Source organism: Cervus elaphus, chromosome 17 (genome assembly GCF_910594005.1).
Source record: "Cervus elaphus chromosome 17, mCerEla1.1, whole genome shotgun sequence".
Lineage (NCBI taxonomy): Eukaryota > Metazoa > Chordata > Mammalia > Artiodactyla > Cervidae > Cervus > Cervus elaphus.
The window spans coordinates 26,814,747-26,886,835 of NC_057831.1; the positions used below are offsets into that span (position 1 = coordinate 26,814,747).

Below are 72,089 nucleotides of genomic sequence, written 5' to 3' on the forward strand. Positions count from 1 at the left end.
AAAAGAATATGTTAGTTTAGTAGGTAGAACTGGCAGCAGTAGGTGCTCTAATCAGGGGAACCAGTTTAAATAAAATCATGGAGGCAGGAAGGCATGCACACAGTGCATTGTAGGAAACCCAGAAGATTAGCTTTGAAACACAGACTGGGTTGTAGATAAATGGTCTTGAATGCCAGAATGAGAATTCAGCAGGGCTTAGAGAGTTCTTGATGGTTTTAGACCAAGCTGCTGTGTAGCTTCAGTCATGTCTGACTCTGTGCAACCCCCTAGAGGGAAGCCCACCAGGCTCCCCCCTCCCTGGGATTCTCCAGGCAAGAACACTGGAGTGGGTTGCCATTTCCTTCTCCAATGCATGAAAGTGAAAAGTGAAAGTGAAGTCGTTCAGTCATGTCCAACTCGTAGGGACCCCATGGACTGCAGCCTACCAGCCTCCTCCGTCCATGGGATTTTCCAGGCAAGAGTACTGGAGTGGGTTTCCATTGCCTTCTCTGTTTAGACCAAGAGAATGATATAACAAAAATCGTTGAGAATACTCATCTAACAACATTTTGAAACACAGACTGGCAGAGGGAGCTCTGCATAGGAAAATCAGTTTTTAAAAAAAGGCTATTGTGATGACATAAGCAATAAGTAAGATTACTCTTATCTGTCTTATCTACAGTGTAATAATAAAAACAGAAAGAAGGAAATGAAAGGCACACAAGAGGTAGAATACACAAAGCTTGTAAACAATGCAGAAAGCAAGGTCAAGCAGGGTTTCAGAACAATAAAAAAAGAATGGAGACGCTAGTGTCAAAACAGGCAAGCTAGAGAAAGGAGCCTGGAGTCAAGAAAGAAGATGAAATTATTTTGTGAACACTATTAAAATAGAAACATCTTTAAAAAAAAGAAAGAAAGAAAGAAAGAAAGATCTAGGAGCAAACAGAAACTCCTGGCAAAAGTTTGGATTAAAGGGAAAGAAGTCATAAAAATAAAATAAGAAATGCTAGAAAAATCAAACACTAGAAAGAAATTTTGAAAGGTAACTTTTTAAAAAATGAGGCCACTTAGAATTTTCCAAAGAATTTTCAATTAAAATATAGAGATGGAAACCAGACAAGTAGAGAAGTGAAACCATGAGTAGTGAGGAAGTAGAAACAAAGAGTATAAATCATACTTCTAAAAATTATAATAGAAAGACTTAGTCAATAATAAAATATTAGTTAAAGTTTTAACTAATATAAAGATATTTAACTAATATAAAGATAGTTCTATCTCTCTGGAGAAGATAGTAGAATACTATGGCTTTTTACCAACAGGATCAAAAGTATTTCAATATTTTAACAGTTGGCTTTGCCTTAATAGGGTATGTTGGTTGCATAAAAACCCTGAACTTTCCCTAAGGAAACTCAAGCACAAGCACAACAGAACACATGAGAGGAATTTTTAAGCAATCCTGATTCACTATAAAACAAGAAAATGGATGAAAAAAATTGTGGTCAATTCATATAATGGAATACTCTACAGTTATTAAAATAAAGTATAGCTACAGGCAATATGGCTAAATCTCACAAAAATAGTTGAGAAGGGAAAAAGCCATGAAAGAACACATGCCCTATGACTCTATCCATATAACTTCTAATCTGTAAAACTAAACTATATTGTATAGAGAAGCATAAATCATAAAAGAAATGCAAGGAAATTATTACTAGGATTGTGAAAGAGAAGGATGAATATAGGAGGGATTCTGAGGCACTGGAGATGTTTGTTAATTTTATAATTATTTGATAACTTATCAAATAGCTTTAATGACCTTTATAATTATCTGTTGACTTATCCAATAAATTTAATGACCTTTTCTATGTTATCTTATATTTTGCAACGCTGCTGCTGCTGCTGCTGCTAAGTCGCTTCAGTCATTTCCGGCTCTGTGCGACCCCATAGATGGCAGCCCACCAGGCTCCCCCGTCCCTGGGATTCCCCAGGCAAGAACACTGGAGTGGGTTGCCATTTCCTTCTCCAATGCATGAAAGTGAAAAATGAAAGTGAAGTCGCTCAGTCGTGTCCGACTCTTAGTGACCCCATGGACTGCAGCCTACCAGGCTCCTCCGACCCTGGGATTTTCCAGGCAAGAGTACTGGAGTAGGTTGCCATTGCCTTCTCCAATATTTTGCAATAAAGGAAGAAAAAAACGAGTAAACAAAAATCCCCCAATAACATTTGGAAGAAATGAGGGTTTGCAGCTGAAACAAGATAGCACAAATGATGACGTGAAGAGACGGGCAAAGTTTCAGATCACAGCAAACAAAAAGGAGAGAAAATGATTGGAGAACACAAGAGCTGAAATGGTATTTATTCAAAGTCAATTCATTACAGGACATGGAGCACCCTGGATAGAAGTAGAAGCGCTTCTTAAATCAGAGAGAAACTTCCAAGTTTCCCAAAGAAAATGGGCACCAAGGGAAAAGTAAGCAAATATACCATTTCTTTGATCAATTCTTTTGGGATTTTGTGTGTGTGTGTGTGTGTGTGTGTCTTTATACATCTGCTAAAAGAAGTTTCTTTGGGTATTGCTCTCAGAAAGCAGCAATTTAAAGCTGATCAAAAGCTAAGTCCCAGGGAATTCCCTGGAGGTCCAGTGGTTAGGACTCTGCACTTCCACTTCAGGGGGCACGGGTTTGATTCCTGGTCAGAGAACTAAGATTCTGCATGCCACATGGCCAGCCAGAAAAAGAAGCTAAGTCCCCATCAGGAGATGTATGGATAAAGAAGATGTGATATATACATACGAACACACACACACACAAAATGAACATTCAGTTCAGTTCTGTTGCTCAGTCATGTCCGACTATTTGCGACCCCATGGATGGAAGCACACCAGGCTTCCCTGTCCCTCACCAACTCCCAGAGCTTACTCAAACTCATGTCCATCGAGTTGGTAATGCCATCCAACCATCTCAACCTCTGTCGTCTCCTTCTCTTCCCACCTTCAATCTTTCCCAGCATCAGGGTCTTTTCCAGTGAGTCAGTTCTTTGCATCAGGTGGCCAAAGTATTGCAGTTTCAGCTTCAGCATCAGTCCTTCCAATGATTTTAAAACTCAACATTCAGAAAACTAAGATCTGGGTACTCTTTCTGCCCCCTTCTGATGCCTATGTCAGAAGCTTTCTCTATCTCCTTTATACTTTAATAAACTTTATTACATACACACAAAAAAAAAGAAAACTAAGATCATGGCATCCAATCCCATCATTTCATGGCAAATAGATGGGGAAACAATGGAAACAGTGAGAGACTTTATTTTCTTGGGCTCCAAAATTACTGCAGATGGTGACTGCAGCCAAGAAATTAAACGATGCTTGCTCCTTGGAAGAAAAACTATGACCAATCTAGACAGCATATTAAAAAAGCAGAGACCAATGATACTTCAAAAACAAATAGAAAAAGAGGTCAGGTTTGTGGTTACCAGAAGCAGGGCGGGGGCTGGGGGATGGGGGATGGAGAGGAAGAATTGCATGAAGTTAGTCAAAAGGTACAAACTTCCAAACCTCCAGTTATAAGACAAATAAGTAGTAGAGATATAACATACAACATGGTAAATATAATCAACACTGCTGTATGTTATACTTAAAAGTTATTAAGAAAGTAAATCCTAAGAGTTATCACAGGAAAAAAATTTTTTCTTTCTTTAATTGTATGTCTATATGAGATGATGGATGTTCACTAATCCCACTGTAGTAATCATTTCATCATATATGTATGTCAGATCATTATTCTATATACCCCTTGAACTTACACAGGGCTGTATATCAATCATATTTCAACAAATCTGAAGAAAAAAATAAAGATGGTCAAAAGGATATGAGTGACCTCCATGCTAGGAATTTACTCTAGAAAATAATTGAATTTGCCAAAATACTTACTACAAGGTTGTTCAATTAAATACTATTTATAGTGGCCCAAAAAAGAGAAATTTCAGTAACTGTGCCATAATAACAAAATTTGTATTTGTTAAAATGTTAGGAAAGAATATGGAAAATATTCATTGTATATTAATAAGTAGAAAAAAGGAGATTATAAAATATTACATACAATTTTGTCCCAAGTGAAAAAGCTCAAAGGATCTACCTCAAAATCATAAAGTAGAAGACAAAATTACAGATGGGTTTTGTTTCTTTTTTTCTTATTTGCACTTCTATGTTTCGTTTATAATAAGACTAATGATATTTAAAATACAGTTCAAATTGCATAACAAGTATCAAAAATACATGTTCATGTAAACAAAGACTAGGAATATCACCAAAAGTAAATATAGTAGCATTAGAATGAAGTATAGGTTTCTTTCTTTCTACTTTCCTTCAATATTACTTCTATTTAAAATTAAAAATAAAATTTTATGGAGCTAAAATTATAGATTATAGAATCTTTAATGTTTAATTTCTTTTCATATATTTTTATCCAGATTTTTTCAAAGGGACAAAATCTTTAATGTGTATTCCACTGATAAGTTTAATAATTATATAATCCTCATTTCTTAAACTTTTTTGTGCATATGAATCACATGGGGATCTTGTTCAAAAGCAGGTTTTGATTCAGTGGATTTTGGACAGAGCTTATAGCTCTAGCAAATTCCCAGGTGATATTAATAACTGCTGGTGTCAAGGAGGTTCACATTTTGAGTAGCAAAGTTGTAAAACACATCCGCTCTAGCAATAAGGATTCAGGTAATGCAGAGCTGATAAATCAATCACTCTATCATAAAATACATATTGGTCATCTACTCTCTCCAAATCCTATAAATTTATCCTCTCTGTTCTGGAGAGGGAAAAAAATCAAGCCTTTACATTAAATTAAACTTTAATACACCTGTTCTTTTCAAAAATTAAAAGTGCAATAACTATAATGTAGACTTTGACTTCCTATTGTCAATTAAGGTCCCTTGTCTTTACAATAATTATGTATAACATCCAGCCACAAACCCCAAAACTCTCTGTCATGAAATAATGGTATCAACATGTTCTTTCACTTTTTTTCACAATATTTTTCTTTCTCTCTCTCTCTTCCTCCCTTTTGTTCTTTCCCCCTCCCCTTTTCCCCCTTTCTCCCTCTTTCTCAGATTATTAAATGCAAAGCAGCTATCGCCTGGGAAGCAAACAAGCCCCTCAGCATTGAAGAGGTTGAGGTAGCTCCCCCCAAGGATCATGAAGTTCGAATCCAGGTGGGTATGGACTTTCCCAGGGCAGGATAAACAAGACACAAAATGCTGACTTGGCTTTGGTCGGGTCAGACCTATGTGGTTTTGACTGAGAGTCTCAGGAGTTTCCCACTGTGGGGGATTACGTTTTTAGGTTCACATCAAAAACAGGTATTCATTCCCAGGAGGGATAAATTATAAGAATCAGACACAGGAATTTACATTAGATTAGAATTAGGTAGGTTTTCTTTTTATTTTCTGGTTGCCAGTTATTGAAAGCTGTTTTAAAAGGAAGACTGAGAGTTTGGTTCAAAATAAGAAAAGATCTGAAGTGCTGCGGGTCTTGGGTGATCAGGGGAGGGGACAGAAGAGAAAGGGCAGGGAGAAAAGACAGACAGTACTGAGCAGAGAGGGTGACAAGGTGGGTCAATTTCTCTATTTTCCCTACAGTTGACTTGGCTTATATTTTTCCTCAGGATCACCACAGTAAGAGTTTTTGCCTGAGAATGAATGACATATCCTCATGAACAGAATCTTGAAGAATAATGCAGGGATACTTTCTAATTAATTAAGATAATCCTTTATCCGATACAGCTCTTTTAACTATAAAAGTTTATTACCACAATTGTATTTCATTTAGTTTCAATAAAATCTGAACAAGCCCTGGAAGCCTGTGTTCCCTGCACTCCCTCTAATAGACTTTAAATTATTACCTTTGATTTCTCCTCTCCTAGAGACAGTGACTGCCAATTCTCTTGTGTGATTTTTCAGGGACAGTGAAAGGAAGAAAACAAAGATGCATTAAGAGGAAAGAATATATCCTAATATATTTTTAACTGTTCCTTTTATTTTTCAAAATGCAGTTCTTTTATTGACCTCAATGAGTGTTGTTAAGTTTCAAGGTGTCATTGGGCCTAAAATTATCCTAATAGCCCTAAAGATATGATTACAGAAACAGGCCTCAAGTCTGTGATTGCTTTGCAGATAATTGCCACCACCCTGTGCCATTCTGATGCCCATATCCTCCATCCTCAATTTGAAGGGGGGTTTTTCCCAGTGATCCTTGGCCATGAGGCTGCAGGAATTGTGGAAAGTGTTGGGCCAGGAGTGGCCAACTTCAAACCAGGTATTTTAATTTCTGATTCCAACTAAACAGAAACGTCAGGGTATTTCAGGGATAATTTCTGCTACAGTCTTGCCTTTGCATGCTATAATCAATCTCTACTTAAATAAGGGGACCATCTTTTCCAAAGCAAAACTAAGACACACAATCTATCACAATCTAGCAACGAGGCAGAATATCTGCAGTCAGAACTGTCTAATGAAATCTGGAAAACACAGTCACTTTATTTACATCCAGCACTGAAAAGTTGTCCTATGAAGCAAAGCTACAAAGTGAGCTTACACTGAAGCTTCCATGGGGACAAAGATGACAATTTATAGCAACCTCCTCTAAATAAAACAGAACTACTTTAATATATAAAGAATGAAGACCCTTAGGTAGCTTAAGTGGGAAATATTATGCATATATCAATGTTAGCTGAAATGTTTTCTTGGGAACTTGTAAGGTAAATATATATAAAGCATGCCAATAGCCAAAACTATTTACTTTACATGTTGCAACAGATCCACCAAATACTGGAATATGAGCTATGCAATTGTCACTTATCTAGGATGAACCATATCATTCTTTCCTCCTTTAATGAGGATGCTCCAAATTGAAAGGTTTATTAGTATCTTTCTATTAGGTAGTTAGAATAGGAAACAGGAGTCCAAAATGGCGGTGGCTAAAAGACAAGGAAGGGAAAAGCCCATGAAAATAGAACAAAGGAAGGTCCAAGGACAGGAGTGAGGACTTCAGGTAGAAAAAATAGCACTCCTGGCTAGCCCAACTTACATAGGGCAGGCCCAGGGGGGAGGAAAAGACATATTAAAGAGAGGAGCCAAAGAGCTGGGGGGTCTCTCTCTCTCCCGCGCACTGGGGCACTCTTCTTTTCACGTCTTTGGATCGGCCTGCCCTCACACCTAGAGGATGGATTTTCCTGCTATTTTCTAAACAAAATAGAGCTGTAACACGGAGCTGTAACACTGATTTGTCTAAGAGCTATAACACGGTCTGTCCAAAACCAGAGAGCTGTGACATGCCAAGGGCTTTAATGTCTCGTCACATTTCTATTCCAAACAAGATTATAGAAGCAAATTGCTCTTCAAAATTTGGAATCTACAAAGAAGTCCAGCCAATTAAGGCACAGCTCTGCCACTTACTGGCTGTGTAACCTTAGTCAGCTAAATCACTTTTCTGTGACTCAATTTAGATTTCCATTTTTTTCTAAAATGGGAATAATAACAGTATCCATCTCAAAGAGTTGTTCTGAGAATTAAAGAGATAATAAATGCAAGCAGTTAGAATGGTGACTGACACATACTAAAGGTTGAACAAATGTTAATTATCATTACTGAACTTTAGTCATCAGAGGCTAGAAGTCTTTGTTAAATTCAAATTGAATAAAAAGTAGAAAAACGTAGAATTTGAGTGAACTATGGTGAAACATGGAGATGATATATAATTTACTCTCCATATCAAGCCTATTGCCCACATCTCCTATAATTAAGGTGTTCTATTCCCTACAGGTTGTTTACAAATGTAATAAATAATAGGCATGACATAATAAATAATAGTCATGATGCAGAGTGTTGCAAGGACAACAGAGTGTCAGACAGGACTCTGCATCTGATGATCAATACAGATGTGTTGCTTGACTGTCCAGCAGAGAAAAAAGAAAACAAAAGATAACATATTCAGTACTTGGGAGAATCAGCAATCTTGTAGGTTAACAAAATATTGTAGCTACCTATACTCCCTACCGAATATAAAATATATACAATAAAGAATAGTGTTTTCCACCAATTCACCTGTTGAAAACTATTTATAAGTAACAACTTAGGTATCATCCAACACATGGCCTTTTTTTTTCTAGGTGACAAAGTAATTCCACTCTACGCACCTCAGTGTGGAAAATGCAAGTTCTGTCTGAGTCCACGCACAAATTTTTGTGGAAAACTCAAGTAAGCTCTATAAGCTATTAGTAAGATAGCTGGTACAAATATTTTGAGCAGTACATTGGCATACCTAAATGGAGTTGAAAATGTTCATATTCTGTAACCACCAATTCCTGGTGTGTATAAGAAACCATTGCAAAATCACCCAAATGGACATGCACTATTATGATCACTGCCACATTGTAATAACAAGAAATTGAAAATAGGGCAAATGTCTATCAATAGGAGAACAGATTAACAATCACTGTGTAGTAACACAATGGAATTACCATATAAAAATAAGAATAGCTAAACTTGCTCTAAATGTTTCAACCCAGAATAATCTCACAGATATAATGTGAAGGGAAAGAAGCAAGTTTATGACATAGATTTAGTCATATACAATAACAATACCATATACTGTATTGCTTATGGTTCGTGTGAATACAGTAAAGAAAATGATAAATGCCAAATTCAGAATAATAGCTACTTCTGAAAGGTTGCTGCTGAGCCATGAAAGACTGGGATTCTTGGCCTCCAGAGGAGAGGAATTCAATCTGGGGCCAGTGACAAGGCTTGATTGCTCAGAGCTTTTGTGTAATAAAGTTTTATTAAAATATAAAAGAAAGAAAGCTTCTGACATAGATATCCGAAGGGGGCAGATAGAGTTCCCCTCCGCCCTCCCTGCTATTCTTTAGCGGGATATTATATAGTTTCTAGCAGGCTGCTAGGAGAAGGCAATGGCGCCCCACTCTAGTACTCTTGCCTGGAAAATCCCATGGACGGAGGAGCCTGGTGGACTGCAGTCCATGGGGTTGCTAAGAGTTGGACACTACTGAGCGACTTCACTTTCACTTTTCACTTTCATGCATTGGAGAAGGAAATGGCAACCCACTCCAGTGTTCTTGCCTGGAGAATCCCAGGGACGTGGGGAGCCTGGTGGGCTGCCGTCTATGGGGTCGCACAGAGTTGGGCATGACTGAAGTGACTTAGCAGTGACTTAGCAGCATGCTGCTAATTAAAGAAAGGAAATGTCTCAAAACTCAGAGCGGTACCAGGCCCCTCACCCACAACATGTATTTTGAGATAACATTGGCACAAGGTGAATCATCCCCAGCCATAAAATGATTGCCATGAATCCTGAAGAAAGGCAGGTTTCCAAGCAAGTATATGGTTTCATTAACATAGATTAGGAAAACAATTGTATGAGTAAAATATATTGGGTTCTGAGTCTTAGGTGGAACCTACTTGAAGACAGACACTAGGGTAAATACATAGCTCATTAACATAGCTTAAGAGAAACTTTCCATAAGCAAAATGCATTGGTTTGCTCAAGGTTTGAGAAAAGTTAAATTCAGGTGGAGCCAGGTGTCATCTCGGCAACACAAAATTTTAAGAAAAACCTCCTTTTAAGTTTGTATAGAGAAGGGGAAAAAAGTCTGACACTTGTAGTTTGCTTCCTCCTGCCGCTTAAGAGAGAGAGAAAAAATGTCTGACACTTGCAGCCTGTTTCCTCCGTTTGGAGACCCCTAGCCTTCCTGCCTTTTACCCTCTCATTCCTGCCTTTTCTTTAAGGAGAATTATGTTGCCTAGGGAAAGGGGAGTCATTCTCATTCCGTAACTGCTTCCAAGCTGGTAAGGAACATTGTCCCTAAATTTGTGAGGGTTAGTCTCCTAACCCTCATATTGAGGGTCTCTGATCCAAGGGTCCCAAGCTGGAGGAAGCTGTCGTAGTCAACAGGAGTTTGAGCAACCATTTGTAACTTAATAACCTTCATGCAACTAGAAAGAAATCCAGCTACATGGTACAGATGCAGGGAGCAAAGAGCAAAAACAGAGCAATAAGCAAAAAGTCATATTATGTCCATAGTTAAGGTACAAAGTGTTGCACCAGTCAATTTTAGGATTGTTAGATGTCATCAGATTAACGAGGCATCACATATGATTATTGTTATCGAAGGTAGTCACAGATTTGAAGAAAGTCCTTTCCCTGAAGTGGAAGGACTCCCACCATGGGAAGTCATCCACTGATGAAGAGGGGAGCACTCCACAGACCCAGTAGTTAGACCGATTGTGGAATACAGTGTGGGAATAAGCCCAGGACAGGAAGGCCTTATCTTGAGGATCAAACAGCAGACTCAAGAATTTTGGAGTCAGCAGAAGCAGGCTCACATAGATTATCAGGTCCATCTGAAAAGTACAAAGTAAGAGCATAAAAAGTAAAAGCATAAAATGACATCACTTAGCTCTGGTCAGGGTGCCACTTCTTAACTCAAGTGTGGTGCACCCATGAATCAATTCCTGGCACTTTGACAGCCATGGGAGAAGAAAGAATAACCTGGTAAGGGCCTTCCCAGAGGGACTCGAGGGATTGGCCCACAGATTCCAATGCTTTTATCAGGACCTCGGTTCCTGGCTCAAACAGATGCTTTTTTGACTCAGAGGCTGGGTCAGGAGTTACCTCCCAGAGTTCCTTTAATGCCTGTTGAAAAGCTGAGAGCTGAGTTACATAATTAGTTAATTCCAAGGCTTTAGGAAAACTTTTCCATTGAGCATTTTCAGGAATTACTGATTGTCCATCCTCAGACTATAAGCATCCTTTATCAGTAACCTTTGCTCCTCTTTTCTCATATCTTTCTAATTCCTCCTCAGTATATTGTGGTTTTCTTTATCCACAGAACCTGTCCAGATCAAAGGCCTCTGTAGTGAAGGGGTTTCATTAAGTGCCACCTTTCTGGCTTGACAGCCAGCTGATTACCCTTGGCTACTTTACCCCTGTCCCTGCTGTGCCCTTTGCAATGCATAACAGCTACTTCTTTAGGACAATATATAGCAGTTAAAAGTCTCTCAATCTCTCTGAAATGTGCTTAATAGGTTCTCCTGTTGCTGTTTTAAATTGTCTTTCTTTCCAATTTGCAGCATGAGCATGTAAAGTCAAATAAGCATACTTAGAATCAGTGTAGATATTTACTCGCCACCCTTTCTTAACTTGAGAGCCAGAACCACAATCTCCGCTAGCTGAGCACTCGTTCCCTGGGAGAGATTTTGCTTCTAAAACCTGTTCAGCCATTACCATGGCATAACCTGCTTTATGCTTCCTATCCCGAACAAAAGAACTGCCATCTTTAAATATTTCCATGTCAGGATTGTCTAATGGGGTATCCATCAGATCTTCCTGAGCTGCATAGTTTAAAGTTAGAAATTGGGAACAATCATGATCAGGTGTTTCATTTTCCATCTCAGGAAGGAAAGTGGCAGGATTTAAGTTTCCACAAACTTTAAGCTTAGTTATTGGTCCTTCTAACAACAATGACTGATATTTAAGAAGGCAACTGTCTGTCATCCAAATGTTAAACTTAGAGTTTAAGAATACACTCCTATAGGCTGCTGGTGAGGCCTTTGGGGTTGTGTCAAAAATCCCAAGGCCATACCTTTCCTTTCAGTGACAAACTAATTTCTGACCCTGTGGGCAAGCTCAAAGCTGGAGCTTACAAGAGAACAGTCTGAAGAGCCTTAAAAGCCTTTGAGTATCTGGAGACCAAACCAGTTTGTCAGTTTGGGCTTGTTGAGTTTCAGTTATAAGTTTATACAAAGGCTGGGCAAGTTCCCCATAACCAAGAATCCAAATGCAGCAGTACCCTATGATTCCAAAAAATACTCTCAATTGTCTTAAAGTCATAGGTAAAGGATGATTTAATATAGGTTTAAGTCAGAAAGCAAACTTCAAATCAATGACTAAAAAATATTTGGCTGTTCAGGAATTTCAGACAATAGACTATAAGGATTAGTCACCATGGGGTGTAAAGGAACTGCAGTCTCATTTATTGTTTGTAAATCTTGAACTAGTCTCCATTTATCATTTGACTTCTTTATACCCAAAATAGGAGTGTTGCACAGATTGTTACAGGGATTTAACAGCCCCAGCTCCTTTAAATTCTCAATGATGGGTTTTAACCCTTCCTTAACCTCGAGTTTCAGTGGATACTGCTTTTTATGTGAAAGTAAGTGCAGGTCTTTGAGCTTGACAACTACAGGAATGTGCTCAACCCACAGGTTTTCCATCAGCCAACACTCTAGGATTTACATTTTGTTCAATTAAAGGGAGAGAAAGGGAGGGCTCCATATTCATGAAAACAGAGGCATGGACCTTACTCAGTATATCCCTCCCCAAAAGGAGTGAGGGAGACTCTGGCACAGTCAGAAAATACCACAGAGTCCCAGTTGCAGACGGAAATAATAACATTTGGCTCATCCAGACAGTCCCATTATGGAAGCAGAACTGGGAGAAAGTGGGCCAGGGGCTTCAGTAAGCACAAAGTAAGTTGCCCCAGTGTCCAAAAGGAAATCGACGGATTGCCCACCTCCCCCCCAAGTTATCAATACTCGGGATTCCTCAGATGTAATTAGGATGGGAGCTTGTGTGGGGACCCCCAGGCACCTTCAGTCCTGATTGTCTTGAGAGTCTAACCCCTGAAACCTACACCTCTGAGGGCAGTCTTTCCTCCAGTGTGGTCCTTTGCAGACCAGACATGGAGCCAGGGGCGGCTTAGATGCCTGAGGGCAATCCTGTTTGAGGTGCCTCTCCTTTCCACAGTAATAGCAAGCCCATCTCTTTTCACCTGGGTCCCTCTGGGAATTTTTCTCAGGCTGTTTAAGAATGGTTCTGACAGCCATTACATGGACTACCACCTGCTCTTTGTCATTCTCTGCCTTTCTTTTCCTCATATTCCCTGCCATAATAGACTGAGCCTGTTGTAACAGATTATCTAAAGACTGATTTGGTCCATATGCCTGTTTTAATAGCTTATAGCAGATATCTGGAGCCGATTGAGTGAGAAATCTATCTTTTAAGATCACTCTTCCCTCTTCATTTTTGGGATCAATCTCAGTGAATCTGCAAAGGGCTTCCTTCAGTCTATCTAGGAATTTACCAGGAGTTTCCTTCTCTTCCTGTTCTGTTTTCTGTTTGCCAATTTGGCATAGTTTAAAGTCTTATCACGTGTTTGCCTGAGTCCTTCAAAAACACATCTGACAAAATGACTCCAATCCCATCTTCCTTTAGCTATGTTACAGTCCCAATCTCATTCTATAGTTGGGACTGCCTGATTCTCAGTGGGGAGGGCGGCTATCTTGTCCTCCATCTTCCCCGCTGATTCGTTACCAAGCCATTCATCTCCATAAGCAACCGCTTTCCCCAAAACTCGAGTTTTTGAGGCGGGAGTTAGTGTTTGTCCCAAGACACATATCACATTCTTCCAAGTAAGGTCATAAAGCAAAGTAACACCCTTAAAAGCTCTAATATATTTTTCTGGGTGCTCTAAATAGACTCCTAGATCCTCCTTGATTCTTTGTATTGCTTGATAAGAAAAGGGCTTATTAACTCTCATAGACTGATTATTTCTCCCAGTGGGTGCTTCATGAAGAGGCAACAGCTTGTGTGGCTGTTCCTCAGTCTCTCTTCCTGTTCTATGCATATGATCCCAGGGATAGATTGGAGAAACCTGCTTTTCTTTATCTCCTGTCTTCCACCTCATCCTATATGTCACCCTTAGATTTTGCTGCTGACAGGGCCCACATTGTAAGGCAAGTGCAGAGAAAAAGAGAGCAAGCCAGACAGTCAGGAAAGAAAAAGGAAAATTATTAGAGGGAAAAGAGAAGGTGACTGGCTCTTAAGGAGAACCAGTGTTCTCCCTTTCTGACGGAGTCCTTCTTATATCCCACCAACGAAAAATTCTCTGAAGAGATGGTCACATAGCCGGAGGTCTGGAATCTGGTGGTCTCACAGCTTTGAGAAGTTAGGCGCCAGTGAGATAACAGGGTGCCATTTGGGCAATTTGGTCAGTCTTACAGATCACCGTGATTTATTCTTTGTTTGCGAGGTCGACATAACAAACCATCTTATCAATGAGAGCCCATGTGGGCCCTATCACACATGGGGTCTCATTGTCAGAAAACCCGGGAGGGAAGATCCACCACAACTGGGTGGGCTCCTCTCACAAGCCCACCTCTGGTGGTCCCCCGCCTTGGACCTTGCCAAGAAACTGAGATGAGCTCCACGATGGGACTCTCCACTTGCCTTGCTGGACTGACATCCACACACCAGCCCACATTTCATCCATCAGTTACAAGGGTGAGTGAAATCCCATTCCTTCCGATCTTCTCTCTCTCTCTCTCTCTCTCTCTCTCTCTCTCTCTCTCTCTCTCTCTCTCTCTCTCTTTCTCTCCTCTCGCCTCTTTTCCAAGTCCTAGCGCTAGGCAGGAGGATCCCCACGGCCCTCGGCCTTGCGCCCCATCTGACTTTGAAATAGGGGATGCCCATTTCAAAGCAGACTATTATTACTCTCTGAGAAAGTCCTGAGAATGGACTGAGAATGGCCTTTTCTCTTGGACCTTTCTCCTCGCTTTCTCTTGCCTTTGTCTAACCTCCCTATTCAGGCACAATGGGGAATTCTCAATCCCAGCCCTCAAAATCTACTCCTCTAAGATGCCTTCTCCAAAACCTAAAAGCCTTGGGCTTCCAAGGGGAGATAAGACCAAAAAGGCTTATTTACTATTGTAACACTGGCTGGCACAATACAGACTTAATAACAGGCCCCAATGGCCAGAAAACAAAACTCTCAATTATAATACTCTATGGGACCTCGATAACATCTGCTGCCACAATGACAGGTGGTTAGAAATCCATTGCGATGTTCAGGCTTTCTTCACTCTCCACTCTCGACCCTCTCTCTGTGAATCCTGTTCTACTTCTCAAATGCTCTTAGCCTACTCTGGGCCACATCCTCCTAATACAATGTCTCCCAATTCCTGTTCAGACTTTTCTTCTTCTTCCTTCGACCCGTCCGACCACAGCCCACCCTCTATCGCTCCCAGTCCCCTTGCAGCCGCTCCAGCTCCAGTTCCACAGCCTCCACCTTACATCCCCTCCTCTCTCCCTCCTTCTCAAGGCAGCTCCCAACCCCCATCCCCAGCCTGTGCCTGAAATAAGCTCTGAGATCTCAGCCCCACCCTCTACCCTGAGGGTCCCAAAGCTTTACCCAGACCTCCCTACGTCCCCTCCCCGTAGCCAATCCTGAACAACTTTAACACTGCAGGACTCTGCTCCTTCCCCTGCCCCACGCCTCCCTTTAGGGGAAGTAGCTGGAGCAGAAGGCATTGTTCGAGTTCATGTCCCATTCTCCCTCACCAATCTGTCTCAGATTGAAAAGCATCTTGGCTCCTTCTCTTCATACCCGGATAATTATCTAAAAGAATTCCAGTATCTTATCCAATCTTACGACTTAACCTGGCATGATTATTTACATCATCCTTTCCTCCACTCTTCTCCCAGAAAAGAAGGAATATGGCAAGCCTCTCAGGCGCATGCTGATGAGATACACAGGACAGACGACACCCAGCCTGTAGGGGCCACGGCTGTCCCCTGAGAAGATCCCAACTGGGATTATCAGGCAGGGAGACCTGGGTGAGCAGACCTTAATTACATGGTTGTTTGCCTCACTGTGGGCCTTCAAAAGGCAGGGCATAAAGTCATCAACCTTGATAAGCTCCAGGAAATAACTCAAGGGCTAGACGAAAACCCAGCACAATTTCTAGCCAGGTTAACAGAAGTGTTACAATAATATACAAAATTAGACCCCACTTCAGCAGAGGACACCATTGTCCTTAATACCCATTTTATCTCCCAGTCATCCCCAGATATCCGAAAGAAATGAAAAAAGGCAGAAGGCCCTCAAACCCCTCAATGAGACCTTTTAAATTTAGCCTTTAAGATTTTCAATAACTGGGAAGAATAGGCAAAGCTAGAGAAGGCCCAACAAGCTCAGGCCAAATGCCACCTTTTAGCCCATGCCCTACATGGCGCCAAGCCTCCATCAACCAACAGAGAAAGGAAGCCACCTGGGCCCTGCTTCAAATGCGGCAAAGAAGGTCACTGGGCCCACTCATGCCTAAAGCCAAGGCCCCCTCCAGGTCCATGTCCCAGCTGTGGCAAAACGGGACATTGAAAGGTCGACTGCCCAAATCCCCCTCCAGGGATCCGGACATTCCCCTCCTGGTTCCGAGCAGGAGTCCTCCGACCCAGCTCTGCCCAGTCTCCTCAGACTTGCCACCTTAGACTGAAGGTGCCCAGGGCCCCAGGCCCCGACTCCCATTACCCCTACAGAGCCCAGGGTAACTCTTAGAGCGGCAGGACAGCTTACAAGCCTTCACCAACTGAACTATCCACGAGCTGCTTCTAACTCACTCAGATTATCAAAAACTTCAACCCCACACAAATCCCCTTGACCTGCATTCCAGCCTTTTCTTATCTTACCCCCATGATGTCTTATCTTACGCCCAGGACACCCCTGTCCTTCAGGAAGAAGTTACAGAAGATTGACCTTCGGCCCTTATCCTAAATCAAAACGGCTGGAATGATAGGGCCCACATGGGGTCTAATTGATAAGATGGCTCATTATATCGACCTTGCAAATGAAGAATAAAATCACAGTAATCTGTGAGACTGACCAAATTGCCCAAATGGCATCCTGTTATCTCACTGGCACTTATCTTCTCAAAGCTGCAAGACCAGCAGATTCCAGGTCTCTGGCTATGTGACCATCTCTTCAGAGAATTTTTCATTGGTGGGATATAAGAAGGACTCCGTCAGAAAGGGAGAACACTGGTTCTCCTTAAGAGCCAGTCACCCTCTCTTTTCCCTCTAATATATTTCCTTTTTCTTTCCTGACTGCCCAGCTCACTCTCTTTTTCTCTGCACTTGCCTTACAGCTGTCTGAGCTTCTCTTACTTCAACTGTCTGAGTTTCTTTGAAACCAGCGTAGTCTGAGGTCATAATGAGACAGGGGTTATTTGGACCTCTACTTGGGCAGTTTGAATCTCAGTTTGGGTTTTTACAGAGACTGAGGCAACCTTTCTGGGGCAGGGCGGGGGTGGGGGTGTGTCCCTGACTCAGTTTGGAGCCCCGGGTACGGGGCAAAGTAGGAGGACAGGAGGGAGATGAAGGTTTCATATTCCAATCTACACCCTTAGGACATAAGTCTGGCATGTCTTGCAGAGAGAAAAAGGTCAACACATATGCTCAGTTCAGTTCAGTTCAGTTGAGTCGCTCAGAGTCGTGTCCAACTCTTTGCGAACCCATGAATTGCAGCACGCCAGGCCTCCCTGTCCATCACCAACTCCTGGAGTTTACTCAAACTCATGTCCATCGAGTTGGTGATGCCATCCAGCCATCTCATCCTCTGTCGTCCCCTTCTCCTCCTGCCCCCAATCCCTCCCAGCATCAGGGTCTTTTCCAATGAGTCAACTCTTCACATCAGATGGCCAAAGTATTGGAGTTTCAGCTTCAGCATCAGTCCTTCCAATGAACACCCAGGACTGATCTCCTTTAGGATGGACTGGTTGGATCTCCTTGCAGTCCAAGGGACCCTCAAGAGTCTTCTCCAACACCACAGTTCAAAAGCACCAATTTTTTGGTGCTCAGCTTTCTTTATAGTCCAACTCTCACATCCATACATGACCACTGGAAAAACCATAGCCTTGACTAGACAGACCTTTGTTGGCAAAGTAATGTCTCTGCTTTTTAATATGCTGTCTAGGTTGGTCATGACTTTCCCTCCAAGGAGTAAGCATCTTTTAATTTCATGGCTGCAATCACCATCTGCAGTGATTTTTGGAGCCCCAAAAAATAAAGTCAGCCACTGTTTCCACTGTTTCCCCATCTGTTTGCCATGAAGTGATGGCACCAGATGCCATGATCTGAGTTTTCTGAATGTTGAGGTTTAAGCCAGCTTTTTCACTCTCCTCTTTCACTTTCATCAAGAGGCTCTTTAGTTCCTCTTCACTTTCTGCCATAAGGGTGGTGTCATCTGCATATCTGAAGTTATTGATATTTTTCCCGGCAAACTTGATTCCAGCTTGTGCTTCTTCCAGCCCAGTGTTTCTCATGATGTACTCTGCATATAAGTTAAATAAGCAGGGTGACAATATACAGCCTTGACATACTCCTTTTCCTATTTGGAACCAGTCTGTTGGTATGCTACTGCTACCCATTTTCCCTTGTTTTCTACAGAACTGGTCTAGTTGTAAAACAGTATTATAATTAAGAGACCCTCCAACCGGCCACGGTTCATCTTCCCCCAGTGGATACCGTGGCCATGCAGTATTACATAGGAAGATCAGGCATATCGTCTTTAAGCTCTAAGGATCAAAGCTATCCCAGTTTTTCAGGATACAGTTCAAAGGAGTGAGGCTGGAATTGTTAGCTCCCATCTGTAAGAGAGAAAAAAAGCAACCAGCGCTATCTTTCTACTGGAGGCATCCCTCCCTGCTCTAGATGGGGTGTAGACAGACTTTCCACCAAAGCTTTCCTTCCCTGGTTCGACTTAGTCTGTCCCTTACTGACGCAGGCACCATACTTGTCCCTCCCGGTTCTACCACAGAGACAGGGGTGTAGATGTACTGGGGGTAGACCTGATGGCATCCCAGATTGATTTTTTAGTTCCTTACCTGCCTGTTACCCTCTCACTTCTCCAGAGGATGAGAGAAAAATGCAATGCGTCATGGTAATTTATTCCAAGGCCACACAGATTGGAGCTAGATTTTGAACCTAGGCAGTCTGGGTCCGGAGTCAAAAATCTTAACTGCCTTATTTTTTACTTAGACTATAGAAATGATATATTTATCTTTAATGCTAATTGAAACTAGTTATTTCAGAAGCAAAAATTTTACTACTCATATCTATGCATGCATGCGTGCTCAGTCGCTACTGCCGTGTTGGACTCTTTGTGACTCAATGGACCATAGCCCTCCAGGCTCTTCTGCCAATACTGTGCCTCAATTTACTCATCTATAAAAAGGAGACAATAATAAAACCTACTTCACAGGGTTGTTGCAGATATACAAAAAATGAAGAGACCCTTTTGCAAACCTCTAATAAAATAACAGATTTTGACAACGATAATCAGTTCTTTCTAGCATCACAAAGAGATAAGCTATTACATGCCTCCAGGTGAAAATCCACAACACTATTTTAGCAACAGTCCTACAAAAACATAAAATTTGAATCAGATCAAGCATTTAGATCAAAAATACTAGTTTAGGGGAAATATAGTGATGGAGAAATATGTTAAACCAGATTACAGGAACATTATCAGAAAAATCTAGAGTGAAGAAAATTCTGTAGGACAAATAACTATTTATTCAACAAAAAAACTGTAGGGGAACAAACAAGGGGTAGGGTGAGAACCTATAAATCAAGAGACATAAGAGATATACCAACCAAATGAAATCTGTAGAATTAAAAGAATCTTTTAGAGACATATACTGAAATATTTATAGATGAAACAGTGATGTTTGAGATTTACTTGAAAATAGTCCAAAGTGGGGAGGGTAGGTGCTTGTGTCAGGGAGCACGTAGGTACTTTTTTTCAGAAAAGTAATCAGCTGTCCATCAACTTTACCTTTTTTGTATCTTTTTTTTCCCTAGGCATTTTAAAAATCCTTTGGGTGATCAAAAATTAATGGAAGATGGAACTAGCAGGTTTACCTGCAAAGGAAGACCAATTTACCATTTCATGGGGACCAGTACCTTCAGTCAATACACTGTGGTCTCAGATGTCAACCTTGCCAAACTAGATGACGATGCCAATTTAGAGAGAGTTTGTCTGCTTGGCTGTGCATTTTCAACTGGCTATGGAGCTGTCATCAACAATGCCAAGGTAAAATGGTTAATCACCAGGCTGTGTAAAATAGATGTTACTGGGAGGCAGCATGATAAAGCAGCCAGATTTATCTTCAAAAATTGGCTCGGTCATTCATTACCTTTGTGATTCTAGGCAAGATATTTAACCTCTCCACTCCTCTCGCTCTACTGTAATATCTACTTCAAACAGTTGTGGGGATAATTAAATCATATTACATATGTAACACATCTGGCCCAGAGGCTAGCATATAGTTGGCACCCAGTTCATGTTCATTTCCTTTCCTTTACTAGTATGTTAGATTATTGACTATCCCTGATTTAAGTACAGTCTGCTTAAACATGTCCCCTAAATCTGTCCCTTGTCCTGAGACAGCAGACCTGGTCAAGAGACAACAGAAACTACACCCATATAGCCACTTAGTTTCTCCCTGATGCAGCAGATTCCTCTCTCTCAAATGTAGTAATTCATCTCTATGTCTCACTTTTGCCCCTTTGTGGCTTCAAGGGAGGGTCTCAGATGGCAGCCCTGATGGTGGCAAGATGTGTCCCTGAAATTCCATGTTAGAATTTAGAAGCTTTTACAAAGCTCTTCAACTGACAGACTAGAGAGATGTCACTATCACTTGGATGCTTCAAACAACCTCCTTTTTTTCCTTTTTTTTAAATTTGTACTGCCTGCCTGCAAGAAAAGGCTCCCCTTCCATCCACTCCCACTTCCTCCTCCCTCTGGTGCCACCTGAGAAGCTGGTCCCCAGGCTCCCCTCGCTGTCCCCATGCAGCATTCCAGATCAGTGAACCCACCCCCTTGCCTCCAAGTGCACCCCCCATGGGCAGATCCCAGCACACTATCCATCTTTCTTGTCTTCCTGTCCTTAGTTACCCTCTCTCCATCCGTCCACTAGCACTCACTCTTCGCCTATTTCAAGGGCCTCATTCTGAGCTTTGGGAGGCTGAGAGAAAGCATAGAGCTGCCAGAGTCAGGCACATGTAGGTTCAAACCCCACTCTACCACTTCTGTGGGATTTTGTGTGTTCAGTTGCTAAATTGTATCCAACTCTTTGCAACCCCATGGATTGTAGCCCACAAGGCTCCTCTGTCCCTGTGATTTCCCAGGCAAGAATACTGGTGACCTTCTTATTTGAACCTCCTTGACATCAATCTTTATCCTTTATCTCTAAACTGCAAAATGCAACCAGAGTGATCTTCCTAAACAAAATCTGGAGATTTCATTCCCCTTTTCCTTCAATATGCTAGTCATTCTTTCCATTTCCTTTCATGGCTCACTGTTCCCCTGGGCCTGACCCCCAGTCTCTGGGTTCTAAATGTGGCCTCTAGACTTTTCACACCTGGCTCCCACCAACACTGCCTGGAAAGCTCCCCCACTTCTTCTGTCTGACTCCATTTATTTGTCACTTCCTGTTGGAAACCTACTCCATCCTCCCAGGCATGCACTGGGCATCCCTCACAGTTTTCCCTAAAGTATCTGTATTTAACCCTTTCTTCCTTCTTATCACACTATGGAGAAATTTCCCACTTATTTCTCCTTCCTATTAGATGATTTGCTCCATAAGGACAAGTTGTGATGGCTCTGGAGCCTAGCCTTGTGCCTGGCACATAGTATGAGCTTGGAAAGTTTTCAGCAAGTGAACGAATAAAGCCAGGTTCATATGTAACCCCTAAAACATCTTGGTGAGGATTGGTCCTCAGCTTTGCAATCCAACTATTGTTTTTTATAAGATTACATAGAGTTGTTCAGTGTCAAGAAAATTAAGTCAGCCTAACCAAAATAAAAGGCTGATCTAGTAGCCAAAATAAAAAGATACGACTGAGAATTATATCAGTCAAGCAGATAGGGATGCTACTCTTGGCTCTCAGTATATTATCTCCTTCCAAAAATTCATTCATTCATTGACAAAAATTTAAGACTATATGGGAAGTCAAACTATAATCTGAAGGCTCCTACAGGAAGGGTATTGTTAGTTGGGTGGAGTTAAGAGCTGATGTGACCCTAGCAGTCAAGGCATATTTTCCTCTAGATAACACTGGAGACACAGGAAAGAATTACAGCTCTTTGCTATAATCACCACCACCACCACCACCACAGCTACCTTTTCACCCTGCCCATTTCTGGACTCCAAGTTGACTATCACCTTCTACCACTGTAGTCTTCCTTCAGGGATACTAACACTTGAGATTCAGCAATAATTTTCTTTTAAATCTAGTCAGTTCAGTTCAGTTCAGTCGCTCAGTCATGTCCGACTCTTTGCAACCCCATGAACCAGGCCTCCCTGTCCATCACCAACTCCCAGAGTCCACCCAAACCCATGTGCACTGAGTCGGTGATGCCATCCAACCATCTCATCCTCTGTCGTCCCCTTCTCCTCCTGACCTCAATCTTTCCCAGCATCAGGGTCTTTCCCAATGAGTTAGTTTTTCACATCAGGTGGCCAAAGTATTGGAGTTTCAGCTTCAGCATCAGTCCTTCCAATGAACACCCAGAACTGATCTCCTTTAGGATGGACTGGTTGGATCTCCTTGTAGTCCAAGGGACTCTCAGGAGTCTTCTCCAACACCACAGTTCAAAAGCATCAATTCTTTGGTACTCAGCTTTCTTTATAGTCCAACTCTCACATCCATACATGACCACTGGAAAAACCATAGCCTTGACTAGATGGACCTTTATTGACAAAGTAATGTCTCTGCTTTTTAATATGCTGTCTAGGTTGGCCATAGCTTTCCTTCCAAGGAGTAAGTGTCTTTTAATTTCATGGCTGCAATCACCATCTGCAGTGATTTTGGAGCCCAGAAAAATAAAGTCAGCCACTGTTTCCACTGTTTTCCCATCTATTTGCCATGAAGTGGTGGGACCGGATGCCATGATCTTAGTTTCCTGAATGTTGAGCTTTAAGCCAACTTTTTCACTCTCCTCTTTCACTATCATCTAGTCAAAGCTTACCTAAATTCCCAGAATCTCTCCTCCCTGCTGTTGAAGAACAGCTAATCCACTTCATGAGATGCTCAAGAAAGAGAAATAAATTTGATAGGAACAAGTAAAAAGAAGTGAATTGTCAGTAATCTAGACAAAAGGCAAGAGCTTTAATAATTTTTAATTTACCCCTGAGAAGAAAAATGATGCAATAACTCTGATTAATTATTAAGGACCATTCCCCCACCATCACCAGAACTCCTTGTTCTTTTTAATCTGTTTGTATCCTTTATTGCCAAATTAATTACATTTCATAGAGATCTTTGAAAGCATAAAAATGTCCTAAGAATTTTGTCTGTATATAGATAATCATACACCATTTAAAGTTCTATTTTTAAATGGGGTTATACCTTATAACCTTCCCTTGCGGTTCAGATGGTAAAGAGTCCACCTGCAATGCAGGAGACTGGGCTTCAAGCCCTGGGTCGGGAAGATCCCTGGGAGGAAGGCATGGCAATCCACTCCAGTATTCTTACCTGGAGAATCCCATGGATAGAGAAGCCTGGTGGGCTACAGTCGATGGGGTTGAATAGAGTCGGACATGACTAAGCAACTAACACAAACAAAAAAACAATCAATACTTTATAATGACCCCCCCACCTTGAACTGCAGTTAAAGACACTTTTACACACAGGTGTCCAGTTGTATAACACAATTGGTACAGTGTATTCAGCTTATACACTGTTGTGAGCTAAGCACAACTGTGTACAACACTGCTTCAGTGAGAAAAATGCACGTCTACTTCCAATTAGACTTACTGGCGAGCTTTATAACAGTCTCTGGAGAAATATATTTGGAAATATTCTGAATATTTGCAAAATATATATATTCTTTTTCCCTGAGTGGCAAAAGCCAGTGTATGCATGTCTAGTATGACACATAAACTAAAGTAAAATAGTCTCTCTTTCCTTAATGGTTTTGTTTTCAAATTAGAATATATCAAGGACTTTTCCTGGACACATTTTCTCTTTCTCTTGGGTTTATGCTTTTAATTCTAACAGTTTCTTATCACCACTGGAAAATATTAATTGAACATATCTCTGTATAGTATTTTTCCCACTATACCACTCAACAAAATAACATATTCCAGCCACAGCAGCTTTCCTTGTCATCTCACATATGTTTCTGTTGCATTTAATGTAACAAACATTCTCTAAAGCTAAAACATACAGAAGACTCCTTGATAGCAACATGAAAGATTATATGCCCTCAAAGATTTTAGTCCACATGCACACACACAAAATCATTCAAAACTAATTTTAAATTATATGATATAGAAAAAGCAGAAAGGTGGGTACTAATTTCTAATTGTAGAATCAAGAAACATTTCAAGGGTAGAGTGTGATTCAAGTTAGGCCTAGACATACAGGTTATATTTTAATTAAAGGAAATAAGGTGAAAAGCACATCAAGTTGAGGGAGCAGCATGAACCAAGACATGGGGAAAGAAAACTGCAACATTTGGCTGTAGTTGTAGTACTGCGATTATCATGGTGAAGAAGTAGAAAGGTATCAGACCAAGATAATAAAAATCCTTCAATGCCATGCAAAGACATACCTTCTTTGTTCCATTTGAATGAAGTGATGGTTTGGGATGATCAAGTTAATTCACATTTAGAGACATGTTATTGGTCATTCAAAACCAATCACAACATTAATACCAAAAAACCAAAAAAGACCTATTAGAAATACAGATGTCAAATTACTTGTGACCTTTTTTTGATCTATATCTTATTTAAATTTAAACTTTTATTTTATAATGCAATATAGTTGATTTACAATGTTGTGTTAATTTCAGGTGTATAGCGAAATGATTCAGTCATACATATATCCATATGTAAATAGTGCTGCAATGAACACTGGGGCTTGTGATCTATTTAAAGTGAAGTTGCTCAGTTGTATCCAACTCTTTGCAATCCCATGGGCTGTAGCCTTCCAGGCTCCTCTGTCCATGGGATTTTCCAGGCAAGAATACTGGAGTGGGTTGCCATTTACTTCTCCAGGAGATCTTCCTGACCCAGGGATTGAACCCAGGTCTCCCACATTGCAGGCAGACGCTTTACCGTCTGAGCCACCAGGAAGATCTATTTTAAAAAGAAATCAATAAGCCCTTTAAAATGTGTGGGCTTTAGTTTTTGTTCTCATAACACTAAAGGGAAAAGTAAGACAAGAGAATGATTTTTTCTTGGGTTTGTAGAAATATGAGCCGGTAATTCTAATTCTAATAGCCTTCAAATGTTTCTTCAAATTTAGCCAGTGATTCATACATTTTCACATTGGCAAATTTCCCCCATTTAGCTATATCATTTAGCTTTACAACAGACGGGCTTTTATATCTTTGTTCCTGTCCCCACTTCACTCTGTTCCTTTTTCAAAAAATGGGACCAGCTGCTTGAAAAGTTAATTTATAATGTTCTTGCCTGCAGGTCACACCTGGTTCTACCTGTGCCATCTTTGGCCTAGGAGGTGTCGGTCTCTCTGCTGTAATGGGTTGTAAAGCATCAGGAGCTTCCTGAATCATAGTTATTGACATCAATAGTGAGAAGTTTACAAAGGCGAAAGCCCTTGGAGCCACTGACTGTCTCAATCCTAAAGACCTAGACAAACCCATTCAAGAGGTCATCGTTGAAATGACCAATGGAGGTGTGGATTTTGCCTTTGAGTGTGTAGGAGGAGCTAAAATCATGGTATGTATATTTTATAATAGGATATAATAAACATTGCTTATTGACATAATTAACATTGAAATATGTTTATATCTAATAATAATACTTATGTATATATAAGTTAAGTTTATATAAGCAATACTTATTAATATATTAGATGCCATTATATGTTACATAACATAATTTTTATTTGTTATATTGCTAATTACTACTTAATATTAATGTGTTATTAACATTTGTTTATTCTTTCACTTAAAATTCAGCAAAAAACATTAAGAGAAAACTTAGAAATTAAAACTTTATAAAAGAATTGTGCCTATGAGAAGTGAGGGAACAAGAAAAGGCAGTCCTAGAAGAGGGAATAGAGAGGGTGACTGGTGTCCCTCCTAACAGCCAAAGGTATCCACTCTCACATTAAAGTACAGCCAGGAGAGGTTAGCACCCTGCAAACAAGCCAGTTGTGTCCATCAGATCTAAATAAATGGGCTGCAGAATTAGGTCCAAATTATGTATGAAATTTTCAATTAAAAAATCAACAAGCTGCAAAATTAAATCTAAATCCGTTTTTCCTAAACACTACAATTTTGATTCACTCAGATTTCTTCTCCTCTCAGGACAGGAAAGGAGGGCCCTTCTAAGTGCAGGGTCCACACCTCTAGTCCTGTCTGTTCTGCTCCAAAAGATGGGATAAAGAGCCAACAGCCAACGAAGGGATTAGTTAGCCTCCATAGTGTGTAGCCTTAGCCTAGAGTCAACAGGGCTACAAAGTGTGTGTGTATGCTGGTCACTCAGTCATGTCCGACTCTTTGTGACCCCATGGACTGTAGCCCACCAGCCGCCTCTGTCCATGGGATTTCCTAGGCAAGGATACTGGAGTGGGTTGCCATTTCCTTCTCCAGGGGATCTTCCCGATCCTGGGAGGAACCTGGGTCTCCACACTGCAGGCGGATTCTTTACCATCTGAATACCAGGGATCGCAAAGAGGCAGACACTACTGGGCACTGGGAGGCTGTAAAGAATGCAGTTCTGTACTTCAGTCTCCCAGGAGCAGGCTTTGCTGATTCCTCTCCTCAGTTCTCACCTGACATGTCTTCCCCAGGAGAGAAGGGAAACTGGGAAGAGCTGCTGAGAGCAACAGGCTGCCCTTCCTGGGCCTTTCCTCTCAGAATGGTTTCACTGCAAATAGCGTGACTGCTTAAGAGAGGATCTGGCCGGTAATAAGCGTATGCATGCATGTGCTCGTTGCTCAGTTCTGTCTGACTCTTGTGACTCCACAGACTGTAGCCCACCAGGCTCCTCTGTCCACGGGATTCCTAGGCAAGGACACTGGAGTGTGTTGCCATCTCCTCTTCTAGGAGATCTTCCCGACCCGTGTCTTCTGCATTGGCAGATGGATTCTTTACCACTGCACCACCTGGGAAGGACTCAATAAATGCTAGCTATTACTGAAATTCATGCAGGGAGGGTTCCTTGTCCTGCACTGCTCCTCTGCATCCAACGCTTCAGGCCCTACTTTTATAATTGTCCTTGGAGCCTGAGGACTGCAATGTGCCACATCCATTCCTCCACTTCCCACAGCTCACATGCTTCACAAACACTGAAATTCAGCCCATTTAACCTTATTTTTCTAGTACAGAGATTCTCAAAACTGGTTATACTTTAGAAGTATCTGGGGAGTTGTTTTTCAGTGTCAATGAATAGACCCATACCCAGGATATTCTCATGCACTGGGGACCCAAGTACTAATATTTTTTACAAGTTTCTCAAGCTGAGAACCACTGATCTAAATCTTTCAGGTTCCAATATTATCTTATTTATTATACCAAGAAATGCATTTTAAATTATGGAACAGAATCACACTAGAGAATCCAAATTAAAAAAGATGGGTTTATTTAACCACAAAAAATGAACTGCCTACCCTTACACCAAGGGAAAGGAAAGCTAAATTTCTAGGTTGTGGAAGAGATTCCAGTAATGGGTATGAACTTGATTCCGATGACTTCTAATGCTCTAAAGCAGCCTAAGAAACCCAACAAAACAATTAGAAATTTACAATAATGGACAGTTTTATAAGATTTTGAGGATTAAAAATAATTCTCATCAAAAGTTATCAGAGGCTATTAAATAAAACCATGTATTTGCATATAATACCTATTTAACTAAGTCATATTTATGGAGGTCAATTCCCTGCTTGGAGAAAAGCTCAGAAATGTAGAAAAAGGCAATAGGAAAGATATTAAATTTAAAAATAAAGAGGAGGGTTCCTTGGCGGTCCAGTGGTTAAGACTCCACACTTCCACTGCAGAGGGCACAGGTTCAATCCCTGGCCGGCAAACTAAGATCCCTAAGCCACATGGCACTGCCAAACCCAAAATGGGAATAATCTAAGTAGCTCCCTAAAGATAACAAGCAGTGCCAGTGTTGTTTTCCTCTCTCTGTGGGTCCTTCTGTACAATATTCATTAAACAAAAATGCTTCTGCCATACAAGAAGTGTAGAAAGTAAAAGAGTTGCTATTTAGAAATGTTAGAAATTTTCAAAACTATAAATAAACACAGATTCAAATAAAGATTTCAAAACACATTCTAAAAGTTCTAAGTCATTTTCCATCCCTAGTAAGACAGACAGAGACAGCAAGAGAAGAGGGAGAGAATATACTGTACTTCAGACTGCTTCTTTCATATAGTGATCAGTGATGAAAACGGTATTTCTATTGGAACTTTTGTAAAGTCACCTCGACAAGTGAGAATCAAGTTGACCATGTACTATGGCAAAGGAGAAGAAAATGGCAACCCACTCCAATACTCTTACCTGGAAAATCCCACAGACGGAGGAGCCTGGTAGGCTACAGTCCATGGGGTCGCAGAGAGTCTGACACAACTGAGCAACTTCACTTCACTCACTTCACTCACTTCACTCACTTCACTCACTTCATACTTTATCACTGGAGAAGGAAATGGCAACCCACTCCAGTATTCTTGCCTGGAGAATCCCATGGACAGAGGAGACTGGTGGGCCATGGTCCATGGGGTTGCAGAGAGTTGGACATGACTGAAGTGACTGAGCATGCATGGCAAAGGATATGGGGTAAATTATACTTTTCTTCTACAACATTAGTCTCAAAAGAGTTTAAAATGTTCAACTGTACCACACGGCTTCTATGTGGAATGGCCATCCACAAGTTTATATTTTTCTTAAACTTATTTATGTTTTCAATCTTGGCATTTCATATTAACTCCAAACCTGCAGTGGGTTAAAATAACGGTATTTTTTCTTCTCTTCTGCAAAGATCAGTGCAAATCCTCTGGGCCCCTGTTTTCCATGTGGTGACTTAGCAATGAAGGAAGTTCTAATTTACAGCTTTACAATCTCAACACGAGTTTCTCTTGGTTGTTAGAGCAGAGGGATAGCTGGCAGGTTGCTCACTGGCTTTTCCATTTTGGCCGGGAAATGGCACACATCACTCTGGCCTATAGCCCAGAACTAGTCACGTGACTCTATATAACTGCAGGAGAGCTAAAAACTATAGGGAAGCAGATGAAATGTTTAATGAGCAGCAGCCACTGTCATTTTCTGTTTAACTGTTTTGTCTTCTGTTTTAAACAGCATTTCTTTTAATTTATCTCTACATTGAGATCTATTAAGTTCATAGTATATGCTTCATATTTACTTATTCACTCTCTCTTCATGACTTAATTTGGATCCTAAGCCTCTGGAATTGCAAATATGTTTGCATATTCCATTGTAGATGGTCAAAAACTTGTTGATTCGAGTTTACAATATCGTCTATACATCTTTCCTTAACTTCATGTATGTGTATTTTTCTTGACATACAATGAAATACACTATAGGTTCAGCATAACTGTGGTGTTAAACAGAGTAAAATATGTTTTGTTTCACTTAAATATCATTTTTTTATATTTATAGCAAAATAAGTTTATTTTTTATTATTCATTTTATTTATTTATTCTTTTAATTTACATGTATTCCCCATCCTGATCCCCCCTCCCACCTCCCTCTCTACCCAATCCCTCTGGACCCAGACACTTAAATATCATTTTTGATGATGTTCAAAATTTTATTGGATGTGCTATCTGAAACAGAACATAAAGTGACTCAAGTCTCAATCTCTATTATGACCATAAGGTCATAATGCAGAATTGTGTAAATTTTCCCTGAAGCATTGAACACACTCACATTGCAGTTCATGTTCTACTTTTCTACCTACTCAGCTAATCTTTTTTTGTTTGACCTTCCAGAGAGAAGCCCTGGACAGTGTAACAGTAGGCTGGGGAGTATGCACTATCATTGGAGTAAACATTGGTGACAATGGATTGAATGTTTCTGCAGTGGAGCTATTAATGGGCCGTACTCTAACTGGAACAAGCTTTGGTGGTCAGTTTTTGTTTTCTTTTTTCTTCATGCTGCTGCTAAGTCACTTCAGTAGTGTCCGACTCTGTGCACCCCCATAGACAGCAGCCCACCAGGCTCTCCCATCCCTGGGATTCTCCAGGCAAGAACACTGGAGTGGGTTGCCATTTCCTTCTCCAGCTCATGAAAGTGAAAAGTGAAAGTGAACTCTCTCAGTTGTGTCCAACTCTTAGCGACCTCATGGACTGCAGCCTACCAGGCTCCTCCGTCCATGGGATTTTCCAGGCAAGAGTACTGGAGTGGGGTGCCATTGCCTTCTCCTAGTAGTACTCAAATTATCAAAATGAATGTTGTTGAAAGAAAAAATATTTTTTTAAATATTGAGTACCTAGAACATATCTGAAGACTACATGAAAGCTATTTATTCTATTGGTTACTTAAAAGTAAACAGAATTTTTATAGAAGGATAACTGTAATTTGCAAATTGAAATCCAATTTACATTAAAATAGACCAATATAGGGGAACAAAAGGTAGACTTGGATCAAACAGATAATTCCTTATCTAGAAATAGGAAATAATCTTGAATTTTCTTGAAGAAAAATTTAATAGATAAAAAATACAAAAAAAAAAAATTAAAGATGGCAGGGGGATAATCTATTTTAAACAACCCATATATGACCTAAAAATTTCATTCATTTGACAAACACTGGTTAAACTATCCCTTCACGTCAAGACCCATGTGTTTATTTGACATTTTGGGCAATTACAGGTTGGAAAGGTGTCACTTCTGTTCCAAAGTTGGCTGCTGACTACAAGAATAAGAAATTGGATTTGGATGCATTGGTATCCCATACCCTACCTTTTGACAAAGTCAATGAGGCATTTGACCTAATGTACCGAGGAAAAAGGTAAATTATCAAATGAGTGAGCAGTCTGAAAAATCTTTACAAAGATTCTATTTTCATTTGATGTTGAAAACTAATCAGTTTGTCTTTTCTGACACTTTCCACATTATCAGAAGTACTCAAAACCCTTAAAAGATTAAATAGTGGTCATTTGGAAAAAAGAAAACTTCCTACTCTATCTCCATAATATCATGGAGTATATTAAGTCATGTCTGGTTCTTTGAGACTCCATGGACTGCACCACACTAGGCTTCCCTTGTCTTTCACTATCTCCCAGACAGTCTTTCACTGTCTCTCACTATCTTCTCTCTCTTTCACTAACTCACTCTCTCTTTGCTCAAAGTTATGTCCAGAGTCAGTGATGCCTTCTAACCATCTCATCCTCTGTCACCCACTTCTCTTCCTGCCCTCAATCTTTCCCAGCATCAGGGTCTTATCCAATGAGTCTGCTCTTCACATCAGATGGCCAAAGGATTGCAGCTTCAGCTTCAGCATCAGTCCTTCCAATGAATATTCAGAGTTGATTTCCATACATTGTTCCAAAATAGAGTGATGGTATAAACTGACACACATTTTTCCCTTCATAAACAATTTTTAACTCAGTTGGGGCTACTCTGGAGAGAGAGTGATTTCTAGATTATAATGTCAGGTTCCTTTGGTACATTATTGCCCTGGATCTGAAATCATTGTGGTCTGCAATCGACATAGAAGGCCCACTCCAGGCCCTTCATTATCAGATTCAAATGAAAACCATGAAAATGTGAGCAGTGGGGGGCAGATGTCCAATATGTCAAGGATGTCCCAACTCCCTCATTTTCTAGGTTTTTCATGGGTATCCTGTAAGTAATTCAAGTCTACAATTTCAGCTACATTGTGCTCTCTTGGCACAGACCCTAAGAACTGATTTATAAAAGTGTCCCAATTATAGGATCCCTAGTAACTGGGGAGTAAGACTAGGATCAATGATTTTGGTTAAAATAACCACAGCACTAGTCAACGGGAGCAAAGGACAAAACACCAGGAACAGTATTAAATAGAGAAAATGCAAAAAGGCAACAAAAAGAAAATATATCACAAAAGAGGCAGGGGAAAAGCATACAGTTAAATGACAGGAATATGAAGCAGAGAATAAATGTTGCAAAAGAAGAAAATAGATCCACAGTGTGAAGACCCAGGATATTTCCTGGGGAAGAAACCTGAGAAAATATCTCTACTACATGAACTTCCTAATTTGCAAATGTGTTCACTGCAACATATCAAAAGGAACTTCAATAAAAAGAAAGGAAATCATCCCTGCTGAGTGAGGTGAAGACGATTTTCTTTGCAGTTTGAGAGCAGACTCCCTGTGTTTTCAGATAGCTTAATAGAAAAGGGATGTGTGAAGAAGAAACTGAATCTCTTGCATGGATTTCTGCAAACAGAAATAAAGAAGCAGTTATGTGACTATGTAAATTACATAAAGAAGAATTATCAGTGGAGGGCTACCTGGCTAAAATCAAATCCTTTTTATATAAAGATCTGTCTTTGGAGAACAGAGTTCAGGCTTTCAGTTGGGAAGTGAATGGATGTCTAGAAAACAAGTGGTAAAGACTGCAGAATGAGGACAGCAAAGGAAAACGAGTCCCCCAAACTTGTTTCTAAACTTTGTATACCTAGAAAAAGCCAGTCTGATGAGAAACAAAGTTTAGGCCAACCCAGGATTATAAGGTAAACTACCGGGCAGACCACCATCACATCTCGTTCCGCAAGGAGACCCGAGGAAGGAATTGAAAGATCAAAATTGGACAATTTTATCAATGAAGAAGAAAAGAACCAAGAGGAAAAAAACCATAAAGTCACATCCAGAGAACCAGTTGCTAGACCACTCGCTGCAGAAGAACCAGAAAGAGTAAAATCCATAAACACACTTGGAAATGGAAGAACAAAGAGAGGAAGAGATATAGAAGTCAAGCAAATAACCAATACCTAAACAGAAATCTAAGGAGGAGCCACACAGAACCAAAAGTTCAGGCTGAAATGGATAAAGGAGATAAGAAAGATGGAAAGAAACACAGAAGACAGCCCAAAGATTCTAGCTGCCAGAGACCTGAAGAAAAATAACCTGAAAGAGTAAAATCACAAGTTTCTCATTACACAGATAATGATAAAAAATTCTGGAAACTGGAAGTCCAAGATTAAAGTGCCAGCAGAGAGGAGAAGAGATGCAAAACTACATCCAAAGACCCAACTGAGAAAAAGAAAAAACAACTCAAACTAAAACAGTGGTGTCCTCCAAGACCAACCCTCTGAAGTGCATTCAATGCAGACAGTACCTGGATGACATCACATCAGACCTCTTGGAGCTGTTCCTAGTAGGCAAATGTGAAGACATGTAGCTTTTCATACATTCACAGCAAAGTAAAGGTCTAGAAAGTTCTGTCAGAAAACTAGGCCTTGGTGGGGGCATGGATTCTGATGCCCTGATGGCAGAGGATGATAGGGAGACCTATATCTACAAGCAGTGGTATGATCAGGACTATGAGAGATTTGAGTTCCCTCCAAAAACTCAGCTGATGGAGAAAAAGTAAAAAGTCTACACAAGCTGTGCTTATCTGACTGAAATGAGGCAAGAAGAAATTCCCAAGATCACAGAGCAGCTTGAGCACCTGGATGGCTGAGTTCCCTACAGCTCAGTTACCAAGCATGTCATTCAATATCAAGTGGGTCAAAAAAAAAAAATATATCAAGTGGGTCAAAGTGTATATACTTCTACCCTGAGGCCTTCACGTTGGACATGCAGCTGTCCAGTCCTGTAAAACACTCACAGAAGGAGCCTATGGATGAAGATCTGAATCCAGAATCCCATAAGAAATACATCAGACTACGTCAAAGGCAGAGACCTGGACACCCATGAGCTATACTGAACTGGCCACATAAGACATCTTCTGTATCAAGAGTAATGGCAAGTTCAATGAGAGAGACATCAAGTTCAGACAAGTTTTACAGGTTGGCAGAGGCCTCTGCTCTTCCAGGAGGCAGTAGACTCTGCCAGAAAATCGTGCCTACAATGGAGTTGTAACATCGCACACATGGTGGTGTTTTAAGGTAGAGGTAGTTCTTTTTCCAAATGTTTCTAATTATCTGGGGGTACTGACAATGACCATAACTATCTGTCATAGAGCTCTTTCTGCAAAAGAAATCCATGAGCAGAAGTCCAGCGAATAACAAAAGCACAGGGGTGGAATGTGTGGGCTCTGTCTGAGCCACCTCCCCAGCGATCCTTGAGTTCCGTTTATGACTATCTGCACTCTGCTCCTTCTCATGAGTCCCTCCCCACTCCCTGCTCTTCCTGGGCTCTCCTTCCTTCCTTTTCATAGGGTCTCTCCCTGTCCACACTTTTCCTAATCTCTTGACTTCACTCAGCCTTTTTCTGGGATCCTAACAGTGGTTAGGAGCTAACCTGAAACTAATCCATACAGATATAAAGTTGCTTTACTTCCTAGCTATTACAAAGTGAAGATTTTATAGAGAAAAAAAAAGAAAAGGAAAAATAAGCATTATTCTTTAAGATACAAGGAGTAACTTAGTGTGTAAGCCCCACAATATCTTGTACAATCTCAATAACCCTGTAAGCAGTATTCATCACATTAGGAGTTGGATTAGGATTTAGAGCCTTACTGGGCTTCTCTAGTGACTCAGATGATAAAGAATCTGCCTGCAATGTGGAAGGCCTTTGATCCCTGGGTTGGGAAGATCCCCTGGAGAAGAGAACAGTTATCCACTCCAGTATTGTAGCCTGGAGAATTCCTTGGACAGAGGAGCCTGGAAGGCTACAGTCCATGGGGCTGCAAAGAGTCGGACATGACTGAGCAACTTTCACTTTCACTTTAGAGCCTTACTGGCATTCATAGCTCCTCCAGCACTCTTTTTCTCAGTCATGGAATATTTCCACAAGGCCTACTAAGTAGCAGCCAAACGGAAAATGTTGCACTACTTTATCAATACCTGGGCAAGACTCCCACACTATACCATGTAGGCCTGATAATCAGCGGTAAAATGGAGGCCGAGGGGTAGACCACCTGAATGAGGTCTTCTGCTTCCCCCTGGCTCACCAAGAAAACCAGCTGACTGCCCACACAGCTAGAAAGGTGGCAAAAGAGAAGGCAGAGGATGGGCCTCCCCAGGGACGCTGACTATACAGGAACAGGAAGTACGATTGAGGTTAGACCCTCCTGCCATACCAACTGCATAGTAGCAAGGAAGTGGAAGGAACACAACACCCAGTTGGCCTCTTAAGGTGCAATGACCCTGACTTATGGTGCAGAAAGGCTGCAGAAGTTCTTCCATCGGAAAGTGTAGCTCCAGGTCCTGGGTGAAAACAGTATGTATGCTGGCAACCTGCTAATGCCAGGGATTTCACAGCTCCAACAGTAAGGTCCAGGAGAAGCTTCTACATTTCTAAAACAGTAGAAGTCTTTAAATTCTCCGAAAGCAACATTCCAACACATCAACCACTCACTTTCTTGATGCCCAATTTTCTCTAAGCTACAGGAGAGCCAAGAACAGTTAGCCCAAGATGAAAATCACAGTACAGTATCAACTGTAGTGGAGTGCTCTACTTCTCTATAACACCAATGGGCAACAAGAACTTTGCCCAGAGTCAAGTGAGCGTCCACAATTTTCTCCCAGCTTACTAACACCATATGAAATATTAGTAATGTCATGAATGGAAGTGGTTGACAAGATAAAAGAAATTAGGCTTAGCAAAGTAGGTATCTGTACAGAAATATTAAACTGAATCTTGAAACAAACAAAAAAATTATTTGTAGGTTTTGGTGAAATTTACCATGAAAATTATACTGATTGTTGTTTTATTATTATTAACAGCATTCGGACAGTCCTGCTCTTTTGACAACACCAGGAACAATTTGGAATACTAGCTGACTAAATCTGAATCTGTCTGGTTAATCCATTCCTGATATGATGAATAATGATAGCCATGAGTTTAAACACATATTTGCAGTTAACACCTAATATTAAATAGCTATAAAGATTATAGCATTTGTATCTATAAAATATATCAATATCTCCTATGTTAAATAACTATGATTGTTGATATGTTTATGAATAGTCATATGATGTTTGGGCATTGTTTAAAACTAGTTCTGGAGAGCTGGAAGTGGGGAATAAAGGGGTCATAAATAAAACTAGACTGTCTATATGTTTATAATTTTTTAGGTGGGGTGATAAATATATGGGGTTTCATTATACTGCTCTCTCTACTGTTGTATATGTTTAAGTTTTTCCATAATAAAAAGCTTTTTATCAGAAAAAAATCATTATGTATATGTAGACTGTAATAAGATACATATATCATTAAAACGGATATCATATATGTAACACAATTTACAATAAGTAACAAGCTACTCTTCCTTAATTAGTTGCTAAATAATTTTAATATCTGCTAATTTCTCTTAGCTCCACTTCACCACTGTGAACTATAATCACAAGTAGTGGGATATCAGAAACTATATAAATGAGTGTATATATATATATATATATGTATATGTAAAGATTTTTTAAAAGAAAATATATTTATACTCTCTAATTTCCATTTTTATTAAATAAGTCCCCCTTTTTTCTTTCATAACTATCACAATGTACAATGTGAACATCTATTTACTAAATTTGTACTAAATAATCTATTAATAATTTGTATTAATCTATTTTCTATATTCAACTAGAAATTACAAAGAACAATGTACTTATATAAATGTAAATAAAGCTATTAATAGTTGCAAGACATAATAGACAATAAGATTTATATGAAAAGCAAAATGAGAGTTCTCAAACTATTATACTAACAGATTTTACAATGGACAGTTTAAGAATAACATAGATAATAATTCAGATCAGAGTAACAAAGACTATTTCTCAGTTTAGCATAATTTCTGAAATCTACCAGTTTGGGGTTTTCTTTTGTTTTTTTTTAACGTTTACCACACTGAACTCTGAGAGAAGATAAACTTCTCTGAAGTTTTGACTGAGGAAGGTAGTAATATCTCAAAGTAGAAACTTATATTTCTATTTAAATTCTCTTTCATTAGAAATAGAAGCCAGTTAATCCATCTGTAAAGGCTCCCTTTGTCGGCATTGTGGGGGATAGGACGCACCCCATGTGTGGTTAGCCTTTCTCATGCTATTCCCTACGCTAGTTCTGTTCTTGCTCATCACGCCCTGCCCTCCTCTCCTTGGCTTCCTCAGTCCTTCCTAGGTTTAGCTTGAGACCCACCTCCTCTCAGATCTTGGAAGCCACGAAAGCTGTATTTATTCCCTGATCTCCTTTGGCTCTTAGTATCTTTAATGAAATCTTACCGCATACAGCTTCTTCCATTGTTATTTTCAAGTCTATGTTGGTAAACTCCTTAAAGGTAGAACAATCCTTGAATCTACCCTTCTATTAGAAATGCTCAATGGATACATGTTGTCTGTATACCAAAATTTATCCTCACAATGTTGTAGCCACAAGTTCCGGGAAACAAACTCACTCAGAAGTTTTAGGACAATGCAGATAGCAGAGTGCAGTTTATTACACTAGTGGGCCCAAGGCAGAGTCTCCTCTTAGCCAAGGACCCTGACCACTTTTTGTGAAAACTTTATATACCCTAAGTGAACCCGTCCAAACCTACCTCCCCAAATTCCCTGAAACTAGTCTGAACAAAGGAAAAGAAAGATACAATCAAAGTTAACCCATGGTTCAGATGCCTTAAGCCTAGGTAGTTAACAGTGGACAATTATCAATAGGCCTGTTGTCATACCCCAATAAGCATAATAGAATTTATTATTCTATTTGGTTACACAGATAATTAGGGTATTCTTTTAGGCAATGGAGAGTCTAGGTACGAGCCCTGGGCTCTTCTACTCAGGCAGTCTGGTTTTCCAGTTGATATGTCGTTTCCATAGATACTGGGCACAAAGCTCAAAGTCCACAGTCCAGCCCAAGATGGAGTCCTGCTTTCAAAATGGAGCCCATTTTGTCTGTTTCCTCCTTCAACAAGTCTCCGAATAGTTCATATTAGACATTTTGAGGGGACTTCCCTGGTGGTTCAGTGGCTAAGACTCTCTGCTTCCAATGCAGGGGGCCCAGGTTCACACCCTGGTCAGGGAACAAGATCCCATGTGCTGTAACTAAGTCTCTGTAACTAAGACCTCATGCAGTCAAATAAATAAATAAATATAAAAAAAAAAAAAAATAGACATTTTGAATGAAATTTTTCCAAAACATTTCTATACCCCTCCTTTTTTCCTATGTAAAGAAATGCAAATCTAACCCTAATAACTTAGAATAGCCATTATGAATATTATTTTTAATTAGTAATATTAATTAGTTAAAACTATTAACTAATAAAGTTAATTAGTAAAATTAATAACTAGGTTAGTAACAATTAACTAAGCTGTGAGGCAGTAGTTTCCCTCTCTCTCTCCAAACACTCCTGCTCACCATCCTGCCTCTATCAGTCTTCTATTTTTCCACAGCTGCTTCTCTGATTTGAAAAACAAAAAAAGTCTCATTATTCTTAACAAAGCTGCTGGGAATATTTATGAAATCAGTGAAAACTCAGGGTGATATGTATGGGGTTTAAGGGTTAACCATTATCATTCCTTTAGCAGCAAAGGCCTTTTTTCTCATCCAGGTTCCCAGAAATTCCTAGTGAATTTAAATAGTATAATTCTCCAAAATGTACATCTAATGTCTAAGTTACCCAAATAGCTCTCTCTTAAAGTAAGAAATAACGCTGAGTTTTTACTGAATACTCCAGAAACAATAAAAATCATGCAACAATAATTCATTTGCTAATATGCAGAAAACTTCCATTTAAAAACTGCAGTTCAGAGACATAAAAAATAATCTGCAAACTACTGTCAACAGTATGGTTTTCTTGATGGCTCTAATTGTCATCTGTTACTTTTTAAATGTTACTTTTAAATTTTTTTCTTTTTCATTATGGTTTATTATAGGATATTGAATATATTTACCTGTTCTATATAATAGGACCTTGTTGTGTATCCATTCTACATATAATAGTTTGCATCTGCTAGCCCCAAACTCTCAATTCATCCCTCTCCAAAATGTTACCGGATTTTTTTTTGGCTGTGCCTCTTGGCTTGTGGGATCTAACCAGCAGTGAGAGCTCCAAGTCCTAATCATTGAACCAACCACCAGAAAATTCCCTAATATGTTACTTTTTTAAATACTAGGGGCAAAACAAGTTATAGTATTTCTAGGGCACAAAGCCACTGAAACAAAACTGAAATGGAACTTAACCCCTCCAGAAGAAAAATATGAAACAAAAAATCCACCAGGTAAATGTTTGCATTCTTTAACAGAGTAAGACACACAGGTGTGTTTTTTTAAGGATATTGTGACCTGCAATTATTAGAAATCTTTAAGAATGCCAGTTAACAGGGTGAATAATACCTGAATAAAAGCAATACCATCACTTCTTAGAAGGAAAAAAAATTATTTCTTAAGATACATTAACTGTCTTCAAACGTCTTGGACTGTCATTGTTTTCTAAACGCTACCACAATGCCCTCTGGTGTTTCTTTAATATTTTTCCATCTATTTTCTTTGAGAAAATGGGCTTCCCTGGTGACTTAGATGGTAAAGAATCTGCCTGCAATGTGGGAGACCGGGGTTCAATCCCTGGGTTGGGAAGATTCCCTGGTGTAGGAAATGGCAACCCACTCCAGTGTACTTGCCTGGAGAATTCTGTGGACAGAGGAGCCTGGCAAGCGACAGTCCATAGGGTCACAGAGTCAGACACGACTGAGCAACTAACACTTTCACACACTTCCTTTGAGAAAAAGAATTCAGGGAGACAATAGCAACTTTCACATATATCATACTTGACATTTTTAAAAGTACTTTCATGTGCATTATTTAATCTGATTCTTCAAAATTATCACTGGACCACAGCATTTTGAGGGCAAGGCCACTTTTAACATTCTTTAAATGCTTTGCAGAGAGGTCAAATTTTTCCTTATGGCTAAAACTAGAGTTTGCCTCCCTGGTTCTGTTCTCTGTAGAGCATCACAAAATTCAGTCCCTCTGCGAGCTGAAGCTGCCTGACACACCTCTTTCTCCCTTACCACCATGTCCTCTTTATTCCTAATAACATATTGCTAAGTATTCTTAAACTCAATATTCCATATGCAGTCTGAGAAACACCTATTCTGAATAATATACCATTAAACGCAGGTTATATTTATATGTTCTTTAGTCAATCATCTCCATTGCTGACAAATATTGAACTGTGTAATAAAAGCCCTAAATATTTCCTCTCTGGAATGCTATTAAACCAGAATGCACTCATTCTATCACTTAAACCCAAGGATAGACCATTTTTCTTCTCTGAAGTTTCAAGGTCTTTTTAGAAAGAATTTGTAAGTATATTAGGCATTTAATAATAAAAAAGGAGAGACTTTCTTGGTGGTAGTTAAGACTCCATGCGTCCACTGCAGGAGGACACAAGTTCTACCCCTGATCAGGGAATTAAGATCCTGCAGGCCACACAATGTGGCCAAAAAATAAAAATAAAAATAGAAGAAGGAAAACAACAGCCTCATTATTTTACTGTTATTAAATAACATTTTTATCCCTTTCTCCATTTCCATCAATAAAATTCTTTTTATAGGCCTGCTTATACTATAATAAAATTTCAGAACCTGACCTTAAAAATAAAATTCTTCATGACCTAAACAGACATTTCTCCAAAGAAGAAATACAGATGGTCAATAGACACATGAAAAGATGCTCAACACTGCTAATTATTAGAAAGTGCAAATCAAAACTACAAAAAGGTACCACCTCACACCATTCAGAATGGCTATCATTAAAAAACACCTGTACAGTATATGAACGCATATATATGGAATTTAGAAAGATGGTAATGATGACCCTATATGCTAGACAGCAAAAGAGACACAGATGTAAAGAACAGACTTTTGGACTCTGAGGGAGAAGGCAAGGGCGGGATGATTTGAGAGAACAGCATTGCAACATGTACATTACCATATGTGAACTAGATGACCAGTCCAAGTTCGATGCATGAAACAGGGCACTCAGAGCTGGTACACTGGGACAACCCTGCGGGATGGGATGGGGAGGGAGGTGGGACAGGGGTTCAGGATGGGGGACACATGTACACCCATGGCTGATTCGTGTTAATGTATGGCAAAAACCACCACAATATTGTAAAGTAATTAGCCTCCAATTAAAATAATTAATTTTTTTTAAGTCTACAAATAACAAATGCTAGAGAGTACATGTGTGGAGACAAAAGAACTCTCCTACACTGTTGGTGGGAATGTAAGCTGGTGCAGCCACTGGGGAAAACAGTATGGGGGTTCCTCAGAAAACTAAAAATTGTTGTACTATGATGTTGAATGGTTTACCTTGGAAACAAACAAACATCATTCTGTCATTTTTGACACTGCACCCAAATACTGCATTTCAGACTCTTTTGTTGATTATGAGGGATACCCCATTTCTTCTAAGGGATCCTGGCTCACAGTAGCGGATGTAATTGTCATCCAAATTAAACTCACCCATTCTTGTCCATTTTAGTTCACTGATTCCTAAGATATTGATGTTCAATCTTGCAATCTCCTGCTTGAACACTTCCAATATGCCTTGTTCATGGACCTAATATTCCAGGTTCCTATGCATAATGTTCTTTACAGCATTGGACTTTGCTTTCACCACCAGACACATACACAACTGAGTGCTATTTCTGCTTTGGCCCAGTCATTTCATTCTTTCTGAAGCTCTTCCCCAGTAGCATGCCAAACGCCTTCTGACCTGAGAGGCTCATCTTCCAGTATCATACTTTTTCATTTTTCATACTGCCCATGGGGTTCTCCAGGCAGGAACACTGGAGTGGCGTGCCATTTCTTTCCCCAGTGGCCCACACTGTGTCAGACATCCTCACTATGGCCTGTCGGTCTGGGGTGGCCCTGCACAGCATGGCTCATGGCTGCATTGAGTGATGCAAGCCCCTTCGCCATGACAAGGCAGTGATCCATGAAGAGGAAAATCAGAATCACCATATGATCTAGCAACTCCACTCCTGGGCATATGTCCTGACAAAACTATTAATTCAAAACAATACATGCGCCCTTAGGTTAATAGCAGCAATATTCACAATAGCCAAGACAGAAAAACAACCTAAATGCAGTATACATACACAATGGAATATTACTCAGCCAAAAAAAAAAAAAGAATGAAAGAATGTCATCTGCAGCAACATGAATGCAACTAGAAATTATCATACTAAATGAAGTAAGTTAGAAAAAGACATACCATCTGATATCACTTATATATGAAGTCTAAAATATGGCACAAATGAACTTATTTATGAAACATACATTCAGACATAGAAAACAAACTTATGGCTACCAAACAGGAAAGAGGGTAGGAGAGAGATAAAGTAGGAGTTTGGAATTAGCAGATACACACTACTATATAACAAAGATAAATAACAAGGTCCTACCGTATAGCACAGGAATCTCCGCTCAATGTTCCATAATAACCAAAATGGGAAAAGAATTTGAAATAGATACTTGTATAACTGAATCACTTTGCTATATACCTGAATCTAACACAATGCTAATCAACCATACTCCAATATAAAAGAAAATTTTGTACAAATAAATAAAATAGATAATAAGGTCTTACTGTATAGCACAGGGAGTTATATTCAATATCCTGTAAAAAACTATAATAGAAAATGAAAAAGGATATGTACACATTGGCAAATATATTGGTATATTGGTATATAATATATATGGGGCTTCCAGGGTAGTGTTAGCAGTAAAGAATCTTTCTGCAAATGTAGGAGACGTGGGCTCAGTTCCTGGGTTGGGAAGATCCCCTGGAGGAGGGCATGGCAATCCGCTCTTGTATTCCTGCCTGGAGAATCCCCATGGACAGAGGAGCCTGGAGGGCTACAGTCCATAGAGTTGCAAAGAGTTGGACAAGACTGAGGCGACAGTGTGTGCACGCACACATGCGTGCACACACACACACACACACACACACACACGCGTCCCAAAGAAAGGCAATGCCAAAGAATGTTCAAACTACCGCAAAATTGCACTCATTTCACATGCTAGCAAAGTAATGCTCAAAATTCTCCAAGCTAGGCTTCAACAGTAAATGAACAGAGAACTCCCAGATGTTCAAGATGGATTTAGAAAGACAGAGGAACTGAAGATCAAATTGCCAACATCTGTTGGATCATAGAAAAAGCAAGAGAATTCCAGAAAAACACCTACTTCTGTTTCACTGACTATGCTAAAGCCTTTGATTGTGTGAATCACAACAAACCATGGAAAATTCTTAAAGAGATAGGAATACCAGACCCCCTTACCTGCCTCCTGAGAAACCTGTATGCAGGTCAAGAAGCAATAGTTAGAATTTGACACGGAACAACAGACTGGTTCCAAATTGGGAAAGGAGTACATCAAGACTGTACATTGTCACCCTGCTTATTTAAGTTATATTCAGAGTACATCATGAGAAATGCTGGGCTGGATGAAGCACAAGCTGGGATCAAGATTGCTGGGAGAAATATCAATAACCTCAGATATGCAGATGACACCAATTTAATGGCAGAAAACCAAAGATGAACTGAAGAGCCTCTTGAAGAAGATGAAAGAGGAGAGTGAAAAAGCTGGCTTAAAACTCAACTCTAAAAAAATGAAGATCATGGTATCCAGTCCCATCACTTTATGGAAAATAGAAGGGGAAACAATAGAAACAGTGACAGACCTTTTTTTCCTTGGGCCCCAAAATCAATGCAAATGGTGACTACAGCCATGAAATTAAAAGATGCTTGCTCCTTGGAAGAAAAGCTATGACAAAACTAGACAGAGTATTAAAAAGCAGACATTACTTTGCTGACAAAGGTTCATATAGTTAAAGCTATGAGTTTTTCCAGTAGTCATGTATGGATGTGAGAGTTGGACAATAAAGAAGGCTGAGCACTGAAGAACTGATACTTTTGAACCATGGTGTTGGAGAAGACTCTTGAGAGTCCCTTGGACTGCAAGGAGATCAAACTAGTCAATCCTAAAGGAAATCAGTCCTGAATATTCTTTGGAAGGACTGATGTTGAAGCTTAAGCTCCAATACTTTGGCCACCTGATGTGAAGAGCTGACTCATTTGAAAAGACCCTGACACCGAAAAAGATTGAGGGCAGGAGGAGAAGGGGGTGACAGGGAATGAGATGGTTGGATGGCATCACTGACTCAATGGACATGAGTTTGAGCAAGCTCTGGAAGATGGTGAAGGACAGGGAAGCCTGGTGTGCTGCAGTCCATGGGGTCGCAAAGAGTTGGACACTACTGAGCAATTAAACAACAGCAACATTATATATATATATAGTAATTGAAACACTTTGCTATATACCAGAAACTAACACAGCATTGCAAATCAACTGTACTTCAACTGGAAAACAAAAAAGAAAATATCCTTTCTTTCCTGCTTTTGGATACTGTGTTAGGGCACAACAGGCTGGAGCTGCAGTAGCCATCTCACAACCATTAAGAGAAAGAGGAGAATGTCAGAGAAGTTGAACTAGAGACTCAACATCACTGAGTAGCAGAATTTACCATTCTCTTTCATTAAACTGTCCAGCACTTTCAGAAGAGATCATTTATGCCCACAGGCTTTGAATGATCATCTATTTTAATACTCTTCTATGGCAAAAATCTTGTGATCCCCAAGGCTTTGCCTTCAATACTTACATCCAAGAAATCAGAGTTAATTTTTTATTAACTGTTCCACTCTTGCATACTTAATCTACTCCTTAGAATCAACTGGGTTTTCATTTGCTTTCAGCCTCATTAGGTCAGATTTTTCATCCCCAGATTGACCCACTTCCCTGATCGTCTGTTTTCTTGCAAACTCCTGATACAGATTGACTGATTTCATTGCAAGTCATATAAATCAATTCTGATTAATTTATAATGATAAGGAATTTATTAAAAGGATATTAGGTCAGAAAACTATTAATATAAAGAACTCATAATATCAAGAAAACTAGAAAACACTTCCAGAGATTTATGGTTTGACATTATGTCCAAATCCATGCAGCAGAACTGATCTGGTCACCATTTTCCTTATATCAGGTTCAAGATGCTGCAGACTAAAGCATCAAACCCAACCCTAGACAGAGGTCATCACCACTGGCTTGACTGCCATCATTACCACAGGAATTTAAATCTGCAGTAGGGAAAGAATGAGGGGCTTCCTTCTTCTCCCTTCCATCTTCCATCTCTTCTCATCGTATACTAGCTACTATTTCACGTCCCTTCAACTGTCCAGCCTAGAAAAGAGGAGACATTTGGAGGAAAAGACTACATTTTATACAACCAGAACTGTTGCAATTGGTGTCTAACACTAGTGTCCTTTGGGTATAGCATCCTTTAGAATCTGAATTACTTCTTGAGTGGGGAATTTCTATGGATTTCACAAAGAATCCTCTGACCCAATAGCAATGTCCTATCTGCAGTTCCTTTAAAGGAATGACTCTTTCTACAACTGACCAATTAAGACAGCCCTTGGCTTCCACCAGGGTCATCTTACTTTTCCAGATGGATCTCTTTGGTTAAACTCCTTTGAAGATGACCAACAACTGTATCCCTTTGCAGTCTCCACCTTTGGTCCATAGAAACACATTAGCATCCCTCTCACCACTAAACTGCTCTATTTCATTCTGCCACCAGACAGGCTGTTCTAGCCAGCCTCTTGCCACAATTTTTTTTTTTTAATTTATTTCAGATAACAGATCTTGAGTCTTCCAAGTTCCAGAGAAAATATTTAAAGCTTTTTGACTGTTCTTCTCTTGACTTCAGATGAGGGCTAAGTGTTTCCATCATTCTTACCAGGAAGTAGTAAAGGCATATACAGCACACTGACAACTCCAAAGAAATTCTCCTTCCAAATCATTTTTGCCCTTCCACATGAATTCTTTTCTCTTCCTTATATGGCTGAGAGACAATAAATGAGCTAATGCTGATGGAAGAAATTTTCTGTCTCTTAGCATGTCATACGTAAGCTACTCCAGGACCCTGCCTTAAAATATGGGAGTAATTTTGACACCTATATTGCCTAACCTTGGAAGTTCTTAGCAAAAACTGAGACAATCTGAAGAAGTCTCATTTTAATTTCATGTTATATTTAATCATGAAACTATCCCTTTTACAGGCATAGCTCAGAGATATGGCAGGTTTGGTTCCAGACCACCAGTATAAAGTGAATATAGTAATAAAGTCAGTCACATGAACTTTTTGTTTCCCAGTGCATACAAAAGTTATGTTTACACTATACTGCAGCCTATTAGGTGTGCAATAGCATTATGGCTAAAAAATGTACATAGCTAACTTTGTCATTTAAAAGTGATTAACTATCATCTGACAACACAAGGTTGCCACAGACCTTCAATTTTTAAAAATGGAATATCTGTATAGTGCAATAAAGTGAAGCACAATAAAACGAGGTATGCCAGTACTTCTCCAGCTTGTCAAGTTTTCCCTAGTCTCTATAGTACTAGTCAGGAAAAATATATGCTCATGCTACTTACAACAATGAATAACTTACAATATATTTCCTACAAAAAATACAAAGAAAAGGTACTTCTTTAGGATCAGAGAGCCACCCTAAGAATTCTCTGACTTCCCAATTCTGAGATACATGTTTTTCTTGAAAACCAACAGGAAAAACTGCACAATTTTCAGATTTGCAAACTATTAATAGATGCCTATCTTCTCTGTATGCTATGCGTATGTGTGTTTTCCCAAGAGAAAGGGTTTGGTAGGTAGCTTTTGGACCTCAGTATTTAAAAGACTTACTACCAACTATTTCTGGCTCCCTCATGTTTAACCCATCTGTGGCTTCCTTCAGTTCAGATAGTTTCCTGTTCCAATTCATAGGGGCTATAGTAATGGCTGTCTCTACCCCTGTGATGGAATACGTACCAAGCAATGGCAATTGAAGCTGGAAAAACAAAAAACGTTCCCTTCAAAATGTAGCAGACATTTATGGATTCATGAACTCTTCCTTCAATTCATTCAGTACTTTTCTTTCTTATAAGCTCTATGAAATATGCTTCAACTTTTTGAATGCTGTTTGACTAAGTCTAGTGAACACTTACTTGCATGTCACAGTCTAAAATGACAGGTCATTTTCATCTAATAAGCCCTTCCTTTTAAAATAAGCTGAATAATTTTCTTAAGAGTCAAAATTAAGTACAAGTTAGCAGTGTCACTCACTGTTTCCTCTCTTCTACTAAATGAACTGGAGAGCATAGTAGGTCAAGAACTTAACAAGAAGCCTGCTTCCATATGCCACCAGGAGGGTGAAGTTCCCAAATACTTCTATATTTTTCTGCTACACCCATTTTGTTATCTGTATTTGGAAAATATCACCTGTTATCTCCTACCTGGTCAGGCTATTTCTAGTTTAGTCCACCCTAGCAAATTCTCTAATGAGACTCAGGGCCTCTGATTTCACCTTGTATCAAGTTTTCCTTCTCATAGAAAGTAGATGTGACTTACACATCTACTTATGACTCCTATTATTTTTTAATACACTTTTTTCTTTTAGAACAGTTTTGGGTTCACAGCAAAACTGAGCAGAAAGTACAGCATTCCCACATACCTCTTGCTCCCTATCACACATACAACCTCTCCCACTATCAATATTCCCCACAATACTGGTATTCTGCTACATGAACTACACTGACATATCATTATCACCCAAAGTCTACACTTCTATGCTAAGGTTCACTCTGGTTGTGTACACTCTATGGGTTCTGACAAAAGTATAATGATACATACCCACTGTGTAATATCATACAGAATAGTTTCATTGCCTCAAAAACTCTCTGTCCTACCTATTCATCCCTCTCTCCCCACTAACCAGAATATTATATACAGTATGTAACTATGTAGGCTCTTCAAATTGTCTTCTTTCACTTAATAATACACATCTAAGATGCTTTCATGACTTTTCCGGGTTTAATAGCTCATTCTTTATTAATACTCAATAAAACTGCATTGTCTGGAGCAAGCAGTAGCTGCGTGGCGCTGGAGCAGCCATGAGGTGATACCCGACATACAAGGGTAAAGGAGAAGCCCCAGCAAGACGGTTCAGTTCAGTCGCTCAGTCATGTCCGACTCTTTGCAAACCCATGAATCGCAGCACTCCAGGCCTCCCTGTCCATCACAAACTCCCGGAGTTTACTCAAACTCATGTCCATCGAGTCAGTGAAGCCATCCAGCCATCTCATCCTCTGTCACCCCCTTCTCCTCCTGCCCCCAATCCGTCCCAGCATCAGGGTCTTTTCCAATGAGTCAACTCTTCGCATGAGGTGGCCAAAGTATTGGAGTTTCAGCTTCAGCATCAGTCCTTCCAATGAACACAGCAAGACGGTAGGAGGGGCAAATTCACATTTAAAATCAAACCCCATTCCTGCCAGAGACGCTCAGAGGGCTCAAACAAACCTTGTGCACACCAGGACCCAGGGAGCCCACAGAGATTGAGAGAGAACGGTGTTTAAGTGTCTCCGGTGGAGGTACAGGTCAGCAGTGGACTGCCACAGGGGCAGGGGCTCTGGGTGCAGCAGACTTGGGCATGACATAAGCCCTCTTGGAGGAGGTCGCAATTAACCCAACACAGAGCTGCCAGAACTTACACAGGACTGGGAAATAGACCCTTGGAGGGCATAAACAGAACCTTGTATGCCCCAGGACCCAGGAGAAAGGGGCAGTGACCCCACAAGAGACTGACCCAGACTTGCCTGTGAGTGTCCAGGAGTCTCCAATGGCGGCATGGGATGGTGGTGGCCTGCTGCAGGGTTGGGGGCACTGAGTGCAGCAGCACAGGCATGGGATCTTTTGAAGGAGGTCGCCATTATCTTCATTACCTCAACCATAGTTTGGTCCCAGGTAAATAACAGGGAGGGAACACAGCCCCACCCATCAACAGAAAATTGGATTAAAGATGTGCTGAGCTTGGCCTCACCCATCAGAACAAGACCCAGTTTCCCCCTCAGTCAGTCTCTCCCATCAGGAAGCATCCAAAAGCCTCTTATCCTTCTCTAGAGGGCAGACAGACTGAAAACCACAGTCAGAGAAAACTAACCAATCTAATCACATGGACCACAGTCTTGTCTAACTCAATGAAACTATGAGCCATGCCGTGTGGGGCACCCAAGATGGGCGGGTCATGGTGGAGAGGCCTGACAGAATGTGGTCCATAGGAGAAGGGAATGGCAAACCACTTCAGTTTTCTTCCCTTGAGAACCCCATGAACAGTATGAAAAGGCAAAAAGATAGGACACTGAAAGATGAACTCCCCAGGTCAGTAGGTGCCCAATATGTTACTGGAGATCAGTAGAGAAATAACTCCAGAAAGAATAAACGGATGGAGCCAAAGCAAAAACAGCGCCCAGTTGTGGATGTGATTGGTGATGGAAGCAAGGCCCAATGCTGTAAAGAGCAATTTGCACAGAAACCTGGAATGTTAGGTCCATGAATCAAGGCAAATTGAAAGTAGTTAAACAGGAGATGGCAAGAGTGAACGTCAACATTTTAGGAATCAGTGAACTAAGATGGACTGGAATGGGTGAATTTAACTCAGATGACCTTTATATCTACTACTGTGGGCAGAAATCCCTTAGAAGAAATGGAGTAGCCATCGTAGTCAACAAGAGTGTCTGAAATGCAGTACTTGGATGCAGTCTCAAAAATAACAGAATGATCTCTGTTCGTTTCCAAGGCAAGCCATTCAATATCACGATAATCCAAGTCTATGTGCCGACCAGTAACGTGGAAGAAGCTGAAGTTGAACGGTTCTATGAAGATCTACAAGACCTTTCAGAACGTTAGAACTTTTAGAATTTTAGAATATACCTATTGAATGCAGAGTTTCAAAGAATAGCAGGGAGAGATAAGAAAGCCTTCCTCAGTGATCAATGCAAAGAAATAGAGGAAACCAATAGAATGGGAAAGACGAGAGATCTCTTTAAGAAAATTAGAGATACCAAGCGAACATTTCATGCAAAGAAGAGCTCAAAAAAGGATAGAAATCATATGGACCTAACAGAAACAGAAGATATTAAGAAGAGGTGGCAAGAATACACAGAAGAACTGTACAAAAAAGATCTTCATGACCCAGATAATCACAGTGGTTTGATCACTCACCTAGAGCCAGACATCCTGGAATGTGAAGTCAAGTGGGCCTTAGGAAGCATCACTATGAACAAAGCTAGCGGAGGTGATGGAATTCCAGCTGAGCTATTTCAAATCCTAAAAGATGATGCTGTGAAAGTGCTGCACTCAATATGCCAGCAAATATGGAAAACTCAGCAGTGGCCACAGGACTGGAAAAGGTCAGTTTTCATACCAATCCCAAAGAAAGGCAAAGAATGCTCAAACGATCACACAATTGTACTCATCTCACACACTAGTAAAGTAATGCTCAAAATTCTCCAAGCCAGGCTTCAACAATACGTGAACTGTGAACTTCCAGATGTTCAAGCTGGATTTAGAAAAGGCAGAGGAACCAGAGATCAAATTGCCAACATCCGTTGGATCATCAAAAGAGCAAGAGAGTTCCAGAAAACATCTAATTCAGCTTTATTGACAATGCCAAAGACTTTGACTGTGTGGCTCACCACAAAATCTGGAAAATTCTGAAAGAGATGGGAATACCAGACCACCTGACCTGCCTCTTCAGAAATCTGTACACAGGTCAAGAAGCAACCGTTAGAACTGGACATGGAACAACAGACTGGTTCCAAATAGGATAAGGAGTACGTCAAGGCTGTATATCATCACCCTGCTTATTTAACTTATATGCAGAGTACATCATGAGAAACGCTGGGCTGGATGAAGCACAAGCTAGAATCAAGATTGCTGGGAGAAATATCAATAACATCAGATATGCAGATGACACCACCCTTATGGTAGAAAGTGAAGAAGAACTAAAGAGCCTCTTGATGAAAGTGAAAGAGGAGAGTGAAAAAGTTGGCTTAAAGCTCAACATTGAGAAAACTAAGATCATGGCATCCGGTCCCATCACTTCATGGCAAATAGATGGGGAAACAGTGGAAACAGTGACAGACTTTTTTGGGGGGCTCCAAAATCACTGCAGATGGTGACTGCAGCCATGAAATTAAAAGACACTTGTTCCTTGGAAGAAAAGTTATGACCAACCTAGACAGCATATTAAAAAGCAGAGACATTACTTTATCAACAAAGGTCCATCTAGTCAAGGCTATGTTTTTTCCAGTAGTCATGTATGGATGTGAGAATTGGACTATGAAGAAAGGTGAGCACCGAAGAATTAATGCTTTTGAACTGTGGTGTTGGAAAAGACTCTTGAGAGTCCTCTGGACTCCAAGGAGATCCAACCAGTCCATCCTAAAGGAGATCAGTCCTGAATACTCATTGGAAGGGCTAATGCTGAAGCTGAAACTCCAATACTTTGGCCACCTGTGTGAAGAACTGAATCATTGGAAAAGACCCTGATTCTGGGAATGATTGAAGGTGGGAGGAGAAGGGATGACAGATGATGAGATGGTTGGATGGCATCACCAAGTCAATGGACATGAGTTTGAGTAAACTCCAGGAGTTGGTGATGAACAGGGAGGCCTGGCGTGCTGCAGTCCATGGGTTTGCAAAGAGTCGGACACAATTGAGCAACTGAACTGAATTGAATACTGCATTGTCTAGATGAACCACAATTTATCCATTCACCTGCTGAAGAACACCTTGGTTGCTTCCAAGTTTTGGCAACTATGAGTAAAGCTGCTATAAAATCTTTGTGGGCATTAGTTTTCAACCTTTGGTAAATACTAAGGAACAGGACTGCTGGATAATATAGTAAGAAAATGTTTAGTTTTAAAGGAAATCAACAAACTGTCTTCCAAAGTGGCTGTACCATTACACATTCCTGCCAACAATGAATGAGAATTCCTGTTGCATTCGGTGGTTTTGGATTTTGGCCATTCTAATAAGTAAGTAGTAGTATCTTATTGTTTTAATTTGCAATTCCCAAATGACATATGATGTTGAATACCTTTTTATATGCTGAGTTGCAATATGGTGTGTCTTCAATGAACAATTTGTTCAGATCTTTTGCCCAATTTTTAATTGAGTTTAGTTTTCTTATTAAGAGTTCTTTGTATATTTTGGGAAATGGTTCTTTATCAATATGCCTTGCCAATATTATCTCTGTCTGTAGCTTGTCCTACTCTCTTGACAATGTACTTCACAGAGCAGAATTTTTTTTTTTTAGTGATGTCCAGCTTATCAATTATTCTTTTTATGGATCATGCCTTTGGTATTGTAAAAGTCATCACAATAACCAAGGTCATCTAGATTTTCTCCTATGTTATCTTCTAGGACTTCTACAGTTTTGCATTTTACATTCAGGTCTATGATCCATTATGGGTTTTACTTTTTGTGAAGTTTGCATCTAGTTTCATTTTTTTTTTTTTTTTTTGGCATGTGAATGGCCAGTTGTTACAGCTAACACTTTTTTACCAAAAGCCTACATTTTCTCCACTGAATTTTCTTAGTTATGTTGTCAAACATCATTGACTATATTTATGCGGGTCTGTGTCTGGGCTCTCTATTGTGTTCCACTGATCTATTTGTCTATTCTTTTGCCAATAACCACACTGTCTTGATTATTATAGCTTTATAGTAGGTCTTGAGGTTGGGTAGTGTCAGTCCTCCAACTTTCCTCTTTTTCTTCAACATTGAGTTGACTATTCTGGGTCTTTTGCCTCTTCATATAAACTTCAGAGTCAGTCTGTCAACAGCACAAAAATAACTGCTGTCACTTTGTAACACCATACACAAAATAACTCAAAATGGCTTAAAGATCTAAATGTAAGACCAGAAACTATACAATTCCTAGAGGAAAACATAGGCAAAACACTCTCTGACACAAATCACAGCAAGATCCTCTACGACCCACCTCCTAGAGTAATGGAAATAAAAGCAAAAATAAATAAATAGGACTTAATTAAACATAAAACCTTTTGCACAGTGATGGAAACTACAAGCAAGGTGAAAAGACAGCCTTTAGAGTGGGAGAAAATAATAGCAAATGAAACAACTGACAAAGAATTAATCTCCAAAATATACAAGCAGCTCATGCAGCTCAATACCAGAAAAATAAATGACCCAATCAAAAAATGGGCCAAAGAACTAAACGGACATTTCTCCAAAGAAGACATACAAATGGCTAACAAACACATGAAAAGATGCTCAGCATCACTCATTATCAGAGAAATGCAAAGCAAAACCACAACAAGGCACGCGGATTCAGAATGGCTGCTACCAAAAAGTCTACAAACAATAAAAGCTGGAGAGGGTGTGGAGAAAAGGGAACCCGCTTACACTGCTGGTGGTAATGCAAACTAGTACAGCCACTATAGAAAACTGTGGAGATTCCTTAAAAAACTGGAAATAGAACTGCCATAAGACCCACTGCTGGGCATACACATGGAGGAAACCAGAACTGAGAGAGACAGGTGTACCTCAATGTTCATTACAGCAGTTTACAATAGCTAGAACATGGAAGCAACCTAGATGTCCATCAGCAGACAAATGGATAAGAAAGTTGTGGTACATATATACAATGAAATATTATTCAGCTATAAGAACACATTTGAGTGAGTTCTAATGAGGTGGATGAAACTGGAGCCTATTATACAGAGTGAAGTCAGAAAGAAAAACACCAAAACAGAATATTAACGCACATATATGGAATTTAGAAAGATGGTAACAACAACCCTATATGCAAGACAGGAAGAGACACAGATGTAAAGAACAGACTTCAGGACTCTGAGGGAGAAGGTGAGGGTGGAGTGACTTGAGAGAATAGCATTGAAACATGTATATTACCATATGTGAAACAGATCACCAGTCCAAGTTTGATGCATGACACAGGTCACTCAAAGCTAGTGCACTGGGACAACCCAGAGGGATGGGATGGGGAGGGATGTGGGAGTGGGTTTTGGGACAGGGGGACACATATATACCCTTGGCTGATTCATGTCAATGTATGGCAAAACCACCACTATGTTGTAAAGTAATTAACCTCCAATTAAAATTAATTTAAAAAAATAATAACTTGCTGAGATTTTTGTTGGAATTGTGTTTGTTGAATCTATAAATCAAGAGAGGGAGAAATGGCATCTTGACAGTATCAAGTCTTCCTATCTGTGATCATGGAATATCTCTCCATTTATTTCATTCTTGCTTCTTTCTTCAGATTTTTGCAGTTTTTCTTCACAGGTTTTATACATACCTTACTAAACTTAAACCCAAGTATTTCATTTTCCCCATACTAATGTAAATTGTATTGTTTTCCAATTCCACTTGTTCATTGCCGGCATATAGAAAAGTCTGGTATATAGGAAAGCAATTGACTCTTGTGTACCACCTGTATCCTTCAACTTTGCTATAGTCATTAATTAGTTCCACAAGTTTTTTGAGAATTCTTACAAATGAATTCATGGAGTCAGATACAACTTAGTGACTGAACAACAACAACAGATCTTCTTTAAAGTCATATCATCTGTGAACAAAGACAACTTTATTTCTTCCTTGCCAATCAGTATATCTTTTATTGTCTTGTCTTACTGCATTAACGAGGATTTCCAGTGTAATATTGAGAAAGAGTGGTCAGAGAGGATATTCTTGCCTGGTGCCTGATTTTAATAGGAAAGCTTCTACTGTCTCATCATTAAGTATGTTGTTAGCTGTAGATTTGCTGTAGATACTCTTTATCTGTTGAGAATGTTCCCCTCTCCTCCTAGAGTTGTCATCATGAATGGGTGTTGTATTTTGTCAAATGCTTTTTCTGCATCTATTAATATGATCACAGGAGTTTTCTTCTTTAGCCTGTTAATGACTGTGGATCACAATAAACTGTGGAAAATTCTGAAAGAGATGGGAATACCAGACCACCTGACCTGCCTCTTGAGAAACCTGTATGCAGGTCAGGAAGCAACAGTTAGAACCGGACATGGAACAACAGACTGGTTCCAGATAGGAAAAGGAGTAAGTCAAGACTGTATACTGTCACCCTGCTTGTTTAACTTATATGCAGAGTACATCATGAGAAATGCTGGGCTAGAAGAAGCACAAGCTGGAATCAAGATTGCCAGGAGAAATATCAATAACCTCAGATATGCAGATGACACCACTCTGATGGCAGAAAGTGAAGAAGAACTGAAGAGCCTCTTGATGAAAGTGAAAGAGGAGAGTGAAAAAGTTGGCTTAAAGCTCAACATTCAGAAAACTAAGATCATGACATCTGATCCCATCACTTCATGGCAAATAGATGGGGAAACAGTAGAAACAGTGGCTGACTTTATTTTGGGGGGCTTCAAAATCACTGCAGATGGTGACTGCAGCCATGAAATTAAAAGACACTTGTTCCTTGGAAGAAAAGTTATGCCCAACCTAGACAGCATATTAAAAAGCAGAGACATTACTTTGTCAACAAAGGTCCATCTAGTCAAGGCTATGGTTTTTCTATTAGTTACATATGTATGTGAGAGTTGGACTATAAAGAAAGCTGAGCGCAGAAGAATTGATGCTTTTGAACTGTGGTGTCCGAGAAGACTCTTGAGAGTCCCTTGGACTGCAAGGAGATCCAACCAGTCCATCCTAAGGAGATCAGTCCTGGGTGTTCACTGGAAGGACTGATGTTGAAGCTGAAACTCCAATACTTTGGCCACCTGATGCGAAGAGCTGACTCATTTGAAAAGACCCTGATGCTGGGAAATATTGAGAGCGGGAGGAGAAGGGGACGACAGAGGATGAGATGGTTGGATGGCATCACCGACTTAAAGGACATGAGTTTGGGTAAACTCCAGGAGTTGGTGATGGACAGGGAGGCCTGGCGTGCTGCGGTTCATGGGGTCGCAAAGAATTGGACACAACTGAGTGACTGAACTGAACTGTTAATGAAATGAATTACATTAGTTGATTTTCAAATGTTGAACAAAGCTGCATACCAGAGATAAATCCCACTTGATGGTGCCATTTAAGGCTTTTTTTTTTTTTAATTAATTACTGGATTCAATATGATAATATTTTGCTAAGGATTTTTACATGTAGGTTCATGAGAGATATTGGTCTCTAGTTTTCTTTTCTTGTAATGGCTATGTCTGGTTTGGGTATTAGGGTAATGTCAGCTTCACAGAATGAATTAGTAAGTATCTATCTTCCTCTGTGTGTATCTCTCTTTGGAAAAGACTATAGACAATTGGTATACTTTCTTTCTTAAATAGTTGGTAGAATTCACCAGTGAACCCCTCTGAGCCTGGTGCTGTTTGGAAAGGTTATTAATTATTGATTTGATTTCTTTAAGATATAGGCCTAGCCAAATGTTCTATTTCTTCTTGTGTGAGTTTTGGACAGATTGCCTTTCAAGGAATTGGCCATTTAATCTAGGTTATAAAATTTGTGGGCATAGAGTTATTCATAGTATTATTTATTATCCTATGGATGTCCATAGAGATCATGATGTCCCTTTTTGTTTCTGAAATTGGTAATTTGTGTGCCTCCCTTTCATTCTTTTTATAAATTTAATGTTTTGACTGTGCCATGCAGCTTGCAGGATCTTGATTCTCCAACCAGGGATTGAACCCGGAATCATAGTAGTGAAAAGTGCTGAGTTTTAACCACTGGACTGCCAGTGAACTCCCCTCTACTCTAAATTTTATTATTTCTTTTCTTCTGCTTACTTTGGATTTAATGTGATCTTTTTACTTTCCTAAGATAGAAGGTTAAATGATTAATTTTAGATCTTTCTTCTTTTCCAATACCTGCATTCAATGTCATAAATTTTCCCACAAGCACTGCTTTCACTACATTCCACAAATTTTAAGTTGTGTTTTCATTTTCATTAAGTTCAAAATATTTTTTAATTCCTCTTAAGAGTTCTTCTTTGACCCATGTGTTATTTAGAAGTGTATGGTTTAATCTCATGTATTTGTAGATTTTCTAGCTATTTTTAATTCCATTGTGGTCAGAGAACATGCTTTGCAAGATTTTTATTCTTTTAAACTTATTAAGATGTGTTTTATGGCCCAGAAGGTAGTTTATCTCAGTGAATGTTCCATGTGATAGAAGAAAATGTAGTCTGCTGTTGTTGAATGAAATAGTCCACTGCTGTCAATTATGTCCAGGTGATTGATGGTGCTGTTGAGTTCAACCATGTCCTAATTTTCTACCTGCTGGATCTATCCATTTCTGATAGAGGGATGTTGAAGCCTCCAACTGTACTAGTGGATTTATATATTTCTCCTTAAAGTTCTATCAGTTTTTGCCTCATGTACTATGAAGCTCTGTTGTTAGACACATACACATTAAGGATTGTTATGCCTTCTTGGACAACTGACCTCTTGATCATGCAACACCTCTCTTTATACCTCATATTTATTGCTTTGAATCTGCCATCTGAAATTAATATAGCTATTCTAACTTTACTTCCAGTTGTATTAGCTTACCTTTCTCCATCCTTTTAATTTATAGGTACCTCTCTATTTAAAGTGGGTTTTTGGGGGAATTCACTGGCAATCCAATGGTTACAACTCCATGCTTTCACTGCTGAGGGACCAGGTTCAATTCTTGTTCAGGGAACTAAGATCCCACACTTTGTGCAGCATGGCCAAAAGAAATTTTTTTAATTTAAAAAACTAAAGCAGACTTTTAAAATACAACATATATTTGATACTTGTTTTTAGATTCACAATGACAATTTCTATCTTTTAATTGGTGCATTTAGACCATGGACATTTTAAATGATTATTGATACAGTGAGATTACTATCTATTGTATTTGTTACTGTTTTCCATTAATATTGGTCACCCTTCTTTGTTACCATTTTTGCCTTCTCTTCCTTTTTGGTGTCAACCCAATACATGATTTCATTTCCCCTTCTTTCTTAGTATATCAATTGTACTTTAAAAAAAAAAATTAGTGTTTGCCCTAGAATTTGCAATATATATTTATTACAACTAATCCAAGTTCACTTTCAAATAGCACTATACTGCCTCACTGGCAGTACTAACACCTTACAAAAACAATATAATCCTCTCTCTAATCCCTTGTGTCATTGCGGTCATCCATTTCAGTTATACATACTTATAATCATGAAGTATTTTTTCTATTATTTTTAATAATACTGTTTTGAATATTTTTATTTTGAATGAAACTGTTATCTATGTTCTCTGCTAAATCAATAAAGAAAAATAAAAGTTTTTATTTTACTATCACTTATTCACTCCCTATTGCCCTTATTTGGATGAGTTTCACTTTCCTTCTCTCTGATGAATTTCTTTTAACATTTCTTGCAAGGCATGTCTTCCGGTAACAAATTTCATCAATGTTTATATAAGAAAGTCTTTATCTCTCATTCACTTCTAAAGGATAAAGTTACAGAACACAGAATTTTAGATTGGAAGGTTTTTTTCTCAACACATATGTTTCATTCCACTATATTTTTGCTTAGATGATTTCTGAGGGGAAACTGGATGTAATTTTTACCTTTGCTCCTCTTTTCATAAGATGTTTTCTTTCCTTCTGGCTTCTTTCAAGATTTTTTTTCCTTTGATTTTCTGTAGTTTGAATATATTATGCCTAAGTGTATTTTTGTTTGTTTGGTTTTGTTTTGTCTTTTGGCATTAGGCTCCCTGGTGTTCCCTGAGCTTCTTTAATCTGTGGTTCAGTATTTAACATTGACTTGAGGAACTTCTCAAGTCTTGAGTTTACCAGAAGCCATCCTGATTCACAATCTAGAAGTTGTCTCTATATAAATAAAAGTTAAAGCCACGGTAAAGATAAGTGGGTGACGTGAAACATGTTGGACATACTGTGAGAGCACCAACACTTAAGGTGCATACTGAGAAGGAGCCATTAAAAAAGAGAGAGAGAGCAGCGAGAAGAGAGTGGTCTGTCCAATAAAGCCATTCTAATAAAATTCAGCATCCCTAACAGAGTTTAAAAGTAAACTAGGAAATAATCCATCCTCCTTCTCTCCATACTCTGCTCCAATCTAAAAACATATCAACTGCATCCATGTCCCAGAGATTTTTTCACTGCCCCCTTCTCCTCGCATAGTTCTCTCCCCATGTCCTATGAACCACCACTATAAATCCTACTCACCCTTCAGCAGCAGCTGGACTAGGAGCCTGGAGTAAACTGAAGAATTTTGCCCACCATCCAGTTCTACAAGGCCTGCGTTATTAGCCACAGCAATCACTGACCCGCAGTACACACTGAGAGGAATTCCGGGAAAAGATCAAGAGGCACTCTGTGCTCTGGCAAAATAGGCGAAACAGGCCCTTAGATAGTTGGAAATATTTCAAGAGAAACATTTTTAGAACCTAGATTCTCACATCCTCCCATATTTAGAAAAAACACAAAACTCATTTATATATCTGTTCCTCAGGACTAGCAATAATCCTCCAGGAGATGTACTTGATTTCAACTTCGCACCCCAAAATCACACGCATTCTAGACTTCCCCCACCTTTTCAGAATAGCTCTTCAGGGATATCTGAGAGGCTGTCTCCAGGCCACAGTCCTCAGTAAGGCACTGAAGAAACTCAACTCACAGGTCTTCCTTTGTGCTATTATTTTTTTCCCCAAGTTGACACTGGGACTTTTCCCAATAAGCCCCCGTTTGGGGGGTGCCCTTTATCCTTCTCAAAGCTCAGCTGATGGAGACTCTCCTGCAGAGCTGTATCTCACTCATTTTGAGCCATTTCAAGACGTGCCCTCAAGGTGTGTAGAAGGTGCAGTCCTCTTACGGTTTCTCACGTACTTCCAGTGAAATTCCTGGTTCCTCGCCCTCTACATCTCTCCTTTATAAGCTTTATCTACGCTGCGTGGGCTACAGTTACACGGGGAAACCCTCATCTGACATATTTTACAGATTGTTTTACGTTGCTCACTGAGCGTCCGCCGCCGCTTTCCAGCCTACTGGAAACCCCAACTTCTCGCGAGACCACCTGGTATCAACTAGCGCTCCGGCCTCGCCAGGCCTCAAGCCCCACCCGCCACGTTCCAGCCCCCGCAACTCCCGCCTCCACGCTCGCCCCGGCGCAGGCGGACGCATGCCCCGCCCACACCCGCGACCCTGCAGGGCTGTTTCCAGTCGTCTGCTTCACGCTGACTGCAGTCTGAGGAAATGGTGAACCAGGTATAATCGGCTGTTACGCAGGCTGAGTCCAAGGAAGGAAGGGAGGGAGGGAAAGCATGGAGCTGAATCTGGCCGCTGGCTTGAAGGGAGTGGGGGGCGCGCGGGGCTTGGCCCGGAGCCTGACTCTGGCTGGTGGAGCTGAAACGCGGCCTTGGAGAGCTAGCTGCTCGGCGGGGAGGGAGGGAGGAAACTTTGTTTCGGCTCCTTTCGTGGGCGCGTTCTGCTGCTTCGGGGGCAGCCGAAGCGGGATGGGGGTGGGGAGAACCCAAGAGTGGGGGCGGGGTGGGATCGGTATCCTGGTATTTGGGAGGTGGTTTAAGAGTCCCCGCGCTTTGCGTACATAAAGTTACATCACTTGCTGTGGATTATACTTACAGGTAGCAAAGCTGCAGCCGGAGCCCGTGCTCCTAACCCCTAGGTTGTGTTTCACCATAGTGGTTCCTAATTGAGCTATTACTCTGCCTCCAAGGACTGTACTTTTGGAAGGCTCCGTAACGTTTTGGAGCACCTGGGCACCAGAGCTTTATACACACCCTACTTTAATCCTTTGTAACACCTATGCAAGATAGTACCCCATTTTAGATAAAAAAAACTTGAGAGTTACAGGTTAGTCGCGATTAGTGGTCACACTAAGGATAGTGATCCGGGGTTGCACCCTGTGCAACAGGCTATTAAAAGTTCCTGAAATACACATTAGCCGGTAAAGGCAGAAATATGCGAGTAACAGGATTAATCTAACGTCGCTGTTTGTTTTAATGCTTTACAAAGTTAATAAATGTTCTTGAAAGATTTGAACTTGAATAGAAATGATAAAGTCCAAACGATCTTTAAGATTTAACAAGTTGGCAGCTGTTTTTCCTGTGATAGTTGAGAGGTTGAAGCAGGGCAGTCGCCTGCGGATTTAGAGTGAGGCTTTGTTTTGTTTAGAATTGTTATTGAAAGGAAAACGTTAAACTTTCAGATATGCTTTAAAAGGGGGGAGGAGGGATTTAAAGCTTAGATTATGAATGAATTATTTATTCTTGTTGCTTCAGATCTCTAGAATATGATTTCATTGTTAGTATTTTGAATTTTACTTTTGGAGTTTGGGATTTATGGTACATTGAGGTGAAAAAAGTTTCTAATGCAGCGTATAAATTTTTATCAGCATTTAATATCTACATTTTAATTTTAAAAGTGATTATTTCCAGCCTCATAAGTTTATGCAAGCCGCTCATCCTTCTGCATAGTTCAGCTCTTTTCCTCCACTCTTTGTTCTCTTGCTACTAATGGCTACTAACTTATTTCTGCAAAGCTGCACCTTGTCAAGGACTGTATCAGGGCCTTCATTTTCATATCCACAGCTCACAATCATTCTATATGTAGATATTTTATCTTTATGTCACTATTCCTCATCTTTCATCCCAGTTAAAAGTGACACTTCCCCAAACCCACCAACCAAACTTACACTGTTACACTCTTTCTCCACATTTTGCATTTTAAAGCACTTTGTGCCTCTCCCTTTAAATCACACATTTTGTAATTATTGGCTTTCAAGTCTACTATAAACTCAGCATGACCTTTATTCCATAAACATGTTTCATAATCATTCTGTGAACTAATCAAAACCTTCCTCATTATACTTGATTCTCTGGTAAAGGAGAAGTATACCAACTGTAATCTCTAAAGTGCACTATACTATAGAAATACAATATGAGTCATGTATATAATTTGAATTTTTCTATTAGCCACATTAAAATGGCAGTAAGTTGGATTAAACTTTAACCCAGTATATTCAAAATACCATCTCAACATGTAATCAGTATTTTTTTAATAATGAGTCTTCAAAACCTGTGATTATTTTACAGGTACAGCTTATCTCAGTTCAAACTGACCATTCAGGTGCTCAAGAGCTACATGTGACAGGTGGCTACTGCATTGCAGAGCACAATTGAAAGGGATAGATGCAGTTGTTTTTTAGATTCCCCATTCTGATTCTCTTCCTTTTACCGCTTCCCGCTGTGCAGTTTTACAGTAAACCAGTGTTACTTACACCAGGCTGAGCAAAAAAATTTCATAGGGCACATCTTAAGCATTCAGCACCCTTGGGCCCTATACCAGACTACTGAATCAGATTCTCTTGGAACCTGTTTTCTTAACCTTCTGCTTATGCGTTGTAGAGGGTGATTAAATATTTGATGAATGAAATTTTTTTTTGGTCATGCAGCTTGCAGGGATCTGAGTTTTCCCCTCCCTCGCCCCCACCACCAGGAACCCAGGCCCCATCAGTGAAAGTGCTGAGTCCTAACCACTGGACTACCAGGGAATTCCCGAATGAAACTTCCACATGTGATCATCTCAATGAAAGTTTTTTAATGAGTACTATTTATATAAAGTATAAACACATGCCAGGCAATTCTCAATATCACTTGGAGTTGTGTCATTGTGAATCTGTGATATACTTTCTAAGATTAGCATTCATCATCTTCTGAATTAAGTAGCTGTGATTAGTTCAGGAAGATAAACATCTTGCTCTGTTTTCCCATTGCAGGTTATCAAGTGCAAGGCTGCAGTTGCCTGGGAGGCTGGGAAGCCTCTCTCTATAGAGGAGGTAGAGGTGGCACCCCCAAAGGCTCATGAAGTTCGAATTAAGGTAATGAAACATCTAAGGCACTGGAAGAGAAGGCCTACAATTAGGTCTCTGGGTAGCTGAGTCCTCTGAGGTCTTCGGAGGAGAAATCCCCAAGGACAGTGTCAAGGAGGAGGGCCTGAGAGTCATCCAGCCTTGGAATCCCAGCTCTCGGTCCATCCCTCTCACCTCTGCAGTGCTCTCTCCTCTTTTTAGCTTTGGTGTTGCACTGAACAGCCTCCATGGATCAATGGATGAGTGCAATTGATCTTCTGTAGCCTGGGTTTAGGGTGACTTTATAGGATGTTCCCCTTTCTGCTGATCCCATAACTTAAGATGTACTCTTTAAGATTCTTTGGATTATTGGAAGAAACTTCAAATAAGATTTGGGAACAGGTTCCTAACTGACTGGATCAACAAGCAAGTGAAGCAGGCTTGCTTAGAGAGCTTTAAAATGTGCTGACCATTGCAGACAAGTCCAAGGTTCAGGGGATTCATTATTCCAGCACCTCTTAATCTCTGCTGTGTCAGAGAAAGTGAAGTTATCCCTGGAGAGAAGCATATTGCACAAGGCAGCCAGCCTGATACCCTGGCGTTCTACTCTGTACTTGTGATGTAAAATCAGTGCTTTAAAGTAATGACCATTGAGTAAAATGAACCTTCTAGAAAAAAATAACCATTTTTTGCTGTGAATTGAAGTATCCTTCCCCCATCCCACCTCCAGTTCTCATGCTTCCAGGGATCACATTTAACAAGTCGAGAAGCCAGGGCCAAATAACTTTTCAGATTCTTTTAACCCAGGCCCAGGAATCTGAAATCTTTATAGAAATCAACCTGATTGTGATTTTGCTACTAAAGAAAAAGTTGATCCTGAATGTGCTAATATGAACTGTACAAGGCTACTGGTCTTCCCTGGGAAACTGCTAACAAACAGCTAAGAATGTTACATTGTAAACGGGTTTAAATGTGAGAAGCAGAAAAATGGACACTCTCAAGACTTTTCCTTTCTGTGCTTTTGGCAGTTTGAAAAGAAAAGAGATACTTGAAAGCCAGAAAAATTGGGATAAAGGGCTTATTTGAGCAGAAATTCTGTGTGGCTGCTAAAGAGGGAGTTGGTTCCAGTAAAGGCTCTTGAGTTTTGCCACAGACCAAGCAAGCTGGCATATGTCTTTTTAGAAACCTCATTCCCCAACAGTTAGGAGGAGGCCAGCAGTAAGATGGGCTCTACCTGCTTTTGCACACAGGTGGTGTTCCGCTCCACACCCGCAGAAAGCACCATACCCATAACATGCCCTGGTTTACCTTCTCCTGCTAACATGTATTGAAAAGGAGAATAGATACACTATGTTTCATTGCCTATAAATGTACCATTATGTTTATGTACCACTAAGAAAATGCTGCCAGTTCCAATTGTTAAGATGCCATCGGTGATAAGCACGTGCTGATTTTAGAGAGGTTAAAATATGAAAGAAATTAAAAAAAAAAAATATGAAAGAAATGTATCTTCTAATCAATAAAATATGCTGTTAAGTAAAAATGTCTCTCCTTTGACCTATGTGTCACTCTGAATTGCATGTGCATACACTTAGACGCTATTTAATATCCTGTTAGATTATTGCCACTGCAGTCTGCCACACTGATGCCTATACACTGAGTGGGGCTGATCCTGAAGGGAATTATCCAGTGATCTTGGGACATGAAGGTGCTGGAATTGTGGAGAGTGTTGGTGAAGGAGTTACTAAGCTGAAGGCAGGTAAGGAGGGTATTTTAACCACTTATTTTACAGTTTTGGCTTATTTTTATAGGAAATTATATTTCTAATAAACTATACATTGTTTATTTGTGAATAAGTTACTGCCTAAGTTGTCAACATTGATTTTATTCCTCATCTGGAAAACACAAATATTTGAGAGCTTTTTCCTTTCTGATTATGAGACTGCCACTTATCTGACATGGTTTTTGCCCAATTAAGCAAGAATTTTTGAAGATGCATCAAGTCAGTTTAATGAAGCACATGACCTCCTTGTTCTCCACTTACTGTTTTAAAAGTTTCATTTAGATAAAAATTTGAAGCTTGTTTTTTTTTTTTCCCCCCTGCACAGTCGGGCAGTGTCTGAATGATATGTAGGTAAAGTTTTAGGCCTTAAAGTTGTTAACCTGCAAAGCTGTGTGAGTTGACAAGAATGGGAATTTGTAGGGGCTGAGGTATTTGTTTAGAATCAGGTGCTACCAACTCAGGATAGTGTCCTTGCATTTGTTTTCTAGGTGATACTGTCATCCCACTTTACATCCCCCAGTGTGGAGAATGCAAATTTTGTCTGAATCCTAAAACAAACCTTTGCCAGAAGATAAGGTTAGTATTTTTTTATTTTATTCTTAATACAAGAGGTAATATTAGTCATGATAAGTAATTATGTGGCAATTTATACAGAGCATTCTACGTGCATTATTTCATTCTGTCTTTATGACAACCTGTCATTATCACTGGTATCACTGTATTTTCATAGATGAGAAAATTTAGACTTGGAAATTAAGTGGTGTGCTCAGCATCATCAGCTGTTAGGAGAGAGAAAGCAATTTTCTGAACCCATTCTCTTTCCATAAAACTAGGCTAAATTTGCCAAAATAGGTAGTAAGGAGGGACATGGCTATGAAATTGAATGAAGGCATTTTTATGAGCCATTTTATTGTCCATGAAACCAAAGTAATAAAACTTAGCTCATAAGGTTTTGGGAAGACTCCAAGAGATAACATAACCCTTTGACAAAGAAAAGGTGGTTATTTTATTGTAGCAAGGTAACACATTTAAAGAACTTCTTTGAGGCATTTAAGATCTTGTGTCTGTTTTCCCCCTTTGCCCCTTTTTTGTCACTGAAGTAGAACATACATATAATGAATTAAAGTGTACAAATACTAAGTGTACAGCTCCATGAATTTTTATGCCTGTACACACCTAATAGTTATAACCTTCACTCAGATCAAGATAGAAAACCCTTCCAGCTGCCCACAAAGTTCTTCATGTCCCTTACAAGTCAACACCTCCCTCCCTCAAAGGTAACCACTATTGTTATTTTTCACTGTAAAACTTCATATAGACAGAATTATGCAGTATGTGCTCTTTTGCCTGGTTTCTTTCATTCATAATGTCTGTTGAGGTGGCCACACTGCTGTATTCCTCTGATTCTCTTTTGTTTCATTCCAAATGTCTCTGTTTACCCTTTCTCCTGTTCATGGACATTTACATTGCTCCCCAGTTTGACCCTGCTATGGTTAGTGCCACTCGGAGCATCCATTTGTGTCTCTTGATGGATATCTTGATGGACATTTATGCAACTTTCTCTTGGGTATTTCCCTAGGATTGAAGTTGCTGAGTCATGGGATATACTCCCACCCAGCAGTATTTGGGAGATCTGTTTGTTTTTGCATTGTTTTCTAAAGCCATTGACAAAATTAGTTTCTTTTTTTGGAAAACAAAATTGCATTTATTTTATCACATAAACACAGTTATAAAACTAGAACCGAGAAAATAAAACTATAATCATTATGAAAGGGAATTCCAAACACTATCTGAAAGACTTCTGAAATACCAAGTAGAGTAATGGTTATAGGCTTTTTTGTGGCTGCAAGCTTTTAGAAGGACAAGTTCTTTCAAAGCTTAGAATATATCCCATATCACCTTTTGTTCGTGAGCCTCTTCTGAGAGCAGAGCAGTTTCTGACAATGAGAGCTAAGTAAATTTAACTTGCTCTCATAAAGACATAAAGGTTATTGGGGTAGAGCTTTGTCACATGTTTGTTTCTGGTCGTATTTCTGTTTCTCTCAAAGGAAATGTTCTTGAATCCACAGGCAGTTGACTTTTTCTTCATCTATATATATTTTATTTATTCATATATATTCCAAAGGGTTTATGCAAGAGTGTACATCAAGTTCTAGTGTTTATTTTTATTAAAAGTAACATATATTAAGCACTCTGTGCCAGGCACAGTGCTAATGCTTATATAACCTCTCATTTGATTTTAGCAATTTCTAAGAAAGATGGTTTCTCTGATTTTCTAATGACAAAATGAAGGCATAGAAGTTAATTCACTTGACAAGGGCCACGTGGGATTTGAACACAAGTGTGTGTGACCCTCTAGAACTAACACCAAAAAAAGATGTCCTTTTCATTATAGGGGACTGGGATGCAAAAGTAGGGAATCAAATACCTGGAGTAACAGGCAAGTTTGGCCTTGGAGTACAGCATGAAACAGTCAGCAAAAACAAGATTGGGAGCTGACTGTGGCACCGACCATGAACTCCTTATTGCCAAATTCAGGCTTAAATTGAAGAAAGTACAGAAAACCACTAGACCATTCAGATATGACCTAAATCAAATCCCTTTATGATTATACAGGGCAAGTGAGAAATAGATTCAAGGGATTAGATCTCATAGGGTACCTGAAAAACTATAGACATAGGTTCGTGACACTGTACAGGAGACAGGGATCAAGACCATCCCCAAGGAAAAGAAATGCAAAAAGGCAAAATGTTGTCTGAGGAGGCCTTACAAATAGCTGTGAATAGAAGAGAAGCGAAAACCAAAGGAGAAAAGGAAAGAAATATATACCATATATATATATGGTATATATATACTATTTGAATGCAGAGTTCCAAGGAATAGCAAGGAGAAATAACAAAGCCTTCCTCAGTGATCAGTGCAAAGAAATACAAGAAAACAATAGAATGGGAAAGACTAGAGATCTCTTCAAGAAAATCAGAGATATCAAGGAAACATTTCATGCAAAGATGGGCTCAGTAAAGGACAGAAATGGTATGGACCTAATAGAAGCAGAAGACATTAAGAAGAGGTGGCAAGAATACAGAGAACTATACAAAACAGATCTTCACAACTCAGATAATCATGATGGTGTGATCACTCACCTAGAGCCAGACATCCTGGAATGTGAAGTCAAGTGGGCCTTGGGAAGCATCACTACGAACAAAGCTAGTGGAGATGATGGAATTCCAGTTGAGCTGTTTCAAATTCTAAAGGTGATGCTGTGAAAGTGCTGCACTCAATATGCCAGCAAATTTGGAAAACTCAGCAGTGGCCACAGGACTGGAAAAGGTCAGTTTTCATTCCAATCCCAAAGAAAGGCAATCCAAAAGAATGCTCAAACTACCACACAATTGCAGTCATCTTACACGCTAGTAAAGTAATATTCAAAATTCTCCAAGCCAGGCTTCAACAGTCTCTGAACCATGAACTTCCAGATGTTTTAGAAAGGGCAGAGGAACCAGAGATCAAATTGCCAACATCCGCTAGATCATCAAAAAAGCAAGAGAGTTCCAGAAAAACATCTACTTCTGCTTTATTGACTATGCCAAAGCCTTTGACTGTGTGGATCACAACAAACTGTGGAAAATTCTGAAAGAGATGGGAATACCAGACCACCTGACCTGCCTCTTGAGAAATCTGTATGCAGGTCAAGAAGCAACAGTTAGAACTGGCCATGGAACAACAGACTGGTTCCAAATAGGAAAAGGAGTACATCAAGGCTGTATATTGTCACCCTGCTTATTTAACTTATATGCAGAGTATATCATGAGAAACGCTGGGCTGGAGGAAGCACAAGCTGGAATCAAGACTGCCGGGAGAAATATCAATAACCTCAGATATGCAGATGACACCATTCTTATGGCAGAAAGTGAAGAAGAACTAAAGAACCTCTTGATGAAAGTGAAAGAGGAGAGTGAAAAAGTTGGCTTAAAGCTCAACATTCAGAAAACTAAGATCATGGCATCTGGTCCCATTACTTCATGGCAAATAGATGGGGAAACAGTGGCTGACTTTATTTTGCTGGGCTCCAAAATCACTGCAGATGGTGACTGCAGCCATGAAATTAAAAGACGCTTGCTCCTTGGAAGAAAAGTTATAACCAACCTAGACAGCATATTAAGAAGCAGAGACATTACTTTGCCAACAGAGGTCCGTCTAGTCAAGGCTATGGTTTTTCCAGTAATGATGTATGGATGTGAGAGTTGGACTATGAAGAAAGGTGAGCACCGAAGAATTGATGGCTTTGAACAGTGGTGGTGAAGAAGACTGTTGAGAGTCCCTTGGACTGCAAAAAGATCCAACCAGTCCATTCTAAAGGAAATCAGTCCTAATATTCATTGGAAGGACTGATGCTGAAGGTGAAACTCCAATATTTGGGCCACCTGATGCGAAGAACTGACTCATTTGAAAAGACCCTGATGCTGGGAAAGATTGAAAGCAGGAGAAGAAGGGGATGACAGAGGATGAGATGGTTGGATGGCATCACCGACTCAATGGACATGAGTTTGAGTAATCTCCGGGAGTTGTTGATGGCCAGGGAGGCCTGGCGTGTTACAGTCCATGGGGTCTCAAAGAGTTGGACACGACTGAGCGACTGAACTGATTGACTGTGTCTGCCTTTAGGGCCCATATTCCTAAGCAAGATGTTACATCAACCATTTAGAATATAAAAAATAATTTTGAAACCGTTGCAAGAGAGAAGATAACTTGAATCCATGGAGACTATTACACTTTTGAAATAGGCCTCCTAAGAAATCTGAATTAACCAGTTTGGACATCTGCTTTTATCTGCTGATATAGTTCAGTCACTCAGTCGTGTCCAACTCTTTGCGACCCCATGAACCACAGCACACCAGGCCTCCCTGTCCATCACCAACTCCCGGAGTCCACCCAAACCCATGTCCATCGAGTCGGTGATGCCATCCAACCATCTTATCCTCTGTCATCCCCTTCTCCTCCTGCCCTCAATCCTTCCCAGCATCAGGGTCTTTTCCAGTGAGTCAGCTCTTCACATCAGGTGGCCAAAGTATTGGAGTTTCAGCTTCAACATCAGTCCTTCCAGTGAACACCCAGGACTGATCTCCTTTAGGATGGACTGGTTGGATCTCCTTGCAGTTCAAGGGACTCTCAAGAGTCTCCAACACCACAGTTCAAAAGCATCAATTCTTCTGTGCTCAGCTTTCTTTATAGTCTAACTCTCACATCCATACATGACCACTGGAAAAATCATAGCCTTGACTAGAGGGACCTTTGTTGACAAAGTAATGTCTCTGCCTTTTTTTTTTTTTTCCCACTTATTTTTATTAGTTGAAGGTTAATTACTTTACAATACTGGAGTGGTTTTTGCCATACATCGACATGAATCAGCCACAGGCCACATGTGTTCCCCATTCAGAACCCCCCTCCCACCTTCCTCCCCATCCCACCCCCTAGGGTCATCCCATTGCACCAGCCCTGAGCACGCTGTCTCATGCATGGAACCTGGACTGGCAATCCGCTTCACATATGATAATATACACGTTTCAACGCTACCCTCTCAAATCATCCCACCCTCGCCTTCTCCCACAGAGTCCAAAAGACTGTTCTTTACTGTGTCTCTGTGTAAGACACACACTTACCTGTGTCTCTTTTGCTGTCTCGCATATAGGGTCACATGATGGAATTTTTAAAATCATTTCATGTGATCCATAAGTTGTACCTGTTAAAATTATTTCAGTACTCTTGACAGGTAATCTGGAAGGATATTGAATGTTGGAAGAGATTAGTAAGATTATAATTCTTTTAAAAGTTTTCCTAATCAGGCATTGGTGAAAGGTGCTAAATTGATTAATAAATACATTAGAAATTAAGAGTTTTGGTCTTAGCACAGTCTTCTATTTACTGGTCATCATTTTAAAACATTGATTTCTTTTTCTTTAGAGTCACTCAAGGAAAAGGATTAATGCCAGATGGCACTAGCAGATTTACTTGTAAAGGAAAGACAATTTTACATTACATGGGAACCAGCACGTTTTCTGAATACACAGTTGTGGCTGACATTTCTGTTGCTAAAATTGATCCTTTAGCACCTCTGGATAAAGTATGCCTTCTGGGTTGTGGCATTTCAACTGGTTATGGTGCTGCTTTGAACACTGCCAAGGTAAGTGTTGGCCTGGGTTTTAGCTTCCACCTTCTCACTTCATACGGCAAAGCTTTGCTGAAATAGTGAACTTGGCCCAACCTGTAAGAAACCTGATGATTTCGCTGACTCTTGTGAATGAGGACCTTATAGGCTGTCTTTAATGTCAGGTGGAGCCCGGCTCTACGTGTGCTATCTTTGGCCTGGGAGGAGTTGGACTGGCAGTTATCATGGGCTGTAAGGTGGCCGGTGCAACCCGGATCATTGGTGTGGACATCAATAAGGACAAATTCACAAGAGCCAAGGAGTTTGGGGCCTCTGAGTGTATTAACCCCCAGGACTTCAGTAAACCGATCCAGGAAGTGCTCATTGATATGACTGATGGGGGAGTCGACTATTCCTTTGAGTGTATTGGTAATGTGCAAGTCATGGTGAGTATGCCTGGTTTCATTCCGCGTGCTTGTGTGTGTATATAACTGCCTTTTTAAATGTAATTTCCTTTATTAAGATAAAAAGTTGAGTTCTTTTGCAAAGGAGAAGTCTTAAATTCTCGGATAAGAATGGTTGCTGAAATAAGGGGAAAATAACTACTGAACTATACAAGGGAAAGATGAAGGAAAATGTTTCTTTACCTTTCAGTCTATGCTAAATCTTAAAGTGCATTTCATTAAATGAAAAGGCAAAATGATGCAGTTAGAGAGAACATGGGTTTCGGAATTAGATATATATCTACATAGTAACTCAGTAACCTTGAGCAACTAGTTAACTTCTTTAAATCTGTTTCCTCAAGTGTAAAATGCAGATAGTAATCAGGTATAGGTATTGTAGGCATGTACTTGACAGAGTAGACACTCAGCAGGATTATTACTGTTACTTCTCTGCTGCTGCCTTTATTATGGTCTTTAGAATTTCATGCTAAGACTTAACTTTTTAAAGTCGACAACAAATAAAAGCTTTAAATTCTTTCAATTTGTGTTAATATTTAGCCAAGTTAGCAAATTCTTTTAAAAGTACCTGTTAAAATTGTTCAATAAAATTAAACGACTTAATAAACACTTTGATCATTTTGTTGCCATTTTTCTAAAGAAACTCTGTACCACTACTCTCCCCTAGAAGTTTCTGGGGAAGTAGATATTCTTAGCAAAATGCACTGACTTCTGTGGTTTGCCTGCAGAGAGCCGCGCTGGAGGCCTGCCACAAAGGCTGGGGCACCAGCGTGGTAGTGGGAGTAGCTGCCTCTGGTGAAGAAATCGCCACTCGTCCATTCCAGCTAGTCACGGGCCGCACGTGGAAAGGCACTGCCTTTGGAGGTAATTTGATAGATGAGGACATTGTCTTCTGTTATTTTCTTCAGCAGAATTGTAATCCCAATGAGGACTAACACTGGGGACTGGGGAGGTGCTCAGCTTCTTCTGAAACACAAG

The 72,089-nt window shown here is 39.9% G+C and overlaps 2 protein-coding genes and 1 pseudogene across 2 annotated transcripts in view; all 3 read left to right on the plus strand.

The window, feature by feature from the left end:
• The first annotated feature begins 2,329 nt into the window (after nucleotides 1-2,329).
• Nucleotides 2,330-36,347, plus strand: LOC122673348 (all-trans-retinol dehydrogenase [NAD(+)] ADH4-like). Its single transcript, XM_043871072.1, has 9 exons — nucleotides 2,330-2,446; nucleotides 5,095-5,196; nucleotides 6,157-6,298; nucleotides 8,151-8,238; nucleotides 19,694-19,925; nucleotides 25,321-25,581; nucleotides 29,819-29,954; nucleotides 30,701-30,839; nucleotides 35,703-36,347. Exons 1-6 carry the CDS (start codon nucleotides 2,429-2,431, stop codon nucleotides 25,408-25,410), a joined length of 672 nt encoding a protein of 223 aa, XP_043727007.1. The 5' UTR covers nucleotides 2,330-2,428; the 3' UTR covers nucleotides 25,411-25,581; nucleotides 29,819-29,954; nucleotides 30,701-30,839; nucleotides 35,703-36,347.
• LOC122673355 lies at nucleotides 25,525-33,525 on the plus strand (annotated as a pseudogene).
• A 23,583-nt stretch (nucleotides 36,348-59,930) lies between the features above and the next one.
• The window catches only part of LOC122673347 (alcohol dehydrogenase class-3), a 14,574-nt gene continuing 2,415 nt past the window's right edge, over nucleotides 59,931-72,089 (plus strand). The window contains exons 1-7 of the mRNA XM_043871070.1: nucleotides 59,931-60,120; nucleotides 62,651-62,752; nucleotides 64,340-64,481; nucleotides 64,994-65,081; nucleotides 70,467-70,686; nucleotides 70,836-71,096; nucleotides 71,840-71,975. Of these exons, the coding sequence (XP_043727005.1) occupies nucleotides 60,109-60,120; nucleotides 62,651-62,752; nucleotides 64,340-64,481; nucleotides 64,994-65,081; nucleotides 70,467-70,686; nucleotides 70,836-71,096; nucleotides 71,840-71,975 (961 nt within the window). The 5' untranslated portion in view covers nucleotides 59,931-60,108. The remainder of the gene's footprint in view (nucleotides 60,121-62,650; nucleotides 62,753-64,339; nucleotides 64,482-64,993; nucleotides 65,082-70,466; nucleotides 70,687-70,835; nucleotides 71,097-71,839; nucleotides 71,976-72,089) is intronic.

What these genes read in the sequence shown, in the direction of transcription:
- LOC122673348 (XM_043871072.1), top strand. An exon ending in AGTGGCCAACTTCAAACCAG is followed by an intron (nt 6,299 to 8,150) that starts GTATTTTAATTT and finishes TTTTTTTTCTAG; the next exon opens with GTGACAAAGTAATTCCACTC. An exon ending in AATTTTTGTGGAAAACTCAA is followed by an intron (nt 8,239 to 19,693) that starts GTAAGCTCTATA and finishes TTTTTTCCCTAG; the next exon opens with GCATTTTAAAAATCCTTTGG.